At 48.3% G+C, this 54,645-nt stretch overlaps 1 protein-coding gene and 3 pseudogenes across 1 annotated transcript in view; 2 read left to right on the top strand and 2 right to left on the bottom strand.

The window, feature by feature from the left end:
• The first annotated feature begins 21,625 nt into the window (after window positions 1-21,625).
• LOC116623377 lies at window positions 21,626-22,117 on the top strand (annotated as a pseudogene).
• Window positions 22,118-23,281: 1,164 nt separating this feature from the next.
• LOC116623401 lies at window positions 23,282-24,063 on the top strand (annotated as a pseudogene).
• Window positions 24,064-25,162: 1,099 nt separating this feature from the next.
• LOC116623464 lies at window positions 25,163-28,882 on the bottom strand (annotated as a pseudogene).
• A 4,418-nt stretch (window positions 28,883-33,300) lies between these two features.
• The window catches only part of WTIP (WT1 interacting protein), a 21,985-nt gene continuing 640 nt past the window's right edge, over window positions 33,301-54,645 (bottom strand). Inside the window, exons 1-8 of the mRNA XM_032390597.1 lie at window positions 54,616-54,645; window positions 49,251-49,352; window positions 40,475-40,542; window positions 40,255-40,317; window positions 39,960-40,090; window positions 39,085-39,136; window positions 38,191-38,259; window positions 33,301-35,094 (exon numbers count right to left, since the gene is read on the bottom strand). The exon at window positions 54,616-54,645 is cut by the window's right edge and continues 640 nt beyond it. Of these exons, the coding sequence (XP_032246488.1) occupies window positions 34,954-35,094; window positions 38,191-38,259; window positions 39,085-39,136; window positions 39,960-40,090; window positions 40,255-40,317; window positions 40,475-40,542; window positions 49,251-49,352; window positions 54,616-54,645 (656 nt within the window). The 3' untranslated portion in view covers window positions 33,301-34,953. The remainder of the gene's footprint in view (window positions 35,095-38,190; window positions 38,260-39,084; window positions 39,137-39,959; window positions 40,091-40,254; window positions 40,318-40,474; window positions 40,543-49,250; window positions 49,353-54,615) is intronic.

Raw genomic sequence — 54,645 nt, 5'->3', positions numbered from 1 at the left:
GATTCTCTCTCTCTCTCTCCCTCTCCCTCTGCCCATTCCCCTCCTCGCATGTTTTCTCTTTCTCCCTCTCTCTCAAAAAAAATAATAAAAATGACATGTTTTCAGAGAATAGAAAGCAGAGAAAGATGTGCTAACTCCAGGTAGAGAAAGCCACATCTAGTAAGTAAGGGAAAAGAAGGGAAAAGCCAATTTTTTCTACAGAATCCCAAATAGGTTTGGACTTCCGAGGCACTGGGCAGTGCAGTGGGTAAGAGTAAATAAAGCTGCAAAGCCAAAAAGAGGCAACGGATGGGAAATTTCTATGTGGAACCACTGAATCTCTAATCTCACTTCCCTATCCCTTTCATGCACAGAATGTCTGGATCCAGGCATTCCTTCCAAGAAAGAAGCTGGAGAGGCAGTATGATGTAATGGTTAAGAGCATGGACCCTAGAGCCACACTTCATGGGTTCAAAATTGTTTGTATTCAAAAGATCAAAGATTAGAGCGCCTGGGTGGCTCAGTCGGTTAAGCATCTGCCTTCGGCTCAGGTCATGATCCCAGAGCCCTGGGATGGAGCCCCGCATCGGGCTCCCTGCTCAGCAGGGAGCCTGCTTCTCCCTCTCCCTCTGCTGCTCGCCCTGCTTGTGCATTCTCTCTCTCTCTCTGACAAACAAAATCTTCAAATATATATATAGTAAATATATGTATATGGCAAAGAAAAAAGTTTATTTTATTCCAAGAATGCAAACATAGTTTAGCATTACAAAAATATAGAATTCACTGCCTTAACAGACTAAAGGAGAAAAATCAAATGATCATCTCAATTAGTGCAGAAAAAAAAGTTCTGGAATACTAAAGAGTCATTTATGATTTTAAAAAATTAAAATGGGAAAAAAGAGGTTTTCATGAGCATGATAAAGTGCATTTGTAAAAAAACTACAACAAACATCATACTTGATGGAAAATATTATAAGCAATCCACTTAAAATAAAAATGAGGTGGGGCACCTGGGTGGCACAGTCAGTTAAGTGTCTGACTCTTAATTTCAGCTCAGGTCATGATCTCAGGGTCATGAGATCAAGCCTTGCATAGGACTCCACACTCAGGACAGAGTCTGCTTGAGATTCTCTTTCCCTCTCCCTTTGCCCCTCCTGCTCTCTCTCTCTAAAATAAATAAATCTTAAAAAAAAAAAAAAAAAAGAAATGAGGTAAGATGTTTACCAAGGTATCACTGCTTCTACTAAACAGTATACAGGGGCGCCTGGGTGGCTCAGTCGTTAAGTGGCTGCCTTCGGCTCAGGTCAGGATCCCAGGGTCCTGGGATCGAGTCCCGCATCGGGCTCCTTGCTCAGCAGGGAGCCTGCTTCTCCCTCTCTCTCCCTCTGCTTGTGCTCTGTCAAATAACTAAAATCTTAAAAAAATAAAATAAATTTGTATTTTTTCTCTTGATTTTTGAAGCCATTATTGTTGTCTTTTTGCATGCTTGCTTATTTTTTAATCACTTGCAAGACACTGTGAGTGATAAATTACAAAGACAACTTCAGGCCGTGGAGGACAGTACATTCCTCTAGAAAGGGAATTACTTCTACCCCTGTCGTGCTGTTAGGGTAGGGCACAAACACTGTCATCCCATCTAGGTTTGAATCTGTGTCAAATAAATTAAAAAAAAAAAAAAAAGATACCATACCAGGGAAGACCAAGAAGAAGATTCTGATAGAGCAATGGAACAGGAGGCTGAATGCATAGCTACAGTGCCATCTCAGAGGTGACAGGTATTCCATCCTCTGGGATGCACCATGCACATTACATAAGAAACCTTTCTATGGTACAATGTCTCTGTATTAGTCTCCTATTGCTGCTGTAACAAGCTATCACAAATTCACTGGCTTAAAACAAGACAAATTTATTAGCTTACAGTTCTGGAGGTCAGAAATCCAAAATGGGTCTCACTGGGCTCAAATCAAGGTGTCAGCAGGGTTGCATTCCTTCCGGAGGCTTTGGGGGAGAATTTGTGGGGTTGGTTTTTGGTTTTTGTCATTGTTGTGGTTGTTTGTTGCCTTTTCCATCTTATAGGGGCTGCCCATATTCCTTAGCTTGTGGCTGCCTGCCATCTTTAAAATCAGCAATTACATCACTCTGGCCTCTGCTCTCAACAACTCTCTTTCTCTGATTCCCCTGCCTCCCTCTTTCACTTATGAGGACGTTTGCAATGACATTGAGCCTGCTCAGGTAATACAAGATAATCCCCTCATTTCTACGTCCTTTAACTTAATCACATCTCCAAAGCTCCGTCTGCTATGTAAGGTAACATATGCACAGATTCCAAGGGTAAGGATGTGGACATCCCTGGGGGCCACTGTTCTGCCTACCACAGTTAGTTTGCCTTCCTCCGAAAGGAAGAATACATGGATCTGGGAAACAAGGATGGAAGCAGAAGTGGTCCCATTTGCCATCACTCCCAACTGGTTCACTTGGGGAATATTTGCTTCCTGTCCCCATACTGTAGGCTCTCCAAGATTAGAGGTCCTAGTCTCCAAAGGGAAAACACTTCTGCCAGGAGACACAGAAAGAGTCCATTCAACTAAAGGCTATGGTTGAATTGCTTTTCAGCCTTCTGGCTAAGACCAAGTGTAAAAGCTATGGATGCTGCCGAGACAATTGGGGCTCCTATGTCTAGGGAGCACCAGCAAGAAGAGTCACCTCCTTCACAGGGATAACTGACTCTGATTATTTGGACCTACATTGGAGCTTGACTTCTCTATCAATTCCTATATCCTTCACCCTAACTTGCACAGTGCTGATCCCAAGGGTATTCTTTCCTAAATAAACAACTTGGATACTTAATGCCTTCTCAGAGTCTGCTAGCTGGAAATCCAAACCTCTAACAGCTTCACTGATCTTGTGATCAACCCAACAAATAGCAAAGATGGGAGTGGATTCTGTAAGAGTTGGGGAAAGAATTTTTTCCCACATTATATAAACTGTATGCTTGGAAATAAATGGAAATTATAGAATTTTTTTTTTAATTGTATGAGATTACTTAGACTGTACGATATCATATGGAACAATGATTCTCAAAGTATATGACACAGTCCTTGAAGGTCCCCAAGGCCCATTCGAGGGGGGCATGAGGTCAAAACTATTTGAATAATAATACCAAGATATAATTTGCCCTTCTCAACTGTACATTTGACAGAATAGCAATGATGGCTAAAACCATGGGTGTCATCACACGCATCAAGGCAGTGACCCCAAACTATACCGATAGTCATTATAGTTTTCACTGACACACACACATACACACACACACATACACACACACACAGCTAGTTTCCCTTGAGAATATGCCTGATAATTTTTACTGTTTAATGTACAAGTTATTAATTGTATGAAATCTTGACCTTTGAGTACAAGTCTGTGTAATGTTCTGTGTGATGAAATGGGATGTGTGCATCAAGCACTTCTGCACACCTACAAAGGATGGTTGTCTAGAGGAAAACCCCTTCTGTGATTGTCGGAATTGTGAGTTGAACTAGCTACCTTTTTCATGGAACACCCTTGGCACTTGAAAGTACAACTAGGAGATAAACAATGATATTTCATACCTGCATACTTAGCATACATCTCAAAGTGAACCTGTCACTATGAGAAAAATATTTGCCAACATTTGTGGCCAGCAAAAATATTGAGCGATCAGGTAAAAATTAGAATTTTGGAAAACTTGTATCCACCACCATGAATATGACAGCTTCCCAATACTTAAAGATTTTTTTGGTGACATCAGTGATTATGTTAATAAATGTGATCTGGGCACCTGGAAAAATGTGGAAAAAATTCTTTCCCTAGACTTTTAGATAGTTGAAAGCATGGAAGAAAGGAAAGAAGGAAGGAAGGAAGGAAGGAAGGAAGGAAGGAAGGAAGGAAGGAAGGAAGGAAGGAAGGAAGGAAAGAAGGAAAGAAGGGGAGGGAGGGCAGGGGAGGAAAACAGAATCATAGCTGAGATTCATATTACGTTTCAAAGATGGCTGGGTAGGAGTGATAACACTTGGGACTTCATCCAGGATCTATGCTCTAGGTCTATGCGGGAACTTGCGGGGAAGGATGCTTTGCCCCTCTGAATTTCAGTCCCCTTCTGTGTAATGAGAGAGAACTAGACAAGGTCGTGTCCTCTTGCATGTGGCCTAGGGAACTCCTGCCACTTTCAGGGTTATGATTCCTACAGGGCTTGGGTCCAAGGACATGCTCCCGAAATTTTTTGATAAAAAATGAGCAAGGGGCACCTGGGTGGCTCAGTTGGTTAAGCGTCTGCTTTTGGCTTGGGTCATGATCCTGGAGTCCCAAGATCGAGCCCCGCATTGGGCTCCCTCCTCAGCAGAGAGTCTGCTTCTCCCTCAGCCCTTCAGCCCACTCATACTCTCTCACTCTGCTCATGCTCTCTGGCTCTTGCTCTTGCTCTCGCTCTCTCTCTCAAATAAATAAAATCTTTAAAAAAAAGAGCTGGGGCAACTGGGTGGCTCAGTCATTAAGCGTCTGCCTTCGGCTCAGGTCATGATCTCAGGGTCCTGGGATCAAGCCCCGCGTCGGGCTCCCTGCTCCGCGGGAAGCCTGCTTCTCCCTCTCCCTCAGCTGCTCCTTCCCTTACTTGTGCTCTCTCTCTCTCTCTGTCAAATAAATACATAAAATCTTTAAAAGAAAAAAAAGAGCAAATAAAGAGTGAATGATTTTTTAGGCTTGTTGACTCTGACCCGAATGATGGCAATTGCTTCCTTCCCCCAGGCTCAACTCCCTACATCCACTCACCACAGCTGCCAGAGTGACCTTTCTTAAACTCACATCTGAGCAGCCTATTCTCCACTCAAACCCCTCGGGGATAACTGATCACCCTTCCTCAGGATGAAATGCAGACGCTTTGAAGATCGTTCAAGACCTACCTGCCTCTGGCCACTTTTCTCATCCATCACCCAAACCACCCACAGTGTTTAGAACATGACCAGTAGTTTCAGGCCTCTAGGCCACAGCACATTCTGGCTCCTGCCTACAACTCCCTTCTTTACCTGAGCTGCCTGGAAAAGCCCCAGCCCATCCTGTCAGCTCCTGTTTCTTCTTCACTTCCCTCCAACTTACTGTGGGGCATCGGTCTCTACACATCTCCCCTGGATCATGAGAACCAGTTCTCCTCTGGTTCCCTGGGCCTAGCAAAATAGCAGGGAAAGCTGAGGGAGATTTTAGGGATTTGGTTGCAACAGAGGCCCCCTCAGACCTCCCACGCCATCCAACAGCCGCCTCCCAGGAGCTCTGGGCTAAACCTTTGCCAGGATCCCCGCCAGCTCAGAGCTGGCCTCCTACCTCTCAACGACCCACTCTCCGGCTTTACCCAGCACTCCCAACACCTCCCTCAAGGCTCACCCGCATCCTACGCATCCTACTTACGACTCACCTCCTGGCCCCAACCTGCCCACCTCATAGAGGTTATTCCCCCTCAAATGTTTGGGACCCCTAAGTGTGGACCTTGGCACTAGCATCTTTCTGGGATATGGCATCCTTCCTCCAGACTCATCCATTAAGCTCCCTGCCCAGGACAACCAGAACTGACCTCCCAGAGTTCAAATCTCATCATGTGACCAGCAACCCCTCAGAACCTCAGACTCAGGATTCTAGGCTATGGGAAAAAACTGGCAAGAAGACCTCAAGAGGTGCTGATGTGCCTCCTCCAGTCAGCGGATTGGTTATTCACACACTGGTTGCTGATTTAGAGCACACACTGTATCCCGGAGGACATCCTACCAGCCCCGAAATGTGTCTTTGCCCAGCCAGCATACCTGAGCCTTCAAAAGGCCAGGCAATCAAATCAACTGCTTCTGGTTGAGGGGGAACATAGCAAGACCAGTGACTTTAATGAACATGAGACAACTGGCATGCTTCATTTGCTGTAAAGTGATGGTAAGCAAGGCATTTCCTAAGTCTAGACATCATCTAAACTTTTATGGATCTGGTAGTCCCAGCAGTGGCCAGAGGAACAGGTGAGGTGGATAGGATTCAAAGTGGTGCACAAGTGATGTTTTGTACCCACTCCTTTCTCTTTCTTCTTTCTCTCTGTCCCCACATCACCTCATGGATGTTCTTATATTAAAACACCATCTTTACGGCATTAACTCTCCATTTTATATCTCCACTCCAGATCAGAGTTCCAAACTCATAGCTAACTGCCTACTTGAAATCTCCTATTAGATGTACTCTCCTGTTTCTTCTTCACTTCCCTCCAACTTACTGTGGGGCATCGGTCTCTACACATCTCCCCTGGATCATGAGAACCAGGCATCATGTACTCGAATATCTGTCCAAAGTCCAAAATGTAATTCCAAATTTCCCCCAAAATACCCTGTATCCCCCTAACCATGGGAATTCTTCCCCATTGTAGTAAATGGTACCCTCAGAGCCCCTTTCCCTCACCATTCACAACAAATCCACCAGATCTCCTATCAAATCTATCTCTAAAACATATCGTGTCTGTATTGTCTTCTCTCAGTATACTCTACCATAACCTTGGTGGAGAAATCTCTCCCCAGATGAGGTCAAGGCAGTACCCAGCTGATAACCAGAGGCCAGCAGGGACCTCCCCAGGAGCCACTGCAGCATGGATGTGGGAATGAAAGCCAAGTGGTAAAACGTGAGATATGGAAGTGGAGACCAGAAGAATAGCCTAGTCTTGCTGTGAAGGGGAACAGGGTCAGTGTAATTGCCCCTCACCCCCAGGTAGAGAATAAGAGAGTCAGGGTCAACCTTTGCTCCTAAGGTTGCTAAAACTATCCTCAGTCAGAGTTAGCCCTCTGCCTCATCGTCCCACATGTATGATGCCCTCAATCATACTATCTCCCCCAAACCTGATGCAGCCTTCCTCCCCAGGGTCAGTGTGAATCCTCCACCCAAGGACCAGAGAACAGGCAAAGAAGTGGATGTATAGGGGGTTGAGCTAAGCAAAGCAGGGGCACAGAAAAACTGTGAGCAGAGCAGTGGAGGGATGGTTTCTGAATTGGCAATTCCATGCCTCTGTCTGGCTTCAGAGATGACAGTACCTGTCTGAGACCCACACAACTGAGGAATCTAGCCAGCACTCAGGCGCCATGTGCAGACTTGCACAGAGAATCAGAGGGAGGCCGGCTGAGAGTGCTGGAAATCTTCATCCACTCTTGGCTCAACTCAGAGGTCACCACATTCCATAAAGTGGAATAAAAGGCAGAGAGTCTCAAGCAGGGTGACTTCCCTTGCTTCCAGCCACCACCACCATCAGGGACCTCAGAGCTGAAGGTACAAACCCTAACCCTGGCCCAGGCACTGTCACAGAAAAGTCTGTCATCAGGCTATGTCATGCAAGTGAGGTGACCCGTGTGGTGGTGAACTTCAGGCAAGCATGAGAGGGTTCTGTGAGGCAGTCATGTGACCAGTCATGTGGCAGGTGTGGGATGGATGTGCATGACGTGGGCAGCTGTGGACAAGCACGTGTACTGGGTGTGGGCTGATGGGACACACGTGAGCGGTTGGGCACAGACAGGTGAGTGTTTGACAGGTACTCAAACGCCACCCTCCGAGGTGCCAAAGTATGTCAGGGTCACAATCCCCCCAGCCCTGGGAGGCCCAGAGTGGCCTCATGTCCTCAGGCAGCACCCCAGCTGTCCCGGAGAATGACCCTCCTGTCGCTAAGGACCCTCCAGCTGTCACTGCCCCCTCAGCTTCAGGAGGGCAGCCCAGTAGCGCTCTCCGGGCCAGAGAAGGAAGGCAGACGAAAGGAGAAGAGCAAAGAGCCAGCTCCCCAGGCCTGTGCTCATGGGCCTAGGCCACGCTGCAGTCTTCCCTGATCCCATGTTTATCTGCTACAGTCTTCCTTGTGTTTCTGTCACAAAGATAGAATCTTCCCAGCTGGTCCTCTTCCCTCAGCTCTGCCCTCAGACCTTGGCCTCTTATTCCTGCAGTCTTTTTGCAGTGCTTTTCCCCCTTTGCAAGTCATTCAGACCATGTCCTATCAGGAAGAATCCCCTAGCCCGATCCTGCAGCCCCCACACCATTCAGCCCCACACCAGACCTCTCCTTCAGACACTCACAGAGTCAGCCAGACATCCCATCACAAACCCACAATTACATTCGGGAAATCCACAGCCAAAACCAGACTGACAGTGAAGACTGGACTTGACCTTTCTCTGTGGCCTTCCCATCACAGCCAGGAGAAGAGCAAACACACCTCCCCTATTGTTTATCACCATTCTGGAATTTGGACCAATGAAACAGAGCCGGAAAAAGAAGTGAGGCATAGTAAGATCCTAATCCATAAAGCATCACTGCTATACAATAGCTTTTATAAATGGAAAAAAAAAAAAGTAATTATGCCCAAAGTAATCTAGAATTTGAAACCATTTCAAGTCAAAATTCTACCACATATTTATTCTCTTTTGTTATGTGATGAACTGATTCTGAAAGTTCTTTGAGAATAAACGTTTCAGAACATTCAAACCCTACACCAAAGAACTGAAGAAAGGGGCATAAATAGGAAAATCACAGGAAAGAGAGGCACACGGCCATCACATAGAAAAGATGTTCATCCTCACAAATTATCAAAAAATGCAAAATAAAGGGCACCTGGGTGGTTCAGTCAGTTAAGTGTCTGATTTCGGCCCAGGTCATGATCTCAGGGTCCTGGGATGGAGCCCCGCGTTGGGCTCCCTGCTCAGTGGGGAGTCTGCTTCTCCCTCTCTCTGCCCCTCCTCCTGCCCATGCTCTCTCCCTCTCTCTCTCTAAATAAATAAAATCTTTAAAAAAACGCAAAATAAGACATTTTCATCAAAATAGAACAGACTTTTTTTTTTAACTGGCAATTCCCAGGAATAATAAGGTGTTAGAAAGCAAGTATGTTCATATTATTGACAGGAATGTCAGTGGGCACAAATGTAGTGGATAAGTGGCAGTGTGCATCGATAGCATTATGTATCTGAAAACCCTTCAAACTACCATTTCCACTTTTGTGGCTTGAAGACACAATATTTTTTATCACTACATGACTTACAATAGCAATGTCTTAAATATCCACTAAGCGGGGCACGTAGGTGGCTCAGTCAGTTAAGCATCTGCCTTGGGCTCAGGTCACAATCCCAGGGTCCTGGGATTGAGCCCCATGTCAGGTTCCCTGCTCAGCAGAGAGCCTACTTCTCCCTCTCCCTCCGCCCCTGCCCCCGCTTGTGCTCTCTCTCTCATTCACTCTCTCTCAAATAAATAAATAAATAAAATATTTTTTAAAAAATCCACTAGGAAAACAGGTGATGTTTTACAAGAAATAGATTATTTAAATTTACCTAACCGGCTACAATGAACACACAGTGCTTTGCAGAAAGACAATTTTAAAGGGAAGCCATATTTATTTGTTTTCCAGTGGATGGTGAGATTCTTACACAGAAAGTGTTTGGAAACCACCACGGAGTGTTGGCTTGGCTGGAAGCATCTCCTGGGGCAGTTAATACTCCTTATCCAGTTCAGACCTTCAAGACCCCTGGGAACTGCAGGTCCTGGAATGCAAATTGAAGGGGGCAATCACAAAGTGAAGGCAGATATCTTCTTACTGCTTCGCAGGCCAAGCCCCCTTATCTCCCCAGTCAACACCTCCTCAGAGCTAGCTATCCTGGCCTCATTGCCAGGGTCCTGGCCATATCGTGCTAATAGGAAGGCAGCCCAAGGTAGAAACACGTCCAAGCAAAAGAACACATGGCACCACGTCAACACACCACTAGTAATAAAACCACTTACAGATAGTGGGCTAGACATCTTCACTCATGTCCTCTCCTACCAGTGACGAAACCCAATGGGGGATAAAAAAAATATTAAAACTGATCACCTCACATACCAAAGAGAATTAGAAGGGGCTCATTAGAGGATTTGAGATTTCAACAAAATGATGGAAAAGAATAGTGGGAGGAGACTGAAGGGGGTGCTTAGCAGGACTCAAAGATAAAGTGCTCCAAAAAGGTGTAAGCACAGGGACACAGCTGATTGCTCCCACAGACTGCCATAGGGGCTGGCTGGATGTGTCATAAATGGGGGTGTAGGTCCCCCACCGTCGGGTCTTTAAGGATCAGTTCAACATGACTGTGGAAATTATACTCAAAGAGGAATATGGAATTAAAAGATTTATTACACTCACAGCAAACCAAATGGGAGAAGCATCAAGGGAACAGGCTCCACCAAGCAAGTGAAGAGTCAAGAGACACTGAGGACTCATAGGCAAGAGCCTTTAAATGGCTTTGAATGATTTCAAACTATACTACAAATTACAGGAATCAAAACAATATGGTACTGGAACAAAAGCAGAATACAGGGCTCAGAAATAAACCCATGCTTAAATGGTCAATTAACCCACGGAAAGGAGGCAAGAACATACAGTGTGGGAAAGACAGTTTCTTCAACAAATGGTGTTGGGAAAACTGGACAGCTACATGCAACAGAATGAAACCAGACCACTTTCTTAAACCATATACAAAAATAAACTAAAAATGGATTAAATATTTAAATGTAAGACCTGAAATGATAAAATTCCTAGAAGAAATAATAGGCAGTAAGCTTTTTGACATCAATCTTAGTAATATTTTGGGGGGATTTGTCTCCTCAGGTAAGAATAACAAAAGCAAAAATAAATAGGACTGAAATTAAAAGTTTTTGCACAGTGAAGGAAACCAACAACAACAACAAAAAGGCAACCTAGTGAATGGGAAAAGATATTTGCAAACGATATATCCAGTAGTGGATTAACATCTAACATACATAAAGAACTCATACAACTCAAGGGGGCAGCTAAGATGGCGGCAGAGCTGGAGGATCCTAGGCTTGCCTTGTCCCTCAAACACAGCTAGATTAACTATCAAATCATTCTGAATACTCAAGAAATCAACCTGAGAACTGACAGAACAAACTACACAACTAGAGGGAGAGAAGAGGCCACTTCAAGGAGGTAGGAAGTGCAGAGATGTGGTTTGGGGGAGAAATGGATCATGGGTGCTGTGGAGGGGAGGGAGCCCTGGTTGCAGAGAAAGGCATGAGAGAGAAGATCACGCAAGGATACACACAAGGAGAACACTTCCCCAAAGCCATTGGCTCTGAAAAGGAGAGAGGCTGAATTTCGTCAGGTTTGCAACCAGTGGGGCTCAAAGACTAGAGTTTCAGGGGTCCCTGGGCTTGGCTGTGATAGGCCACCGAGGATGCTGCCCTATGCCTCAGCAGAGGCAGGCAAAACCCCGGGGCAGATGGCACGAACTAAGGATTACCTAAGGGGCATGGGAAGAAACTACTTTTTGGAGAACATCTGTGAGAGGTGGCATTGACTGTCTCCGGTGACAAAAGAACCAGCAGGTGCCATTTCCCTCCCCTGCCCCTCAGCATCGGTGCAGAGACACCTGCTGATGGCAACTAACCAGGACACTGGTGGTTTAGCCTGCTTGCTAAATCCCACATCCCTGCATCTGGCATGCCTGCCCTTCTGGGTCAAACCTGCATCAGTCCTGGAGCAGAGAGTCCCTTTCCCAGAGGACCAGTGCAGGTCCCGGCCACCCCAGGTGCCTGAAGTTTAGAACTTTAAAAGGCAGCAGGCCTGGCTAGCGTAGAGCCCAGGGTGTGCTGCGCTGCTCCAGGCAGGCAGGCAACCCACAGACGGACTGGATTCAGTGATCTGAAAATGCCCGTGACGCACAAGGGGACATTACTCGCTCCTCTGAAAGCGCTTCCCCGAGAGCAGCAAGCAGACTCCTCTCTCCAGGGACAAAGGAGCAGGCTGGTACCATTTACCTCCTCCACCGCTTAGCGTAAGCCAACGTCAGTAAACAGCACTGGCTGCCTAACCTGCTTATACCAAGCCCTGCGCCCTGCGCTAGGCCCCTCCCCCGGCAGACAAGCACGAGCGTCCACACGCACCATGTCTACGGACCACAGAGCTCTGCAAAGCTTCAGTTGTGGTGGAAATAGCATCAGGTCTCTTTTAGCAAGCTGACCAGAGCACACATAGTTAAAACTTGCCACACTCTGGCCAAGGTCCAAGCACTCCCCTCTAGAGGCAAGAAGAAACTCTGTAGGGAACCGACCTGAGGGAAAGAGCAGCTGTAACAGCTGCTGGGGGCTTGCAGCACACACCAAAGACCCTTCCTGCAGCACCAGGCCCTCAACAGTATATGACCTCTTCCTTGTAAAGCCACTACTCTCAGGAGCAGGAAACATAACAGGCGTTTCTAACACAGAGAACAAAACAGAGACCTAGACAAAACGCCAAGATGGAGGAATTCATCCCAAAAGAGAGAACGAGAAAAGATCATGGCCGGGATCTAATTGAAACAGATATAAGTAATATGCCTGATCCAGAATTTAAAGCAACAATCATAAGGATCCTAGCTGGCCTTGAGAAAAGCATAGAAGACATCAGGGACACCCTTACCACAGAGATAAAAGAGCTGAAAACCAATCAGGCCGAAATGAAAAATATAATAACCAAGATCCAACACTGACTGGATATAATGACCACAAGAATGGAAGACGCAGAGGGATGAATAAGGGATACAGAAGATAGCATTATGGAAAATAATGAAGCTGCACAATAGAAAGAAAAATCTTGGATCACAAAAGTAGACTTAGGGAACTCAGTAACTCCATCAAATGTAATAACATTTGTATAATAAGAGTCCCAGAAGAAGAGAGAGATAAAGGGGCAGAAGGTTTATTTGAGGAAATTATAGCTGGGGGCACCTGGGTGGCTCAGTCATTAAGCGTCTGCCTTCAGCTCAGGTCATGATCCCAAGGTCCTGGGATGGAGCCCCGCATCAGGCTCCCTGCTCAGCGGGAAGCCTGCTTGTGTTCCCTCTCTTGCTGTGTCTCTCTCTGTCAAATAAATAAATAAAATCTTTAAAAAAAAAAAAAAAGAAGAACATTTAAAAAAAATTATAGCTGAAAACTTCCCTAATCTGGGGAAGAAAACAGACATCCAAATCCAGGAGGCTCAGGGAACCCCCATCAAAGTCAACAAAAGCTGGCCAACACCAAAACATTGTAGCGAAATTTGCAAAAAGAAGAGAAAGAAAAAAATCCTAAAAGCAGCAAGACAAAAGAAGTCCCTAACTTACAAGAGAAGACCAGTAAGGTTAACAGCACATCGCTCCACAGAAACTTGGCAAGCCAGAAGAGAATTGCATCTTATACTCAAAGTGCTGAAAGGGAAAAATCTGCAGCCAAGAATACTCTATCCAGCAAGACTGTCATTCAGAATAGGAGAGATAAAGAGTTTCCCAGACAAATAAAAACTAAAGGAGTTCATAAGCACCAAACCAGCCCTGCAAGAAATACTAAAGGGGACTCTTTGAGTGGAAAAGAAAGACCAAAAGTGACAAGGATAGAAAGGACCAGAGAAAATCTCCAGAAACAACAAAACAAGTAATAAAATGGTACTAAATACATATCTCTCCATAATCACTCTGAATGTAAATGGACTAAATGCTCAAATCAAAAGACACAGGGTGTCAGAATGGATAAAAAAAACAAGACCCCTCTATATGCTGCTTTCGAGAGACTCATTTGAGACCTAAAGACACCTGTAGATTGAAAGTGAGGGGATGGGGCACCTGGGTGGCTGTCAGTTAAGCATGTGCCTTCGGCTCAGGTCACGATCTCTGGGTCCTGGGATCGAGCCCCACGTCAGGCTCCCTGCTCAGTGGGGAGTCTGCTTCTCTCCCTCTGCCCCTTCCCTCTCTCTGCCCCTTCATTCTCTCTCTCTCTCTCACATAAATAAATAAAATCTTTAAAAAAAAAAAAAAAAAGAAAGTGAGGGGATGGAGAACCATTTACCATGTCAATGGATGTCAAAAGAAAGCCAGAGTAGCCACACTTAGACAAACTAGATTTTTTTTTAAAGATTTTATTTATTTATTTGATAGAGACACAGCAAGAGAGGGAACACAAGCAGGGGGAGTGGGAGAGGGAGAAGCAGGCTTCCCACTGAGCAGGGAGCCTGATGCGGGGCTCAATCCCAGGACTCTGGGATCATGACCTGAACCGAAGGCAGACGCTTAACGACTGAGCCACGCAGGCAACCCCAGACAAACTAGGTTTTTAAACCAAAGACTGGGTTTAAAAAAAATACATGGAAACAAATGAAAATAAAAACATGCCAGTCCAAAACCTCTGGGATGCAACAAAAGCAGTCCTAAGAGGGAAGTACAGAGCAATACAGGCCTACCTCAAGAAGCAAGAAAAATCTCAAATAAACAACCTAACCTTACACCTAAAGGAGCTAGGAAAAGAACAACAAATGAGGCCTAAAGCTGGCAGAAGAAGGGAAATAAGAAAGATTAGAATAGAAATAAGTGATACAGAAACAAACAAACAAAACCCAGTAGAACAGATCAATGAAACCAGGAGCTGATTCTTTGAAAAAAATAATAAAATTATTTTTATAGCCAGACTTACCAAAAGGAAAAGAGAAAGGACCCACATGGATAAAATCACAAATGAGAGAGAATAACAACCAATACCACAAATATACTAACAATTACAAGAGGATAAAATGAAAAATTATATGCCAACAAATTGGACAATATAGAAGAAATGGATATATTCCTAGAAACATATAAATTACCAAAACTGAAACAGGAAGAAATAGAAAACTTCAGCGGACTGATAACCACCAAAGAAATTGAATCAGTAATCAAAAATCTCCCAACAAACAAAAGCCCGCTGAGCCGGGAGCCTGATGCGGGGATCGAGCCCAGGACCTGGAGATCACGACCTGAGCCGAAGGCACACGCTTAACCACCTGAGTCACCCAGGTGCCCCTGTGCAGAAGCTTTTTACCTTGATGCGGAGTAAGTCTGGTCCAGGGCCAGATGGCTTAGCAGGGTAATTCTACTAATCATGTAAAGAGTTAACACCTGCGGAACCTGAGTGGCTCAGTTGGTTAAGTATCTAATTCTTGGTCTCAGCTCAGGTCTTGATCTCAGGTCATCAGTTCAAGTACTGTATTGAGCCTACTTAAAAATAAGTAAGTAAATAAATAAGTAAGAGTTAATACCTATTCCTCTCAAACTATTCCAAAAAATAGAAATGGAAGGAAAACTTCCAAATTCATTCTAGGAGGCCAGCATTACTCTGATTTCAAAACCAGACAAAGACTCCACTAAAAAAGAGAACTACAGGCCAATATCCCTGATGAACATGGATGCAAAAATTCTCAACAAAATACTAGCAAACCAAATCCAACAATACATTAAAAGAATCATTCACCATGGGACGCCTGGGTGGCTCTGTCAGTTGAGCGTCTGCCTTCGGCTCAGGTCATGATCCCAGGGTCCTGGGATCGAGTCCCGCATCGGGCTCCTTGCTCAGCAAGGGGCCTGCTTCTCCCTCTGCCTGCCTCTGTCTCTCTGATAAATAAATAAAATCTTAAAAAAAAAAAAAATTAAAAAAAAAAAAGAATCATTCACCATGATCAAGTGGGATTTATTCCTGTGTTGCAAGGGTGGTTCAATATTCACAAAATCAATCAACATGATACACCACCTTAATAAAAGAAAAGATAAGAACCACAAGATCCTCTCAATAGATGCAGAAAAAGCATGTGACAAAGTACAGCATCCATTCTTGGTAAAAACCCTCAACAAAGTATGGTACTGGTACAAAAAACAGACACATAGATCAATGGAACAGAACAGAAAACTCAGAAATGGACCCACAACTATATGGTCAACTAATCTTTGACAACGCAGGAAAGAATATCCAATGGGAAAAAGAGTCTCTTCAACAAATGGTGTTGGGAAAACTGGATGGCAACATGCAAAAGAATGAAACCAGACCACTTTCTTACACCATACACAAAAATAAATTCAAAATGGATTAAAGACCTAAATGTGAGACTTGAAACCATCAAAATCTTAGAGGAGAACAGAGGCAGCAACCTCTTTGATATCAGCCATAGCAACTTCTTACTAGATATGTCCCCTGAGGCAAGGGAAACAAAAGCAAAAATAAACTATTGGGACTTCATCAAGGTAAAAAGCTTCTGCACAGGGGCACCTGGGTGACTCAGGTGGTTAAGCGTGTGCCTTCGGCTCGAGTCGTGATCTCCGGGTCCTGGGCTCGATCCCCGCATCAGGCTCCCGGCTCAGCGGGGAGTCTGCTTCTCCCTCTCCCTCTGCCTCTCCCCCTGCTTGTGCTCTGTCTCTCTCTCTCTTAAATGAATGAAAAAAATCTTTAAAAAAAAAAAAAAAAAAGCTTCTGCACAGCAAAGGAAACAATCAACAAAACTAAAAGGCAACTGACAGAATGGGAGAAGATATTTACAAAAGACATAACTGTTTAGTATCCAAAATCTATAAAGAACTTATAAAACTTGGGGCACCTAGGTGGCTCAGTTGTTAAGCGTCTGCCTTCAGCTCAGGTCATGATCCCAGATTCCTGGGATTGAGCCCCGCTTCGGGCTCCCTGCTCAGTGGGGAGCCTGTTTCTCCCTCTCCCGCTCCCCCTGCTTGTGTTCCCTCTCTCGCTGTTTCTCTCTCTGTCAAATAAATAAATAAAATCTTTAAGAAAAAAAACTTATAAAACTCAACACCCAAAAAATAAATAATCCAGTTAAAAAATGGGCAAAAGACATGAATAGACATTTTTCTAAAGAAGACGTATAGACGGCTAACAGACATGAAAAGATGCTCAACATCATTGATCATCAGGGAAATACAAATCAAAACCACAATGAGATATCACCTCACACCTGTCAGAATGGCTAATATTAACAACACAGGAAAAATAGATGTTGGCGAGGATGCAGTGAAAGGGGAGCCCTCTTACACTGTTGGTGGGAATGCAAACTGGTGCAGCCACTCTGGAAAAACAGTACGAAGGTTCCTTAAAAGTTAAAAGTAGAGATATCCTACAATCCAGCAATTGCACTATTAGGTATTTACACAAAGGATATAGAAATACTGATTCAAAGTGATACATGCATCCCAATGTTTAAAGCAGCAATGTCCACAGTAGCCAAATATGGAAAGAGCCCAAATGTCCATCAACTGATGAATGGATAAAGAAGATGTGGTGTATACAATGGAATATTAGTCATCAAAAAGAATGAAATCTTGCCATTTGCAATGACATGGATGGAGCTAGAGAGTATTATGCTGAGCAAAATAAGTCAGTCAAAGACAAATACCATATTACTTCACTCATATGTGGAATTTAAGAAACAAAACATATGACCATAGGGAGAAAAAATAAAAGAGAGAGGCAAACGAGAAAACAGACTCTTAATTATAGAGAACAAACAGGGTCGCTGGAGGGCAGGGGAGTGGGGGGATGGGCTAAATGGGTGATGGGTATTAAGGAGGACACTTGTGATAAGCACTGGGTATTGTAAGTGATGAATCATTAAATTTACACCTGAAAGTAATATTACATGGTCTGTTAACCAACTGGAATTTAAATAAAAACTTGACAAAGAAAAGAAAAAAGAAACTCATACAACTCAATATCAAAAAGTCCATATCTAAGGGGCGCCTGGGTGGCTCAGTCGTTAAGCGTCTGCCTTCGGCTCAGGTCATGATCCCAGGGTCCTGGGATGGAGCCCCACATCGGGCTCCTGACTCAGCAGGGAGTCTGCTTCTCCCTCTCCCTCTGCCTCTCCCAGTGCTCATGCTCTCTCTCTCTCTGTATCTCTGTGTCTCAAATGAATAAATAAAATCTTTAAAAAAAAAAAAAAGTCCATATCTAAAAATGGTCAGAGGACCTGAACACACATATTTCCAAAGAAGACATAAAGATGGCCAATAGGCACAAGAAGAGATGCTCAACATCACTAAGCATCAGGAAAATGCAAATCAAAACCACAATGAGAGATCACCTCATACCTCTCAGAACAGCCAGTATCACAAAGACAAGAAATAGCAACTGTTGGCGAGGATGTGGAGAAAAGGGAGCCCTCGTGCACTGCTGGTGGGATGTAAACTCATGCAGCCACTATGGAAAACAGTATGGGTTCCTCAGAAATTAAAAACAGAACTACCACACAATCCAACAATTCCTCTTGTAGGTATTTATCCAAAGAAAACAAAAAACACTAATCCGAAAAAAACATATGCACCTCTATGTTTATTGCAGCATTATTTATAATAGCCAAGTTACGGTACCAATTTAAATGTCCATCAATAGACGAATGGATAAAGAAGATGTGGTGTGGGGGTGCCTGGGTGGCTCAGTCATTAAGCGTCTGCCTTCGCCTCAGGTCATGATCCCAGAGTCCTGGGATCGAGCCCCGCATCGGGCTCCCTGCTCCACAGGAAGCCTGCTTCTCCCTCTTCCACTCCCCCTGCTTGTGTTCCCTCTCTCGCTGTCTCTCTCTCTGTCAAAAAATAAATAAAAAATCTTAAAAAAAAAAAAGATGTGGTGTGTTTGTGTGTGTGTGTGTATATACATAGAATATACAATATAATATTACTCATCCATAAAAAAAATGAAATCTTGCCATTTGTGATAACACGGATAGACCTAGAGGGTATTATGTTAAGTAAAATAAGTCAGAAAGAGAAAGACACTGTATGATTTAACTTATATATGGAATCTAAAAAACAAAACAGAAACAACCAGACTTACGGATGCAGAGAAGAAACTGATGGTTACCAGAGGGAAGGGGGTTGGGAGGATGGATGAAATAGGTGAAGGGGGTTAAGAGGTACAATCTTCCAGGGCGCCTGGGTGGCTCAGTCGTTAAGCATCTGCCTTCGGCTCAGGTCATGATCCCAGAGTCCTGGGATCGAGCCCTGCATCGGGCTTCCCACTCTGCGGGGAACCTGCTTCTCCCTCTCCCACTCCCCCTGCTTGTGTTCCCTCTCTCGCTGTGTCTCTCTCTGTCAAATAAATAAATAAATCTTAAAAAAAAAAAGAGGTACAATCTTCCAGTTATAAAATAAATAAAACATGGAGATATAATGTACAGCATAGGGAATATAGTCAATAATATAATAACAACTTTGTACGGTGATAGAGTAACTAGACTTATTGTGGTGGCCATTTTGTAACGTAAATCACTATCAAATCACTATATTGTACACCTATAACTAATACAATATTGTATGTCAATTATTCTTCAATTTAAAAAAATGGAGGGGAATAAAAGAATAGATTTTCACGTATGATCAAACTAAGTTGTTATCAGTTTAAAATAGACTCTTATGGCATTAAGAAGTTTTATGTAAGCCTCATGGGAACCACAAAGCAAAAACCTACAGTAGTTACACAAATGAAAAAGAGAAAAGGAACAAATCATACTACTGTGGAAAATCATCAATTCACACAGGAAGACAGCAAAAGAGGAAGAAAGGAAAGGAACAAAGAACTACAAAACAGACAAAAACAACTAATGAGGGGCACCTGGGTGACTCAGTTGGTTAAGCGTCTGACTCTTGGTTTCAGCACAGGTCATGGTCTCATGGGTCCTGAGATTGAGCCCTGCGACAGGCTCCACACTCAGCCGGGAGTCTGCCTGAGATTCTCTCCCTCTGCCTCCCCACCGCACACACGCGTGCTCTCTCTCTCTCTCTCTAAAATAAAATAAATCTTAAAAAAAAAAAAACCAATAAGATGACATTAGTAAGTCCTTACTCATAATTACTACAAATGTAAGTAAATTAAATTCTCCAATCAAAAGGCATAGAGTGGCTGAATGGATTTTTTTTAAAAAGATACAACTAGAGGGGGCACCTGGCTGGCTCAGTCGTTAAGTGTCTGCCTTTAGCTCAGATCATGATCCCGGGGTCCTGGGATCGAGCCCCACATCGGGCTTCCTGCTCGGCGGGAAGCCTGCTTCTCCCTCTCCCACTCCCCCTGCTTGTGTTCCCTCTCTCACTGTGTCTCTCTCTGTCAAATAGATGAATAAAATCTTAAAAAAAAAAAAAATCTTAAGATGTAAAGGAAAAAGAAGCCATATTGTTTTAAAAAAAAAAAAAGAAAGATACAACTAGAGGAGCGCCTGGGTGGCTTAGTCAGTTAATCATCTGCCTTTGGCTGGGGTCATGATCTAGGAGTCCTGGGATCTGAGCTCTCTGCTCTGTGGGGAGTCTCCTTCTTCCTCTTCCTCTGCCCCTCCCCCTGCTTGTGTTCACTCTCTCTCTGACAAATATTTTTTTTAAAAAAGATACAACTAGATACTGCCTACAAACATAGGCTCAAAGTGATGGAATGGAAGAAGATATTCCAAGCAAGCAGAAACCAAAAGAAAGTAGAGGTAGCTATACTTAATACAGGTAAAAGACCTTAAGTTAAGAACTGTCACAAGAGGGGTGCCTGGTGGCTCAGTCGGTTAAGCGTCTGACTTCAGCTCAGGTCATGATCCCAGGGTTCTGGGATCAAGTCCCACATCGGGCTCCTTGCTCAGCAGGGAGCCTGCTTCTCCCTCTGCCTGCCACTCCCCCTGCTTGTGTTCTTTCTCTCTCTCTGTCTCTGATAAATAAAATCTTTAAAAAAAAAACTGTCACAAGAGACAAAGAAGGTCATTATATAATGATAAAAGCATCAATTTCATCAGGAAGATTTAAAAACTGTAAATATATATGCACCCAACATCAGAGCATCTAAATATATTAAGCAGATACTAACAGCTCTGAAGAGAGAAATAAGCAACAATACCATAATAGTAGGGAACTTCAATACCCATTACTTTCAACAATGGGTAGATCATCTAGGCAGAAAATCAATAAAGAAACACTGGACTTGAACCATACTTTAGACCAAATGGACCTACCAGGAAATACAGGACATTCCATCCAACCAGAAGAATACACATTCTTCCCAAGCACACACAGAACATTCTCCAGGATAGACCATATATTGGGTCACACAACAAATCTTAGCAAATTTAAGAAAACTGAAATCATACCAAGTATCTTTTCTAACCACAACTGAATGAAACTAGAAATTGGTAACAGGAGGAAAGTTGGAAATTCATGTAAATTACACAACCACCTCTGAACAACCAAAGGGCCAAGGACGAAATCAAAACAGAAGTAAAAAAATATCTTGAAACAAATGAAAACAGAAACCCAACACACCAAAACTTGTGGGATGCAGCAAAAGCAGTTCTAAGTGTGAAGTTTATAGCAATAAACACCTACATTAAGGAAAAAGAAAGATCTTGGGGCTCCTGGATAACTCAGTTAGTTAAGCATCTGCCTTTGGCTCAGGTCATGATCCCGGATTTCTGGGATCGAGCCCCGAGTTGCGGGGGGTCCCTCCTAAGCAGGGAGTCTGCTTCTCCCTCTCTCTCTGCCCCTCCACTCCTGCTCATGCTCTCTCTCGCTTGCTCTCTCTCTCTAGAGATTGAGAGCATGACTGGGAGGAGGGGCAGAGGGAGAAGCAGACTCCCTGCAGGACAGGGAGCCCAGCACGGGACTCAATCCCAGGACCCTGGGATCATGACCTGAGCCAAAGGCAGACACTTAACCAACTGAGCCATCCAGGCACCCTAAATAAATAAAATCTTAAAAAAAAGATCTCAAACAATCTAACTTCACACCTAAAGGAACTAGAAAAAGAAGTAAATCCAAAGTTAGCAGGAAAAGGAAGGAAATAAAGATCAGAGCAGAAAGAAATGAAATAGAAACCACAAACAAATCAATGAAATTAAGAGCTGGATTTTTGAAACAATAAACAAAACCGACAAACCTTTAGTTAGAGCAGGACCAGGTCTCCTATGTTGAACTAGGGCACAGACCAGGTTGAAGCCAAGCCCAGCTGATCAGGATGATCACAGAAAGGCAGCTGGCCATCTTTGTCAACATGCCGGGAGTGTGGCTCTTCCTGCTTATCATTCTTTATCGCTAGGTGGCCACCAACCATCCTAGGAAGCAGGAATGAAAGTGGCGCTTTCTCCACTCCAGGGTTCCATAACATAATCTGAAACAAGATGGAGGGTGTAAGGGGCCTTCACACTTCACTTCATCTCTTCTCCCCATAACAACATCCAAAGCACCTACACCTGGATTTTTCCAAACAACTTTTATTTCCTCAAAGCCTTTCTTAACCCTACGGAACAAAAAGTTGCCACTGAGTAGAGCCCAGTATAGGGGCTGTTTTCTTTTCTACTCCCTCTCCCCCAATATAAAAATAAAGGTATATTTTAAAACTTTAGCTAGAGTAAAAAAGAAAAAAGGAGAAAGACTCAAAATCAGAAATGAAAGAAACAAACCCCTAACATCATACTCAATGGTGAAAAGCTAAAAGCTCTTCTTCTGAGATCAGGAACAAGATGAGGCTGCCCACTCTTGTCACTTTTATTCAACACAGTATTTAAACTCCCAGCCAGAACAATCAGGCAAGAAAAAGAAATCATAGGCATCCAAATAAGAAAGAAGTAAAACTGTCACTATTTGCAGATGACATATTACACACAGAAAACCCTATACACTCCTCCAAAACACAAAACTGATCAACAAATTCAGTAAAGTTGCAGGATACAAAAGAAATGTACCAAATCTGTTGTTTCTATACACTAATAAACTTTCAGAAAGAGAAATTAAGAAATCCATTTATAATTGTATCAAAAGGAATAAGATACCTAGGAATAAATTTAACCAAAGTAATGAAAGACTAGACACTGAAAACTAAACGAAATTGAAGAAAACACAAATAAATGGAAAGATACCCTGTGTTCATGGTTCAGAAGAATATCGTTAAAATGTCCATTCTACCCAAAGCCGTCTATATACCTTCAATCCCGGTCTGGTGGCCGCAGCATGGTCTCAGGGCTGATGAGGCAACAGAGGTCATGGTGGAGGTTGGCTCAGCCTGGCATTTTGAGGAACTGCTGCACCTCAGAGCCAAGTCCCTCCTGTGTTTTATTTTCAGGCACCATGAGCTCCATGGTATACCCAGATGAACATCGTAATGGCAGAGTTAGCGAAAGAACATCCCCAAGTGTCATCTATAAAGCTGGAAGCTAAAGCTGTTCCTGATATATCTTTAAAAAATGAAATTAGTTCCCAACTTTCTGTCTTTCAAGAATTCTCCGAAAATTGACCAATTAGATGATGCACATACCCCAGAGTTGACCAAAAAAGTTCAGGGACATGCATCTAGGTGGTTCCCTTTTTTTTTTTTTTTTTTTTAGTTTTTTTTACAGATTTTATTTATCTGACAGAGACAGAGAGAGCGCGCGAGAGCACAAGCAGGGAGAGCGGCAGGCCAAGGGAGAATCAGACTCCCCGCTGAGCAAGGAGCCCAATGTGGGATCATGACCGGAGCTGAAGGCAGATGCATAACTGACTGAGCCACCCAGGTCCCCCTAGGAGGTTCCTTTCCACCCACTGGTAAAGAGCATCCTAAAGATTTCAACCTATGCTTGAAGAAATTCACCCCTGTTGCCCCTTGCATGTTATTTATGAAAGGAACTCTTTAGGAACCATGCTGCAGTTTCACAAGCAGATGGCAGAAATTCTTAACAAACACAATTTTTGGTTTAGCAGTTTTGATATCCTCTTCATCAGGGCCTCAAAATGTATTCCAATTGGCCCACCTATCCCTAGCTCTGTTTCTGGAGAGCTCATAGGGGACTTGATTGAATTAAGAAGCTAGAAACATCTGAAGAACTAGATACAATTTGCCCCAAAGCTCCCAAATTAGAGAAAATAGAGCTTCTGTAATGCTCTTTATGAAAAGCAACAGGAAGCAAAATGTGGATGCAGCTAATAAATTCTGGAAATTCTAAATAGTACTGGTGTTGAATATGAGATATTTGATATATTGGAGGATGAAGAATTTCGACAATTAAAAGCTCACTCAAATTGGCCAACATACCCTCAGCTGTGAAAGAGGAACTTGTTGAACATCTGCATATTGTTAAGAAACTGAAAGAAAATGGTGCTTTACTGCCTGTACTGAAAGGAGAAAATAAATGAATGTTAAACTTGGCACCCAACTGTTGCAAAAAATATTTAATTGCAGTGGAGCAGTTCATGACTTAGTCCTCAGAAATGGACTAGAAAAATGTTTCTTAGGGCAGCTGGGTGGCTCAGTTGGTTAAGTGTCTGCCTTCGACTCGGGTCATGATCCCAGAGTCCTGGGATTGAGCCCCACATCGGGCTCCGTGCTCAGCGGGGAGTCTGCCTCTCCCTCTCTATCTGCCTCTCCTCCAGCTCATGCTCTCTCTCACATGCTCTCTCTCACACGCTCTCTCTCACAAAAATAAATAAGATCTTTAAAAAAAAAGAAAAAGAAAAGAAAGAAAAATGCTTCTTACCCCGTTACACTTTGTGTAGTTCCAAAAGTTGCGCTAAATAAATTTGTTACTTTTTTCACCAAAAACAGAATGCAATAAACATCTTCAAATTCAATGTAATTAATAAGTAATTAGATCCTAATCACTATCAAAATTCCAATGGCATGTTTCACAAAAATAGAAAAAAGCAATCCTAAAATTCATATGGAAGCACAAGAGACCTGAGCAGCCAAAGCAATCCTGAGAAAGAAAGCTGGAGGCATCACACGTCCTGATTTCAAACTATACTACAAAGCTGTAGTGATCAAAACAGTATGGCGCTGGTGTAGACACAGACACACAGATCAATGGAACAGAACCCAAGGTCCAGAAATAAACCCATGCATGTACAGTCCACTAATACTTGACAAAGGAGCCGTGAACACTCAATAGGGAGAAGATAGTCTCTTCAATAACTAGTCTCGGGGAAACTGGATATTTACATGCAAAGGAATGCAATTGGGGGCCTATCTTATATCACTCACAAAAATTAACTCGAAATGGATTAAAGACTTAAATGTAAGACCTGAAACCATAAAACTCCTAGAAGAAAACACAGATGTTACAGAACACTCGATGTGCAACATAGGAGAGAGAAAAAAGGTCAAAATGCTGGAACCCTGAATGTGAGTTGGAAGTATGAGTATAGGGGCGCCTGGGTGGCTCAGTCGGTTAAACATCTGCCTTCGGCTCAGGTCATGATCCCAGGGCCCTGGGATCGTGTCCCCCATCAGGCTCCCTGCTCAGTGGGGAGCCTGCTTCTCCCTCTGCTTGCTGCTCCCCTTGTTTGTGCTCTCTCTCTTGCTCTCTCTCTGACAAATAAACAAAATCTTTAATAAAAAAGGAAGTATTAGTAAAAACTCATGATTTATTTTATCCTTAAAAATGTGACATAGATGAATTCATATATAATATAGATTAGACGTAACACAGTAGAGGCAAAAAGGAAGAAGGTGAGTAAAAGTGCTATGGTCTTGAATTTGGGTTATAGGTAAATTGTTACAACCACTTTGGAAAATGATTTCACAATATCTAGGAACACGAAATATTACACATACCATATGACTCACTGGCATATAACCTAGAGAAATTCTTAAATAGATGAACCAAGATAAGAGTTATAATAATGCACACAGATATGCTCTCTACGGAAGCTATCAACTAGAAACGACCCAAATAGCCATGTACAGTATGATGGTTACATCACTTGTGCTGTGCTCATCAATGGGAGATTACCCAGCAATCAGAATGAATGACTCCAGCCACACACAAACACATGCATGAATCTTTCAAATGTAAGACTGGGCAGAAGTAAACACAGAAGAAAGCCCACAGGGTGATTCGGGTAATATAAGACAGTCCCAAAGCGTTCAATACTAAACAATAAATTGTTTAAGGCTACCTGGTGGCGAAACAATACAGAAAAGCACAGGGGTAATTAACACATCACTCAGCAGGCTCGTTATGCCTGAGGGGGTAACTACAGGGGGATGTGCCCGGAGCAGGGCCCATGTGGGATTCAGCTAATATATATTCTATTTCTCAAGCTAGGAAGTAGATCCCCTGGCACGTTCTTTTAAATTGTACTTACATGTTTTCTAGCCTCAGCATACATGATATATGTCTCAGTATAAAATGAAAAAAGAAAAGGAAAACCATGACTCCAGTTGAACCTGGAGAGCAGCACGGAACTAGGGAGACTGTCAAACGTGCTTGAACATGGGGGGATCTCGAACATGCTTATGAGCCACTCTCCCGGTGACAGTGGCAAGGAGACGTGGACAAATGCAGACCAGCGAGTTTCTGTTTGAGAACGTGGGACCACATTTCCTCTTGATGAAGACATATGGCAGGGTCTTGCCCCAGCCCTGAGTAGGATGGAGAAAGGAGACGATCAGGACCAAAGGGGGCTCAGCACAGCGCCGAGGGGTGAGAGGAGCGCCTGCAGCACAGGAGGAAGGGGAGAGCTGCAGAACGGCCATGAGACCCAGGGGAGGACTTGCACGGAGGGCTGCTCAGAGGGCCCTGGCCCTGGAAACCCACCTGCCACAGGGACATCCACATGGACATGGTCCTAGCAGTGAGGTCTCAGAAGGTCTGCAGCTGGCTCAGTGGTCCCCTCTAAGGAGGGAGCTGACCCGAGTCAAGGACACTGCTGTGACCTCAGAGCCAGACAAATGTCTGCCTGGAACCGCCAAAGCAGGGGCCTGGAGGTCTTCATGCATCATGCCCCGTCTCCAGGTCTCCGGGTCGTGTGGCCTCTTCCCAGCAGGTGGTCCCAGCTGTGCAGGGGCAGGTTTTAGGACACAAGGTGGGCCCACGCGTGCAAAGTCACACACAGCATCGCTGAAGGGACACAGACACTGTCCCCACAGAGGGACCCACGTACAAACTCCAGACACGCTTTATCCTACGTTTGTTCACCTGAGTGATAACAGTAACTTGCTTTTTTCTCAGGCTGCTGCAAACCTTTCATTACAAATAATTAACCCACCCCATAATGTCTCAAATAGTAACGAACACCGTTTCATGCCTCCAGCAGAGCAGCCTGGGCATTACTACACGGTTGTACACGGCAGGTTGTGCTTCCAGAACCGACCCTCCAATATTTTAAAATAGAGCGGCTTTGTGGACTTTTTTTTTCTTTTCTAGTATTGTAAACATATGCTGTTTGATATTATCTGAATGGGATTCAAAACATTTATTTTTGCAAACAGAACACAAAGCTTTTGGGGTGGGCATCGAAGGAGAAAAAGGAAGTCTGGCTACAAAACTATGCCCGAGCCAGACCCCACTTAAAATCCGCCAGCGTGAACCGGAGAACTTCGGGCCACTGTTCCATCGGGGTTAGACTGGGGTTTCATGGTGCCGAAGCCACACGGCCTCCTGGGTCTTCAATCTCGCCTCCTGTGAGGAAGACGAAAATGGATCTCTCCCTTTCTCCACCTCCCTCTTCGATCTGCCGCACAGCGCCCCAGAAAGCCACCATCACGTGGTCAGAAGTTCCAGAACAAGACAATCGCAGCAACTTATGTTGTCCGCCAGAGGCTCCAGAATGAAATGCTTTCCCCAGGGGGCAAGTCGGTGCCTCTGAAACTTCAGACCCATCTGCCCGTCCAGGGAGTACAGCAGCAATGCCTTCCAGCCCCAAGCGGCGTTGACCTCATTCGGTGCCCCCAGGGACACTGGGCAGGCGACCCGGTCTGAGGGTCCCGATCGTACCGAACTGTCTGTCCTCTGTGCCAGATGTGAAAGGCTGCACTGAAGAGGCTGGTCGTCTGCAGCTGGCCCGGCTGCACCCGGACTTAGTGCACTCGGTTTTCCACCCTCCTCGGCTCACTGTCCAGTTCCGGCTGTCGTCGTTTATATGGGCCGTGTTCCCTCAGGTACCGAGCTGCCTCTGGATCCAGTCTCTCGGTGCAGCCTGGGCCCTCGCAAGCTTTTCTGCCAGTCTGGCTCCTTTAGCTCTGTCTGCAGCTATTCGGTCACTCTCGTTCATTTGCTTGAAGATCTCCAACAGTGTCTGCCGTCCTGACACGCATCTTCAGGGACATTGAGCTGGTCGAAAAGAGAATCTGTGCATTCCTCACATGGGGATGATCACATCTCTCTGGCCCAACAGGAGGTCAAAAGGGCCCCCGGTGACTGGTCTCTGGCTCAGGTTCTCCATGGCGCCACCACCGGATGCCTCCCCAGTCAGCGCAAAGCTGTTGGCACCTTCCGTATGCGTCATGGTGGCTGGGGGATGATGAATCTGCGAGACACACTATCCTGGTGAGGTTCAATAAATGACTCCTCTCCCTAGGTAGCCCCTTCCTCCGGGGTCTCTCCTGGTTTCCCCTGGAGCTGGGAGCTCCTGGGTGGTGATGCGATCCGTTTCCGGGGCTGGCTGCCGCCCTGACTCCCGAAGCTGGCCTGCCTGGCGCTGCTGGGCACCTCCAACCCCTCCATCCTTTGGGACCTGGAGCCAGCACCCCGGTCCAGGCTTCCCCGGCGGCACCGTGGCCTCTAGAACTGCTACCACCCCGTCTTCAGCTGCTTCCCCATCTGCCAGACAACAGTAACTCACTTTTACTGAGCATTTATTATGCACCTGTTAGTGTGCCCAGTGCTTTATATGTACTGACCCATTCCCTTCACCAGCATCCACCAGCATCCTTGGAGCCAGATGCTGGACCAGGGGCTGGACCCAGCTGTGACTGCTGCAGCCCCAGACCCTGTCGCTTCGGAGAGTGGGGTCTGGTGGGCAAGACAACCCTGGGATGCCCATGGCGGGGGGGATACATGCTCTTACGGACATGGGCAGGCAGCTTCAAACAGGCCTCCGCATACTAAAAGAACTCTCCCTGCCCCAAGCCCCCTTCCCCTGCTGCACCTCTTCCCAATACACCTGAAAGAGCTGGCTACGCTTGACGTTTCCTCTTCCTTCCATCCCCTCAGCTCAGTGGGCTCCAACCTACTTGTGCCCCATCACGGCCCTGCAACAGCTTTATTCAGGTCACGGTGATCTCCATCTTTCCAAAGCCCCTGCTGCAGACCCTGCCCTTTTTCTGCAAGGCTTCTCCGATGCCACCTTAATCCACCCTCCCTACCCCGCCAGCCCACCTCACCAGCCACTGCTGCTCCATCCCCCTTGCCAAGAGTTAGATGTGGGGCCCCTTCCCTTTTCTGTCTCACTCTCCTTCCCCGTGATCTCAGCGATGATTTCGAACACCTTTCGATCAACCAGCCCTGACTTCCTCCCTGAGCTCCAAACTTAAATATCCAATTGCCTGCTCCACGTGACAGACACAGTGGTGTCTGTCCTTTGCCTCCATATGGCAAAGCAGAATTTTCCATTTACACTCCCACATGGAACCTGTTCTACCATATCTTCCCCTCCAGGGAACGGGGAATATATCCACCCAGGTGCTCAGTCCAAAAGCCAGTGAGTTATTCTTTTTTTCCCCAATCAGACCAAATATAACAGTCTTTAATTACTTTTTTTTTTTTTTAAAGACGAGAGAGGGACGCCTGGCTGGCTCAGTCAGGAGAGCATACAACTCTTGATCTCTCGGGGTCGTGAGTTCAAGCCGCACGTTGGGTGTAGAGATTACTTTAAAATAAAATCTTTAAAAGTAAATAAATAAATAAGAAGAGCGAGAAGAAGGAGGGAAGGTGGGCCCACCTCACAGCTAAATGCAAACTTTCCCCCCTGACTCCTAGGAGGGAGACCGCACCACTCCCACCCAGGGCTCCTGTGGTCTTCCCCTAGGACCGTGGGGCTCCTCACCCACACGAGTGGCTCCTGACCCCCATACATGACAGGGTGGGTCCCCTCTCTGCCTCCCAGTCCACGTGGTACCGGCCTGGTCAGTCTGTGTCCTCGCAGACAGAGCCTTCTCTGCTCCCTGCGGGCACTACTCTCGGCCAGTGGGCCTCCCTCCACTCCCCATGAGACCTGTTCCCCACATCGGAGGAAGGCCCCCTCCGCAGGGTCACAGTCAACCACATGGTGGGCATGGCAGGAGAGAGCTGAGCCGAGCTGGGAAGGCCGAGACTCAAAGCCCCCATCTGGCTGCAAGGACAGCGGAGGGTGGCTGAAATCGACCCCAGGCAGAGGGCCCAGCGTTAGAGGCTTTTGGCAATCCTCCCAGCGCGGCTGGCTCAGGGGGAAGAGCGTGTTTCCCAAACAATCTGGGATTGAAGGAGGCTGAGTAAACACTGGGCCTGGTGAAATGCCCCTCCTGGACTCGAGCCCCACCCTCAGGGTCCGCAAGGCTGACCGAGGACAGGGACACGGATGGCCCAGGCACTGTCCCAGGGAAGTGAGCCGGCTGCGTCACACAGTGCCTGGGCAGATGCGTGCTAGCAGCTTCAGGCCCAGGAGGTGGTCTGTGAGGCAGTTACATACCCCGTGGACAGCGCAGGTGTGTGTGGCACGCGGGCGCACCTGCACAGGTGTGGAGAGGAGGGGCGCTGGCGTGGGACAACAGGAGTGACAGGTGAGCATGTCACAGTCACACCAGCACCACTGCTGGCCACTTCCTTGCCAAGTACAGATGTTTCAGGGCCACAGTCCTGCCAGCCCAGGGAGGCCCGGGGGGGCCCCATGTCCTCTGCAGGACAGGAAAAGGTCAACTGTGACACCCCCACCCCCAGGCTCTGGGAGGGCAGCCCAGCAGCGTGCTCAGGGCCAGAGAAAAAAGATGGAAAGGGAGAAGGCACCCTGCGGCTCCAGCTGTGTCCCTCGGGTTCTCCAGGTTCCCTGGGACCCCACACCCTCCCTGCGCTCTGTCTCCAGGAACCAGGCACCTGGTGAGTGCCCACTGCCTCCGGATGGGCCTGCTACCCCAGGAGACACTGTCACACAGAATCCCTCCCCGGATGGCTCTGGACCAGCTTCCCCACCTCCACCCGGGCCACAGCGGCCCCTCCTGTCTCCGAGCCCCCCACCTCGGCCAGAGAGTGTACCCCTCCCCAGCCAGGGACCCCCCCCACGCCCACTCAGGGTGCGCAGAGCCTCGACACCCACACACCATGCAGGGCCAGGTCCTCCAGAGCGGCCCTGGCTGAAAGGTCACCAGCAAACTCCCGGACCTGCCCTCAGACCCCAACCCACGGCCCTGCTGGAGCCCCTGCAGGCGGAGCCTCCTCCTACCCCCACCGCTGCCGCAGCCCTCACCCCTCCCGGGGAGCATCTGCTAACTAGAGGCGAGATGCGGGTTGAGGTGGGAGAAGCTGGTGGTGAGCAAAGCCTCATGCGTCACTGCTTCTCCCCATTAGCACCACAGACTGGCCCACTGACCCCACGTCATTCCTTGGCCCACGCTGCTCTCCAGAATTCTGCTTCTGTGGGTTTCCATGCCCTGCCCCTCCCAGGTCCCATGAACACTGCCCCAACTGCCCACCCCTTCTAGCCCCACCAGAGCAAGCCCACAGAAGGCACTCAAGTTCATGTACAGCTCAGCACGCTCTCATCTTTGTTTCCTGGCCAGAGAGCAGCAGGAATCACTGACCAGGAGGGGTCAACACCATCCCCTGCTCCCTCAGGACCGTGAAGGCACCCCAAGCCCACGACCCACTCCCAGAACCCTCCAAGAGCCCACCATCGCAGACACACACACACACACACACACACACACACCCGGGAGCCTATAGTCAAATACAGGATTTGGGCCTTTTCTGTTTGTGGGCTGGCCTCCACAGGGTCTCTGAGGCTGAGAGCCCTCCAAATCACCTGGCTCTGGGGGCACCCCACTTTGTAGGAACAGGTGGGGAAAGGACACCAGCTTCTCTTGGCCTCATTCCATTAATTCAACCGCCCTCCCTTTCTCTCTCCCCCTTTTGCTCATTGTCTCTCAATATCCTTCTCAGTCTCGCTCCCCACCATTCTCTCACTCAATCTGTCATACAATGTCTCTCTCTCTCTCACCATCTCTCCTGATCAATCTCTCATGCTCTCTCTCAAACATGCACTCGCTCACACACAATCTTTCTCAGTATCTCAGGGATTCTCTCTCTCTCTCTCTCTCACACACACACACACACACACACACACTCGTAGCAGGGACCCGGCACTCAAAGGTCTGTGCGTCTAGGCAGGCACCCCAGCACACAGGCACCCCTGGGAGTGTACCGCCTGGGACACACCTGCACACACCTGATGTGTGTCTGTGTAAACCCCTATTCTTGGGACTTTACATCCCACGTCTGGCTCCTCCATCAGGCAACTAAGGCTGCACTCAGACTTGCAAACCAATGCGGTAGTGGGGTCCTGAGTTGAGATCCCAAAGGCCAGGGCAGTGTGGAGACAAGAGTGAACGGCCCAGACCGACCCCGGCCCGGAGAGCACACCGTCGAGTGAGGAGACAGACATCAGTATGACACACCAAAGGACAGCAGTGATCAAAGGCAGTTAGTGCCACCAGGTGCCAACATCCAGGGAGATATCCTGAGGGCAGGTGGCTTTGGCACCCAGGGCTGGAGGGTCATGGGCAATCGACCTGGCTCAGAGTCTGGCTCTCACACGGCTCCCTCAGCCTCAACAACCATCAGGTCAGCATAACTCCTGAAAACGGACTGGAAGATGCTGCTTTGGGAAAATGAGCTTGGAGAGCAGGGACCCCAGATTCCGGGTTTTCGGTGCCGTGTGATACCTGGAAGCCTGATGTATTCCTGTGGCTGAGAGCTCAACGATTTAACCAGGAAGCAAAGCGGATCCAGGCAGAGCCAACAGCGTGTGCGAAGGCTCTGCGGAAAGAGGGGCAGTGGCGGTCACCAGTCCTGACTGACGCAACACAGAGCCCTGGAGCCCAGAGAAAAAGAGCCAAGTGTGGCCCGAGACGAGGCCACTGCCCCCCAGGGCCACGCATTCCCTTGCCCCTGACTTTCAACAAAGCATCACCCAGGAACTCGGAGTGGGCTCCACAACGTGATGACTCCCTCCCGCTGGATTAGGGAGGTGCTGTAACCAGGCTGGAGCAGGTGTGGGTGGTGACCTCCACGGCCGGGAGGTCAGGGGCCACCTCCACAGCACACACAAAGGCAGAGAAAAGAAAAGGGCTGAGTTTGCAGCAAGGAGAAACCAAGGGCAAAGCAGCTTTGACGTCAGAAGCAAAAAGAGAGGACATCCAGAAGAAAGCTTTGCAGTAACTGGCTAGAAAGCAAAACCACCCAGCTCAGGAGTAAGAGAAAGCCAGAAACAGCCTCTCATTCCTGAAATGCACTCTCTCTTGCCCCGTTGCGATCACCGCCTCTGAGAAGCCACCTGATCTTATCGAAGTCCCCTTCTCAGAAAACACACACTTGGGGTGCCTGGGTGGCTCAGTTGGTTAAGCGACTGCCTTCGGCTCAGGTCATGATCTCAGGATCCTGGGATCGAGCCCCGCATCGGGCTCTCTGCTCGGCAGGAAGCCTGCTTCTCCCTTTCCCACTCCCCCTGCTTGTGTTCCCTCTCTTGCTGTCTCTGTCAAATAAATAAAATCTTTAAAAAAAAAAAAAAAGAAAGAAAGAAATAAAACACACACTTCCCCCATCCCAGGACAACCTCTGCATTTAAATAGATACTTGGTGAACACAAAACTACCCGTGTACTTGCTCCCCTCAGTCCACCAGGGGAGCCCCCCAGCTCCAGGCCTCAGCCCAGCTGGCCCCCAATGGCTGCCACTTCCTCTCCGATGAATCCCAAAAGGCAATCCGGGGCAACGTTCTGTTCTGATTCCTACAGCCTTGCTTCCCCGGCTGTGATCCTACAAGCAAAGAGACCACATCTAACAGGGGAGGGCAAGAGCAGTGGCCAGGAGCAGCTCACTGGTGACTCAGGAGCAAATGGACTTAAGTCAAAATATCCCACTGATGGGTTACCATGATTAGGGGTCTCTTGCCGCAGGGGCCACCCACGGGTACAAATCCAACATAAGCCATCGCTGAGATGTCCCAGCTTCCCAGTGCTGATGTGCACTGGTGTGGGACAACAGGAAAGAAAATTAATCTGCGTTTCCCCAAACCACATTTCATTAGGTCACTGCTCTTCAGACACGGACACAAAACCCCACATTATTCCGAAGTCTGAAAAGCAAACACATATTTTGAGATTTTACAGGGATTTATACAAAAATAGTTAAAATACAACGTTTTTACTGCCTGAAAACTAACTATATGATCTCCCAATAGGACATTTGTGAGTTTCGTGTAATTTGTCTAAGAAATAACAACCGTGGGCCAAGTTTTTAGAAGAAAACTATATTCTCTTAAAGAAAATGAAAATATTCTCAAAGGACAAACTTAATTTAAGTCAAATCATACGCTTTTGTCGTGGAGCCTGATACACAGAGCGTTCCTGCAACAGGTGTTCGCCCTGCCACGCGGACAGGGCGCCCCCTCGTGGTCCCTCTTGACCGAGAGCCCTGTGGCTGGAATTTGCGTGAGAAGGTTCTTTTCCCAAGGCTGAAGGACGGCGAGCGGAGAAGGCCGGAGGGAGGGGTGGTCCCCAAGCCAGGAGCCAGGGATGGGGAGACCCAGGCGGGATGGTGGCTGAAAACACCCATCAGAATCCCGGTGACCAAATCCCACTGTGGCCAAAGGCAGGGCTCCCTGGCAGGCCCCCGCTCCCTAAGGGTGTCATTCTTCACTCCCTCCTGTGACCCCACCCGCACAGGACACCCTTCCCACCCACCAAAGGCTCTTATGAGACACGCAAACACGCGTGCCCTCCGCCAACCCCCGCCTGCCAGACCACCCCTGCCCCCCCAGGAGAGGTCTGAGACAGGGCCCCTTCTGAACCGGGAAACGGGGGGCCAGTGGGAGGAAGGGAGAAGGCGGCCCTGCACCCCGCGCCCCTGCACGCGGTCTGGGAGCCGGCCCGAGGCCGCGGGGCGCAGGGGCCCGGGAACGGAAGGCCGGCGTGGGGCGGGGAGGGGGGGGCCGGGCAGGGCCGGGAAGGAAGGAAGCGGCCGGAGGAGGCACAGACGGTGAATAAATAGAAGCAGCTCCGCCCCGGGGCCGGCCCCTCGGACGACAGCTCGGTGGCATGTGGGGGGTGGGGGGGGAAGCGGGGCAGCCGCGCCCCCGGGACACGGAGCTGCGACACTGACCTGGTCACCCATCCCGCCCGGGCGCGCTCTCTCACACACGCACACGCACACGCACGCACACGCACGCGCGGCCCCAGCGGGGCTCCCCGTCGGCGCTCAGAGCTCCGTGACGTGCACGGCAGGTGAGGGAAGGGGGCCGGGCCGGAGGCGCCGCAGGTGGCAGCGGCGGCACAGCAGGTGGCCCTCCAGTGGGTAGCAGCGGCGTCCGTCCTCCCCGCTCAGCTGCAGCCCGCAGTCCTAGGGAAGAACACAGCCCCAACCCCAGAGTCAGCGAGGGGGGCACAGGAGAGTAATGGGGTGGGGCGGATCTCTGCCCCCCCCCCCCCCCCCCCCCGCGCAACTTCCGAAGGACTTTGGCTTTGGGGGCGGGGGATCTGGAGCCCAGGGTCGGCCACAGCCAACCGGAGCTGCCCCTTAGACTCCCAAAGTAGCGGGACACCAGCCTGGAATCTGCTGGAATCTGCAAGAGGGCTGGGCAGTCCACGGAGGCATCAGCCCAGAAATGTGATGGCTTTTAACAACAACCGATTAGGGCGCCGGGGTGGCTCAGTCAGTTGAGCCTCCGACTCTTGATTTTGGCTGAGGTCATGATCTCAGGGTGGTGAGATGGAGCCCCGCGTGTGGCTCCCGCTCAGCGGGGAGTCTGCCTGTCCCTCTCCCTCTGCTCCTCCCCCTGCTCACTCTTTCTCTCTGCAATAAATAAAATCTCAACGAACAACAAACAACAGGTTATGTCTCCCCAGGGAGTGCAGATAACTAGAAAAGAGAAGCGGACCCACAGCTGAGCCGCAGAGGCTCCCACATGAAGCGGAAAGTAGAGGAAGACCTGAGCCAGAGGGATTTGAGGGGAAAATAAAAATTAGGAAAACCAAAAATGGATGGTCCTAAAGAAACAGTGAAGAGAGTCACGGAGGGAGGGTCAGCGTGCAGAAAGCCACCGAGAGGTCAGGACAGTGACAACTGAGAAGTGTCTCCTGGATCCTACCACACAAGGGTCACTGGTGACTGGGGGGAGGCGGGTAGGTCAGATACCTGACCCCAGCACCTTAAGAGATGGAGGAGAAAAATCGGGAGAGATCAGTAAACAAGGAGTTGTGTTTTCTGTCCCGTACCTTACCGTTTTCCCACTGCAGTATACTTTATAGGCTAATTGTCTCTGTGTTAACAAGTGGTGAGATTCTTACTGGACCTCGGTAAATGACTGGCAAGAAGCGGGAAGGGCAGCATGGAGGGTGCACTGTCAGGACTGGGGCAAGGCCAACTGCCCAGCTTCTTCCTTCCTCTGCCCCCCAGCCCAAGGAGACCCCTATGGTCACACTCTCACCACATCTAGAGCTAACCTGCTTTGACATTTGTTCCCCGAAGGCCCTGAGACCAACACCTGCCCCGCTCCACACAAGTCACATTCCAGGAATGTCCCTGTCCTGCCACCGGACCCTGACTGGGCCCCACCACTAACCACCACGCTCCAGAGAGGGGCCGAGCAAAAGGGCCTGGAGACCCTCACTCCTGGCCAAGGGTCTCCCTGGGGACAGCAGCCCCGAGGCTCTGGCTGTGCATCACCTGAAGCTCACCTTGTTCGTTGGCTCTCAGCATCAACCTTCCCTGTGCTTAGCGGTCGTCCCCAGGAAGCAGACAGGATGCTCTGTTACGTCAGAGGGGACACTGTGGCCCTTCTATAGGCCATGCTGGCTTCTGTTCCTCCTTCCCTGGTCCCCCAGCAGGATCCCAGTTCCCACTGGGCCACCTGCCCCACCTGAGGCCACCTGGTTCCAAACAGACCCTTGACTGCTACTGAAGATTTCTCATGGACACCGCTTTTCACTGGGGCCCTAAACCCAACGTGCTTTTCTCAGTTTCTCTCCTACCTCCGTTCACTCATTCTCGGCCTCCCCGTATGGTTGCTTTGCCTCCATGCACCCCCTAAACATTGGTGTTCCTTGGGCTATCCTGAGCCCCCGCTCCTGCCCCCACAGCTCTCTCTGGAAGACTTCATTCACTCCCCTGGCTTCACCTACATGTTCATGATGAGACTCAGGTGTCCAGACATGACAGTAACAAGGACTGAATCTCCCATCCTACCTTTAACAATGAAAAACCAGGTAAAAGATACGAAACACTGATTCTCAGACCCCGGACGACAGACGAGGCAAGTCAGTGATCTCTGAGAGAAGGGAGATTCGTGAGGTGAGCCCTACAACTGCCTCAACTTACTACCTGAAGAGACTGTCCAGGCTGCCCAAAGAGGGCCCACTGGTCTCCCTGCGTTGAGAATCTGGGGAGGCCAAGGCAATGAAAAACCACAGGGCAGAGTATCAGAGAGGAGAGAGCTATGTGTGCCCACGACTCCCAAATTCCTACACTTGCAGCCAGAGTCTTTGAATTCCAGCACGTCTAGCTGCCCCAAGGACAGGTCTTTGAGACAGCACATCTAGCTGCCCCAAGGACATCTCCACCCAGATGTCCCCAGTGTGCCAAATGAGAGCCTCTCTCCCTTCCACCTCTCGCCCTCACTCTCTCCTGGAGCCCTAATGGACAACTCCTAACCCCCAAACTGCCCCGTCCAGTCATGGCCCAAGTCCAGTCCCTTTTAACTACCTGACCATCACACAACTCAGTGTTCTACCCTGAACCCAAGACCACAACCTTGACTCCACCGGCCTCCCCAGGCCAACGCCCTCTTCCTCTATTCATTCTCTGCATGGCAAAGAGCACCCTTTCCAAAAATGGTCATGCCATCGTGTCATCCTTCTCGATCACTCTCCACCATCCTCAGGATAAGTCCACACGCCTCAGCTGGTTTAGCCTTATGTCCCCAGCTCCTGCCAACTTCTCGTGACTCAAAACAACATAGTCACCTTCGCACCTAAGCACATTCTGCTTCCACTGCCTAGAAATGCCTTTGTTACGGCCCCCTTGGGTAACTCATTCATTTTGCAAATCTTAGCTCGGGTGTCACTTTCTCCAGAAAGCCTTCCCTGAATCTCCAAGGCCTCCTATGTACCCTGACAAGTCACCTTGATAGCAATGGTGACCCTATATGGATACTGCGCAAGCACTCATCGCTGCCATAAGAGGGGGGACTCCTTATTTTTATTCTCTGTACACCCCCAGCACCCCACACACTGTAAATCCTCAGTAAATAGGTGACTGAATGGGAAACAGGGGCTGAGAACATATCTTGGGGAGAAGGGAGAGGGCTCCCGGGGGAGGGCGGGGCGAATGGGGCAGAACCATAAAGGAGGAGGTGGGCCCACAGAACACAGAGAAAAGGAGCTGCAGGTGGAGGGGGGCTGCCCCAGCCACCAGCGTTCCCGGGGGCCCCAGGCTCACCTCACAGTGGTAACACTCCACGTGGTAGTCTCTGTCCATGGACACCACACGGATGGTGGTCTCACAGCCCTGGAGGATGAGATGGGGTTTGCACGCAATCAGCACACTGGGGTTTGAGGCGCACACACCTACACAACACGGTCTTGGCACGGCAGACGTGCATTCACGCCCACTTTGCTGCTTCCATGGGCGGGACACACGCCCGGACATCCTCCCGCAGCTACGCCTCACGACAGCATGCACACGCATCCGCGAGAGCGGTCACGTGGGTGTCAATGTGTGTACACACGTTCTGTTCCATTCTTTGCAGTCAGGAAAGACCATGGCCAGGCCTGCTTCCCCAGGGTACATAGGAGGCCTTGGAGAATCAGGGAAAGCTTTCTGAAGAAAGTGACACCCGAGCTAAGATTTGCAAAATGAATGAGTTACCCAAGGAGGCCGTAACAAAGGCATTTCTAGGCAGTGGAAGCAGAATGTGCTTAGATGCGAAGGTGACTATGTTGTTTTGAGTCACGAGAAGTTGGCAGGAGCTGGGGACATAAGGCTATACCAGCTGAGGCGTGTGGACTTATCCTGAGGCCTTATCCGATGCCGAGAGCCACCCCACCCGAGGATGTCTCCTGCCCGGACTGCATCCTTCCCTCGCCTGCTCCCCCCACCACCTCACCCTGCACCGCTGACAGACCCTGGGAGTGATCCTTCTGTCCATGGGCAATGAAGCTGAGGGCCACCATTTCTAACTCATGCAGGGACTCGTGGGCACTTATGGGCCTGAGGGATATGGGACAGGAGCATCTGTCATCCCTCCCAAGACCTGGGGCCAACCTGAGCAGAAGCAGGCTGAGGCCGGGCTGGGCCAGGCACCTGATCTGGCACCCAGTGAGTGGTTCCTACCTGTGCAGGGAGGATAGGACGGGCACAGGAGGCACATTTTGGTGCAAAAACCCTGGAGGAATAAAGGAAACCAGAAGTGACCAGCTGAGTGGCGAGAGGCCAAGGGCGGCGAGGCAGACCCACCCACAGTAGCCCCTTGACATGGCCCAAGCATCAGGACCCCTTTCCTTGTGTGGACACACTGGGCTGGGCGCCGCCTCTGTGGTGCCTTCTTGGCCTTTTATCTGGCTCCCCAATTCACATCCACCCCATCACCTCCTCCAGGATGGCTTCAGGTTCTCCCTCCCCTCTCCCTCACACTCCCTGTGAGTTCCCTATCCCCTAATGTCCAGGTTTGGGCCTCCCCTCGCCGAGACCCCTGCAAAGCCTGGCTGCACACGGAGTTCCAGGGATCTGTGCAGGGCACCCACCCCATGCAAGGCAGTAGCACGGGACCAGAGCTCAGAGGGCCGGGCCTGGAGCCCCAGCAGGGGAGAAAGGATTGGCTGCTCATCACAGCGATACCAGACAGGCAGGGAAAGGATGGCCGCAGAGACCCCAAGCCCCCACCCCAGGCGGAAGAGGCCTAGCCTGCCACTGGGAGCAGAGAGGCAGATGTGGGTGGGGCAGCCAGGCGAGTCCTCCCGCCCCCACTAGGAGGGGGAACATGCAGGCAAAGGCAAGGAGAGGAAAGAGACGGCTGGTGGCTGAATCATGCAAGAGAGGGCTCAAGGCAGAGATCCATGCCTTGCCCCCACACCAGGGGAGGCTGGAAGTGGCAAGGCCAAGAATGGAGAGAAGACAGACAGGCCAGTTGGAAAACTGCTTCCGGGGGAGGCAGGAGACACGGCGGGAGTCCCACCTGCCCCCCCCCTGCCCCCACGCTGGCTACTCACGTGTGATAGTCTCTGACGCAGTAGATGTTGTTCTCCACGTCCACGGTGAAGGGCACCCCGTCCAGGCACTCGTTGCACACTGAGCACCGGAAACAGCCTGGGTGGTAGGACTTCCCAAGGGCCTGCAGGATCTGGGGGTGGGAGGCACTGAAGGGTCAGTGCAGATGGAAGGCTCAGCACAGCCCCCAGAAGAGGCTCTGGTTCTGAGCCCTTGGCAGGTCTGCAACAGGTGAAAGGGTGGGTCCTAAGACCACCCGTGGCAGAGGGGCTCCAGGAGTCTGGGGGAGGTTCTCACCATCTCCATGATGAGGTGTCCACACACGCTACACTTGTCAGCTGTTTGCTGGAACCCGGAGTACTGAGAGGGGACAGAGGATCCGGAAGGTCATGTGACAAAGGGGCCCTGGCTGCCCAGCCGGCACCTGCCTCCTGGCCCCAGGCCTCCATGTGAAGCAGGAGGGTTGCCTCCCCTGCTCCCACCCATGGCGCCGGTCGGGCACCCAGCTCTGACTCACCAGGAAGTCCTCCTGGCAGTAGACTTTCTCACCCACGTTGTAGAACGCCTTCCCTCGAAGTCGTCTGCCTGCAAGGACGAGGATCGAGAAGGGGGTCCATGGGCCAGTGGAACCCGGGGATGGGGCCCCTGTTTCCATTTCTCAGGACTCGCCTCCAACAGATGAGAAGCAGATCATGGGCAAATTTTAACATTTCCCTTTAATATTAGGTTATTACTGTGCTAATAATAATTTTTTTTTTTTAATTAAACAGAACACGGGGTGCCTGGGTGGCTCAGTCGGTTAAGCATCTGCCTTCAGCTCAGGTCATGATCCTGGGTCCTGGGATCGAGCCCCGCATCGGGATCCCTGCTCAGTGGGGAGCCTGCTTCTCCCTCTCCCTCTTACCCCTACTCATGCTTACTTTCTCTAGTGCTCTCTCAAGTAAATAAATAAAATCTTAAAAAAAAAAACCCTACTAGAACTAATAAATGAGGGGCGCCTGGGTGGCTCAGTCGTTAAGCGTCTGCCTTCAGCTCGGGTCATGATCCCAGGGTCCTGGGATCGAGCCCCACATCGGGATCCCTGCTCGTCAGGAAGCCTGCTTCTCCCTCTCCCATTCCCCCTGCTTGTGTTCCCTCTCTCGCTGTGTCTCTCTCTGTCAAATATATAAATAAAATCTATTTAAAAATTAAAAAAAAAAAAAAGAACTAATAAATGAGTTTATCAGGGTTCTAGGATAGGTGGTCAGAAGGTGAAAACCAAGTATCTTTGTATATTGCAATAACAAATGGTGGGAAAATGAACTTGGAATTTTTAAAACTGCATTCCTAATAGCATCCCAAAAGCCCTGCAAAATACTGAGGGATAAATTTAATAAAAGACGTTGTGTGACCCTCACCCTGCCAAACCAGACTTGGCTGAGAGAAATTTCAAAAGACCTCCGTAAAGAGAGCGTTATACTGCTGGAAGACCGCTCTCTGCTGAGACTCTCACATTTCTGCCCATCTTACCGAGGACCGGCAGCGTTCGTTCTGAATTACCTCCCCGAGGACATTTGTGAAACACACTGCTTAGAAGACAGAGCTAGCTTCTCTCCCTCTGAAGTAGAAAGCAGGTTTTGTCTCCTGTCCATTATAATACAGAGAATGTGTTCCTCAGAAACAAGGGTCAGAGAGCTTTGCTGACTGCCCATTATAAAACATCAGGGTTCCCTCAGTTCAGGGTTCCCTAGCCTTGACACAGACCTACTACATGTGCAGCACCCACCGGGGCCCCTCTGCAGCACCCCTGCGGGACTCGAGGGCATGCAGCGTGATTCAGAGGTGAAGCTCATCCTGTCTGCAGCGCTATAAGCCTCTGCCCCAGGGGGCTCGTGTCTTCAGTCAGCATCAGCGAAACAGTGGCAGATAAACATGTCAGCTTACAAGTAGGGAGAAAAATCTCAGTCCTTGACAATCATCTTCATGGCTTCAAACATCCTGATGTCAGTTCTCCCCAAATTGATCTAAACTTCAATGCCACGCAATTAAGATCCCAGCATTCTTATTTTTTTTGTGGAAACTGACATGCCAATTCTAATTTGTTTGTTTCTTCTTCTTTCAAACCCTTGTGTTGAGGGCTGACTTCCAATTCTAAAATTTATATAAAAATACAAAGAACCTAGAATAGCCAAATAATCTTGCAAAAGATCAACAATGCTGGAAGACTTACACTACCTATCTGAAGACTTCAAGTAATCAAGACCGTGTAACACTGGGGTAAGGAAAGACAGAAAGATCAGTGAAACAGAAGAGTGCAAAAATAGGCCCATAAATATTTCAATAAACACACAAGTGGAAAAGCAAACTCTTTTCAGCACATGGTGCTGTGACAAGTGGAGAAAAAAAAAGAAATACGGAACAAAAATGAAACTCAATTCCTCACCTCACACTATACACAAAAGTATATTATGAGGGGCGCCTGGGTGGCTCAGTCGGTTATATGTCCGACTTTGGCTCAGGTCATGATCTCGGGGTCCTGAGAATGAGCCCCATGTCGGGCTCCCTGCTCAGCGGGGAGTCTGCTTGTCCCTCTCCCTCTGCCACATCCCCCCTCCCAGCTCGTGCTCTCTCTCTCACACTCTTGCGCTCAAATGAATAAATAAAATCTTAAAAAAAAAAAAAGTATAATATGAAGTGGGTTATCAACCTAAACATAAAAATGAGAAACCTAAGAGGCACCTGGCTGGCTCAGTCAGTGGAGCATGTGACTTTTGATCTCCGGGTTGTGAGTTCAAGCCCCACATTAGGTATAGAGATTATTAAAAAAAATAAATAAACTTAAAAATATATAGATAGATACAGATATCATTAAATATATTTTTAAATTATCTATAAGAAAATAGGGGCGGGATGCCTGGGTGGCTCAGTCATTAAGCGTCTGCCTTCGGCTCAGGTCATGATCCCAGGGTCCTGGGATCGAGCCCCGCATCGGGCTCCCTGCTCAGCGGGAGGCCTGCTTCTCCCTCTCCTACTCCCCCTGCTTGTGTTCCCTCTTTCGCTGTCTCTCTCTGTCAAATAAATAAATAAAATCTTGAAAGAAAGAAAGGAAGAAAGAAAGAAAGAAAGAAAGGGAGAGAGAGAGAGAGAGAGAGAAAGAAAGAAAGAAAGAAAGAAAGAAAGAAAGAAAGAAAGAAAGAAAGAAAGAAAGAAAGAAAGAAGAAAATAGGGGCACCTGGGTGGCTCAGTCAGTTGTTGTCCGACTCTTAATCTCAACTCAGGTCTTGATCTCAGGGTCATGAGTTCAAGCCCACTGGGCTCCATGCTGGGCTTGGAGCCCACTTAAAAAAAAAAAGTACTATGAGAAAATATTCACAAAACATACATCTGAGAAGGATTTGTACTCAGAATATATATGTTCCTACAACTAAATAATAAAAGACTTAAAGTAACTCTCAATTCAAAAGCTGAGCCAAAGACCTGAACAGACTTCATAAAAGAAGATATAAATGGCCAAGAAGCAGAGAAAAAGCAGCTCAACCTTATTAGTCATCAGGGAAATGCAAATTAAAACCACAAGATACCACTTCACATCCATTAGAATGGCTAAAATTAAAAAGATGAAAATGCCAATTGTTGGCAAACATGTAGAATAATACATCCCTAACATTTCTAGTGGGAGTATGAAAATGGCACAACCCCTTTGGAAAAGTATGGCAATATCTTACGAAGTTAAACATACACTTAGCCTATGACCCAGAAATTCCACTCCTTGGAATTTACCCGAGAGAGAAATGAAAACATTTGTCCACAAATGACCTATACGAGAATGTTCACAGCACAATCTATCAGTGTGTGAATCTACCACAACTTGTGGTAGATTCATACAATAAAATCCTACTCGGCAATAAAAAGGAGTGAGCTACTAATAATATGTGGATTAGGGGCGCCTAGCTGGCGACTCTTGATCTTGGGGCTAAGCGTGAGCCCCACGTTGGGTGTAGAGATTACTTAAAAATAAAATCTGTAGGAGTGCCTGGGTGGCTCAGTCATTAAGCGTCTGCCTTTGGCTCGGGTCATGATCCCAGGGTCCTGGGATCGAGCCCCGCATCGGGCTCCCTGCTTGGCGGGGAGCCTGCTTCTCCCTCTCCCACTGCCCCTACTTGTGCTCTCTCTGTGTCAAATAAATAAATAAAAGTTTTTAAAATAAATAAATAAATAAATAAATAAAATCATTTAAAAAAGATACAGGGACTTAAAAAAAAATAACACGTTTAGCAAAAAAAAAAAAAAAAAAATCAGCCACAAAATAGTATATAATCTACGACTTCACTTATATGAAGTTCTAGGAGAGACAAAACTAATCTATGGTGGTAGAAATCAGAACACTGATTGGGCAGATGTGATGGGAAATACTGGGCATCAACTAAAAAAGGGCAAGATTATAGAGTTCCTAGGGTGTTTAAATTTTTCTGTATCCTTGTTAGGGGTGTGAGATACATAAACATATACATGTATCCAAAGTCTTGGAACTACATACTTAAGATCTGTTTGCTGTACCACCTGTAAATGGAACTCAGTTACACACACACACAAAGATAAACTTGAAACATTTTGTGCCACAGTAAAGAAGTGCTCGAAGACTGATGGAGACTTGCCAAAAGGGCACAGGGACCAACCCAAAAGGACCTCCTCTGGCCAAATTTGTGCATCAAAAAGAGTAAGGACTGTATTGCAAAACATGTCATGAAAAAAAGTCCATGAGTCAAAATACTCATAAGAGAAAAACAATTTTGCCCCCATTCAAGTTTAAAACTTTTCTTACTAAAGTTTGAAAATACGCCCTGGGAAAATCCCCCTCTACACAGACCTCACCCAATTCCCACAGACAGACCTCCACAATCAAAAATGATGAAAACATGTGAAGAAATAAGGTATCATGGCCAAGAGTGAGGAGAAACAATAAACAATTGAAGTAGGACTTCAAAGACATTAGATATTAGGATTATTGGATACAGAATACGAGTATTTAATATGCTTACAAAATAAAAACAGATGTCCAAAACCTGAGACTACAAAGACTTCTTGGACAGGACGTTAAAAGCGGTAACTGAAAACAAACAAAGATAAATTGGACTTCACTAAGAATTTCTCTTCATCAGAAGACATCATTAAGAAGGTAATGAAGCAAGAATAGGTTAGGAAAAGAATTTACAACACATATATCCAACACAGAACTCGGTATCCAAGATGCATGCAGAACTCCTACAAATCAATAAAAGTCAAACAACCCAATTTAGAAATGGGCAAAAGACTTCAACAGTCATTTTACAAACAAAGGCATTCAAATGGCCAACAGACATAAAAAGGTATATGAGTCTCCACTACTCATCAGAGAAATTCCCATTAAAATCTCACTAATAGGGGCGCCTGGGTGGCTCAGTCGTTAAGTGTCTGCCTTCGGCTCAGGTCATGATCCCGGGGTCCTGGGATCCAGCCCCGCATCGGGCTCCCTGCTCCGCGAGAAGCCTGCTTCTCCCCCTCCCACTCCCCCTGCTTGTGTTCCCTCTCTCGCTGTCTCTCTCTGTCAAAATAAATAAATAAAAAATCTTTAAAAAAATAAATAAATAAAATCTTTAAAAAAAAAGGAAAGAAAAATAAGTATAAAGATCTGTCAGGGGACATAGACACAATACAACAGTTTTATTTATAATCACCAAATTATGGTGATCATCAGTACAGCTTAAAAGTCATGCACTGATGACTGGAAGGGACATAAGGTAATCTTCTGGGGTGATGGAAATGTTCTATACCTTGATCTGAATGGTGATTACATGGGCACACAGACAGGTACAAATGTATCAAGCTGTAATACACTCAAGATTAGTATGTTTTACACTCTTCATATATTTTCAATCTTGATAAAAAGCAAGACACTATCAGAAGTGTTGAGGCAGATTTGAAAAAAGAACCAAAGAGAACTTCTAGAAAAAAAAAAAAAATCCAATCAATGAAATGAAAAACTCAATGAAAGAGTTCAAAAGGAGATTAAACACAGCTGAAGAGAAGAAAATGAATGATCTGGATTCTAGTTTCTGGAAGACAGATCTGAGGAAATTAAACAGAATGGGAGACAGAGAAATGGATAATATGAGAGGAAGAGATTAAGAGACACAATAGAGGGGCACCTGGGTGGCTCAGCTGGTTAAGCTCAGGTCATGATCCCAGGGTCCTGGGACGGAGTCCCACATCTGGCTCTGAGCAGGGAGCCCGCTTCTCCCTTTCCCTCTGCCCAACCCCTCCCCCCTCCGCTTATTCTCTCTCTTTCAAATAAATAAATACAATCTTTAAAAAAAAAAAAAAAGACACAAAAGAATGAGAAAGTCTAATACTCCTAATTTGAATTCTAGAAATAAATAATAGAATGGGAGAGAAGCAACTTTTGAAAATGAAATAGCTGAGATCTTCCCCAAATTGATAAAAGACCTGAATCTTCAGGGGCACCTGGGTCCAGGCTCAGTCATTGAAGCCTCTGCCTTCAGCTCAGGTCATGATCCCAGGGCCTTGGGATCAAACCCCGCATTGGGCTCCCTGCTCAATGGGGAGTCTGCTTCTCCCTTTCCCTCCCCCCTGTTCATGCTCTCTCTCACTAGCTCTCTCTCTCAAATACATAAATGAAATCTTAAAAAAAAAAAAAAGAGTCGCATGCTCTATTGACTGAGCCAGCCAGGCGCGCCTACATTAATGAATTTTTTAATGTGAATCCACCCTAGGATTCTTCAAATAAACTCAACTTGGACAGAATGCATTATCTTGATAAAACACTGGTGAATTCAGTTCCGGAGGAAAAAAGACGGGAATAAAATAAATAGTACCAAAAAAAAAAAAAATTCCCAGAACTGAGGGGGCAAGTCTCCAGTCCTAGAGGGTTCTGTGTGTGCCCAGTGCACCCACAATGGCTAAAAGCCTACACCAAACACAAATCAGATATCCTAAGTCAGGCTTCTGTATTGTACGACGTCAGAAGCACCACTGCGTTATATCTACGTAAATGGCGCCACCGTGTGCAGAACACGGCCATTTCCAGAGACCATTATAGCCAGGATTTGTGCAACATGACAGTCCTCCTCCCAAGAGCTCCCCAAAGGAAAACCTGGATCACACACACACAAACGCGAATCAGGATGGCATCAGAATGTAGCCGCGACAGTGACTGCTGGAAGATGAAACCATGACTTCAAAATGCTGAGGGAGGGGTGCCTGGCTGGCTTAGCCCTCGGGGAGTAGGACTCTTAATCTCAGGGTTGTAGCCTCAAGCCCCATGTTGGATGTAGAGATTACTTAAAAATAAAATCTCTAAAAAAATAAAAGGTTGAGTGAAAATTGTTTCAAATTTGGAAATCGATTCCAAATCTAGTATGAGGGTAGAATAAAGGCATTTCAGACATAGCAGAATTCAGAACACTGACCTCCCATGTGCCCTTTCCGAGAGAACGATAGCAAAATCTTGTAGGCAGCGCTTCACAGCTTTGATTCCTTCCTTCTCCTCCAAGTTGTTCAGTATCCAACCTTACCTCAGACAACCTGGTTCATTCAAGGGAAACCTGAATCCACTCCCATTATCCATGGATGGGCTTGACTAGTATAAAGATAACTCCTCTTCCCTTATTACGGTATTATTCAGAGACTCAGGCAAGTCAGTCAATCATAGCCCTCCCCACCACTCAAGAAACTGGTTCAGGAATGGATGTGTGAGATGCTCTGGCCAATGACATACAAAAAGATATTTGCTAGGTGCTTTCTGGGAAAGAAGTTTCTAAAAACATAACTAGAAGAGATGCCCCCTCTTCCTCCAGACTAGTGGGGTATCATAGAAGTCTCAGACATTTCACCACCATAAGAGAAGTTGCCCTAAGGAAAAAGCCAAACCGAAGGGAAACCCAGCCAAGCTACTCATAGGACCTGAGGCACTAGATCAATCCCAACCTGAACCAGCCCTATCTCTGGGCTCCCAGTTCATTAAGCCAAAAAATATTTTCCAAGTTTAAGCCTGCTCAGCAGCTTCTCTGTCATGCCCAGCTAAAAGCTTCCAGGAAATAGTGGATTCAATTCATGGAGTATACATGGGAAGACACAGAATGGGCACTCCACAGGGGTCCAGAGGACAACCAACTCAGACTGACGAGGCTTCCAATGGAAATTCAGTAGGAAGCCTTATATAATGGAGCCTCGGGGGGTGGGGAGGGGAGTGAAGATATGATGAAACAAGCCAATACAAGGGGGAAAAAAGGTTAAAAAAAGAAAGAAAAAACTCCAGGAAAAGTAAAAGACTATAAGGGGGAAAAAAAAAGGTGGGGGGGGATGTAATCACAGTATAATTTTTGGCTCTGCAGTGAATTTTTAAATAGTCAAAGTAACATAAACCTGGTTGACTGACTTAACTGCAATTTATGATGGGAGTACACTGAGAAAACGGGCAAGAGAAACGGGCAGTGTAAGAACCTGTTCCTCATCTGTCATAACAAAAGTAAGGCTAAAAGGGACACATCCCTGCTTGCGCTAAATAAATAAATAAATAAATAAATAAAATCTTAAAAGAAAAAAGAGCAGTGTATGCTTGTTACAGATTCGAAGGTGTCTACTAGATTCTAGAAATTGCTAAAAAAATACCAAGCGGTTGCTGCTGGGGAATGGGACCAGGAGTGGAAAGATGAGCGGCTTTTTGCTATTGCAAAAATAGCTTCTCGGGTCTACCTGACTTAACACTGTGCACGAATTACACTTGTATAAAATAAAATATTAAAATGCTTGTATAAATAAATGAAAGACATTTACTTGGGGACAAAGCCTGAAGGAACGGTAGTAGAATTGAGTGTAGATTTATTAGGCTGATTGGGTAATAGCTACTTTTTTCTTTTTAGAACTCTGTCTAGTTACATTATAACATTTATAGTTTATACTGTGTGTCAAATTGGGACAAAACGTAAATTGCAGGGAAAAGAAGTATCAGCCCCACACCCAGGCAGCCAGGAGACCTCAGCAGCCTGCACAGGACGGAGGCCCCAGCGCCGAGGGCCCCAGGGGCAGCCCTTCCCTATGGCCAGGAACCTCTCCTCCCTGGTTCCACACCTCCCTCCCCGGGGCCCAGCAGACCCCCCAGGGGCCTGGGCCTCCCAAACAGTCCAGGCCCGGAAGGAAAGGGGCTACAACTCAGCCTCCTCCACTCTCCACCTGGGCCAGAGCTGGTGGCCCGTCTGCTTGGGACTGAGGCGCAAGGGGGTCCGTGGTGCAAGAGGGCCAAGGAAGAGGTTACCCACCACAGGAGTCGCAGGTGAAGCAATCTGTGTGGTACAGGCTCCCCATCGCCTGGCACGCCTGCCTTGCTCCGTAGATGCCAAGCCCACACTGGATGCAGATGCCTAAGGGGAGAGGCAGGAGAGAGCCGAGCTCAGCACCAGGACTGTCCTGACGCTGCCGACCTTGGGCGAACGAACCTGCCAAGGCCTCCGCCGCTCGGTTACTAACGGCTGACGTGGGAACAATACGGGTACCCTGGGTTTTGTGCTCGTGGTTGTGTGAGGATTCAAAGAGGTAAGGAGAGCACCCAGCACAGAGTCTGGGCTCACCAACACCGTCCTTGCCAGCAAAATGTTCATGACACGCGGGGCGCCTGGGTGGCTCAGTCGGTTAAGCGTCTGACTCTTGGTTTCGGCTCAGGTCGTGATCTCAGGATGGTGAGATCGAGCCCCACGTTGGGCTCCGTGCTCAGTGCAGAGCCTGCTTGAGATTCTCCCTCTCCCTCTGCCCTTCCCCCTGCTCCCATGCGCTCGTGCGCATGCTCTCTCTCTCTCTCAATAAATAATCTTTTCTTTTTTTAAGAATTTATTTATTTATTTGAGAGAGAGAAAGAACAAGCAGGGGGAGCAGCAGAGGGAGAGGGAGAAGCAGGCTCTCCGCTGAGCAAGGAGCCCAATGCGGGGCTCGATCCCAGGACCCCAGGGTCATGACCTGAGCCAAAGGCAGATGCTTAACCGACTGAGCCACCCAAGCTCCCCTATTAATGACATGTTAATACTAGAAAGTCATTCTGAGCCCCTTCACCAGTGACCTGTTCTTGGGTTGACACAAAATCCTTTCCACTGTCTCTGAGCCAGAAAGAATAAAGAGCACACAGGCACAACCAGGGCAGGGTCACTGAACGCCCCCCCCCCCCAACCACCAGCCCTGCTTTCCTCATCTGGAGCAGGTGAATCTATTCTCTTGTTTAACCAGCACGTCGGTCGACTTGCTGCGCTGCCACATGCCCACGGCTGAGGTGCTGGAGATTCTGCCATGCACCAAGAAAGTCCCCAGCCTCAAGGAGCCTCTGCGCCCGTGGAGGGGGACAGATGACAACAGGTAAATAAGTGCTATGGAGGGAAACAGGGCTGACTGAGTATCTGAGTGTGTGAGTTTTAAATAGGATGATGAAGGAGAAGGCCCCAGTGACAGGCTGGCATTTGAGCTAAGGTCTAGAAGAAATCAGGGAGGAAGGTGCCATGCAAGCATCTGGGACTCCTGAATGGAATCGAGGACCACCCCTAGCAGCACAGTGCCCAGCAGGTAGGGAAGGGGAGGTAAGGAAAAGGGTGAAAAGCAATGCCAGGGACCCAGAACGTGGGCCGCCAGCCCGGAAGTCCCCTTCAGTTACCCAGGGTCTCCCACACCCCCCAGGGCATGAAGATGGGCTTCTAGACCCTAAGTCTGCTGGCTGCTCCAGGACATGCTGCCCTTACCCTCTCTCTCTCCTGCTTTCTCCCAGATTTCTCTCGTTAGCATTTAACCACGCTGAGCCTCTCGCCCATCAGCGCTGCCCCAAGTCAAGAAAGCTCAGTCCACACTCATTCGTCTCCTGACTGTGCAGACCTCTGGGCTTTCCGTCCTGACCCTGCTCTAGAGGTGGACCGGCTCCTCCTTTTTCCTTTCCAGGATCTGACCCACACCTAGCTTTCTGGTTCTTCTCCCATCCCAGCCCTAGTGGGAGCTCCCTGCACTGTCCTGGGCCTCCCATGCCTCGGCCTCCCCAGGGGAGGGAGGGCCAGCTCGGATGCCCTCAAAACCAGGCAGACACGTCAAGGCAGCTGAGGGGGACCCAGGTGAATGGAGAACAGAGCCTCGGCTGTGGATGACTACTGGGTGGGAACGCAGGCCCAGAGTTGCTAAGGGGTCAAAATTTTCAAAAGAAGCTAGCAATCTAGATTTGTATGTGAAAGCTTTCCACCCTGAAATGAATTACTAACTTACACGTTTTGCACATGCAGACGCCAAACACACCAGGCCCGCAGGTCTCCACGGGTGGCTGTACCCGGGCTCCCGGGGGTCCCACCCACGGCTCAACGCCTCACCCCCTGCCGAGGGCTCCTGGCGCTCTGCCCCAGCCCAGACCTCTCCCCTGAGTCACGGATCCACCTCCCAGCTGGCCCCAGACCACTGCAGGTCCGGAACAGAGCTCTGGATTTCCCACAAAACTGCTCTTGCCTCCGGGTTCCGGCTCGGGCAACAGCACTTGCGCGTAGCTGGGTTTCAGGGAGCATCTAGGTCTACCCTCTCTTTGTCACCTCCAACGCTGAATCTCAGCTCCTCTGTTCCCTAATTGCCACTTCATTCCCTTCCCCTCACTTCCACTGGCCTGATTCAACGTCACCAATTCTCATCCCAAAGGCCATTTCAAGAGCGTCCTCAACGCCCGGCCCAACAGTCCATCCGGCAAACTGCTGCTAGACTCATCTTTCTAAAGTGAAAATGACCAACCGCCTCCCCCTTAGCCTTGTCCATCTACTCCGAACACCTGACCTTGTCACTTTCCTAAGTTACCAGAATCCGTGGTGAAGAGTGGAAGTCAGTCGCCCCGTGGGAAGCAGGACGGGAGGCGGGACAAGAGGGGAGGCTATGACTCTGTATGATTCATTTTTGCTTCTTTTTGCTTTTTTTTTTCTAAATACGTGCTTGCATCACTTTAATAAAAAGACACTGAAGAAAGAGAACCAGGAGCACGGAGTCCACACAAAATTCAGGGAGTACAGCATTTCGGAGAGAGCGGACTCCACCTGTGGGATGTAACAGTGAGAGGCCAAGGCCTGGCAAACACCGGCTGGGCTTGGGTGTCACCAGGGTCCTGTGCAAGAGTCGGCTCAGTCCCATGAGGGGAGACAGACAGCTGAGGGGAGACTCCAAGCGGGAAGGGTGAGCATGCAGCGAGCCTTTGTGGCCATACAAGGGTGGGTTTGCTTCTTCCTCGCCTTGTTTCTTTTCTTTTCTTTTTAATGGAAGACGCTTTGTATATCCTTATAACCAAAGAAAAAGGGCCAGTGGAAAGAGGAAAGCCGAAGGTGGAGGAGTTGGGGGCTGGAGGGGAAATGACTGTGGTCCTCAGCTCTGGACGTGGACTTGACACCCTGAGGTAAAAGGCAGCCTGCAACTGCGGACCTCAACTTTCTCCGCAAAGTCGAAAGCAAGCGCAGGAGCCAGAGGGACAGGAAGATTGTTGAGGGAATAAAAGAGGGAACGGACCAAGGCTTAGGGCGATGGGTGGTGTCCAGAAGATCACAGGGGGTCAAGACCATCACCCCACCTCCCACCCCCGGTATAACAGCAAAAGGGTGCTGGGGCACTGATTCGGAGTCAGGGGTCTGCAGGGCAGAGGGGATTCGAGGAACCAGAGAGTGAGACCAGGTGGCAATCAGAACTGAAGACCGCCTGAGGAAGGAAAAACAGGGTGTGGCCCTGGGAGGAGGTGGCTCCAAAGAAGGGAGGGAGGTCACCAAAGTTAGAGGTTCTGGGGGAAAAAAAAAAGGTTCTGGAAGCCCGAGGCTGTTGGCTGGCTAAGGGCGGCGGAACTTGGTGAGGAGACATGGGAACGTTCCAAAGATGTCAATGAACGGAGAGAGGGACCAGGAGGTCAGCAAGTGTCAGGGCCAAGGAGGAGGGGGGATGGCACAAAGAGGAAGAAACACACGGAGACAGCCCTTTTGGGCTCATGCTACCTGCCGACTTCCTTTTGCAGAACTATGCATTATTCAAGTTGAATTGGATGAAACTGCCCCTTTTTAGAGCTCCCCAAACTCAAATTATCAGCACTAAGTTATCAGCAATTCAAGCAGATAGTTGCCCATATTTTTATAAATTAGGAAAATGTTACCTAGATCTGGTTTCCCTTGGAAAAAAGAAGACCCACCATCCCTCGCCTCCCACTCCTCGGTGGCTCCCATGGGCCCCTTTAGAAAGGATGACCCACCAGCTTCAGCTCTTCACTCTCCCACTACCTGCTTGGGTCTGGCCACCTCAGCTTCACACAAAGAGCCATGAGCAGCTGCGGAGGCTCACAGAACCCACCCTGCCCTGGGCCCTGCAGTGCAGGGGGACAGGACACAGGCAGTCTCGCCTGGAGAGAGCACAGGAGTCGTTTTCTTAAGAAGACCACCGCAGCTTCGGCTCCTGGCACCTGCCCAGCAGGAGAGGCAACAGCTTCCTGACCCATCTCTGCGCTCCCAGGCCACCCGACTGGCAGCCGCAAGACCTACCAAACCACACATTCTCACCCCAACTCTCCAGATGGGCCTGAAACCCTTCCGGACGAGCCCCCTCCCAAAGGCAGACCGACCCTGTGGCCCAGACACTCCCTTGAACACCTGAGCCCTCCCAGGTTGTCACCCTGGGCGCAGAGTGGAACAAAGCACATCCTTACTCGCCTCCCTTGGCCCACATTCTTCCTCCTGCCCGGAATGCCCCCACCTAGTCTGTCACATACAGCCTCCTCCTCCCTCAGGATCCAGTTCAGGGCGGTCCTGAGCTGCTGCTGGCTGGAATGAATGCATGAAAGATACAAACCCCTGGGCAGCCTCCGTCCTGCTGGGCAAGATAAGCACTCCCACCCCCGCCCGCTCAAAGCCAGGTGCCTCCGCCTTCCTCCTTATTTATCATTTATCCGTAAGGGAGGGAGGGACCGCAGTTAAGAGTCCTACGAGTTATCCAAAGAACTTTAGGGATGGGGAGGCCAGGGTCAGACCGGGAAACAGAGGCTGTCAAGAGACTGGTGCGCTTTGCAACTGCTGCGAAGCAGGACTCCCTTTGCAAACAGCCCATATACGCTGCACAGCCCAGAGCGAGGACAGCCCAGTGTGACCGGCTTGGCCCCCTTACACCTCAGGGTGGGCTTCCCCTCCCTCACACACTCTGCCCCCCGTCACTGCCATTACCAAAGCTTCGGGTCAGGAGGGTCCTGTGGTACCTGGCCCAGTCCACCTCCCTGCTCCTGTCCACTCCCCACACTGCTGGGGGTTACGGGAACACCAGCACGGCGGGGTCCTGCACTGCCGATCACAAAGCGCAATGCAGCATGAGCAGAGGCAAGCGCTAAGGATGAAGAAGAAATGATCCGAAAACGGCTAATTCCGCCGGCCGACATGGCTGGTTCCTCAAGTGAAGAACAGTGAGTGCAGCAACTCACTTGGCCAGAACCCCTTCCTCGGCCGGAGACTCACAGGCGAAGTCGCCGCTCTAAATAAACCTCGGACCCTGCGGCGCGCACTCACCCCCCCACCCCGCCCGGCCCCTCCGAGACACGCTTTTCTCCGCGCGGCCCACCCCGACGGCGCCGGGGGGCTCGGGCCGGGCGCGGAGGGCGGCGCGGCCGGGCTCGCTCACCGAAGTAGTCCCGCGCCGTGCGCGCCTCCA

This window comes from Phoca vitulina, unplaced genomic scaffold (genome assembly GCF_004348235.1).
Source record: "Phoca vitulina isolate PV1807 unplaced genomic scaffold, GSC_HSeal_1.0 scaffold58, whole genome shotgun sequence".
Taxonomy (NCBI): domain Eukaryota; kingdom Metazoa; phylum Chordata; class Mammalia; order Carnivora; family Phocidae; genus Phoca; species Phoca vitulina.
This window is presented reverse-complemented; position numbering and strand designations above follow the sequence as displayed.